The sequence below is a fragment of the Lolium rigidum genome, chromosome 3, assembly GCF_022539505.1.
Source record: "Lolium rigidum isolate FL_2022 chromosome 3, APGP_CSIRO_Lrig_0.1, whole genome shotgun sequence".
Lineage (NCBI taxonomy): Eukaryota > Viridiplantae > Streptophyta > Magnoliopsida > Poales > Poaceae > Lolium > Lolium rigidum.
Window position 1 is genome coordinate 143,499,220 of NC_061510.1, and position 72,089 is coordinate 143,571,308.

The 72,089-nt window shown below is 42.8% G+C and overlaps 1 protein-coding gene, 1 long non-coding RNA gene and 1 other non-coding gene across 3 annotated transcripts; 1 reads left to right on the forward strand and 2 right to left on the reverse strand.

The window, feature by feature from the left end:
* Nucleotides 1-42,098: 42,098 nt before the first annotated feature.
* On the reverse strand, nucleotides 42,099-42,170 carry TRNAP-UGG. Its single transcript has one exon. It is a non-coding gene; the product is annotated as a tRNA-Pro (tRNA).
* An 826-nt stretch (nucleotides 42,171-42,996) lies between these two features.
* LOC124695603 lies at nucleotides 42,997-43,707 on the forward strand. The gene has a single exon (XM_047228430.1). It carries the CDS (start codon nucleotides 42,997-42,999, stop codon nucleotides 43,513-43,515), a length of 519 nt encoding a protein of 172 aa, XP_047084386.1. The 3' UTR covers nucleotides 43,516-43,707.
* A 2,865-nt stretch (nucleotides 43,708-46,572) lies between these two features.
* Nucleotides 46,573-48,393, reverse strand: LOC124698340. Its single transcript, XR_007000937.1, has 3 exons — nucleotides 48,243-48,393; nucleotides 47,796-47,855; nucleotides 46,573-47,183 (listed from the first exon to the last, which is right to left on the reverse strand). It is a non-coding gene; the product is annotated as an uncharacterized LOC124698340 (long non-coding RNA).
* Between the last annotated feature and the right edge of the window lie 23,696 nt (nucleotides 48,394-72,089).

Sequence of the window (72,089 nt, forward strand, 5' to 3'; positions counted from 1 at the left end):
GTTCCCAACGGACGTGTCAACTACACGCATCAAGCAAATTTCTGGCACCGTTGCCGGGGAGATCAAGACACGCTGCAAGGGGAGTCTTCCACATCCAATCTCTTTACTTTGTTTTTGTCTTGCTTTGTTTTACTTTATTTACTGCTTTGTTTTCTCTCTATATCAAAAACACACAAAAATTAGTTGCTAGTTTTACTTTATTTACTGTCTTGTTCTCTATATCAAAAACACAAAAAAATTAGTTACTTGCATTTACTTTATTTAGTTTGCTTTATTTACTACTGCTAAAATGGGTACTGTTGAGAATACTAAGTTGTGTGACTTCACTAGCACAAATAATAATGATTTCTTATGCACACCTATTGCTCCACCTGCTACTACAACGAATTCTTTGAAATTAAACCTCGTTTTACTAAATCTTGTTATGAGAGAGCGATTTTCCGGTGTTAGTTCCGAGATGCTCGCTGCCCATCTTAATAATTTTGTTGAACTATGTGAAATGCAAAAGTATAAGGATGTAGATGGTGACATTATAAAATTAAAATTGTTTCCTTTCTCCTTAAGAGGAAGAGCTAAAGATTGGTTGCTATCTCTGCCTAGAAATAGTATTGATTCATGGACTAAATGTAAAGATGCTTTTATTGGTAGATATTATTCTCCCGCTAAAATTATATCTTTGAGAAGTAGCATAATGAATTTTAAGCAATTAGATAATGAACATGTTGCTCAAGCATGGGAGAGAATGAAATCTTTGGTAAAGAATTGCCCAACCCATGGACTGACTACTTGGATGATCATCCAAACCTTTTATGCAGGATTGAATTTTTCTTCGCGGAACCTATTGGATTCAGCTGCTGGAGGTACCTTTATGTCCATCACTTTGGGGGCGGCAACAAAACTTCTTGATGATATAATGATAAATTACTCTGAATGGCACACGGAAAGAGCTCCACAAGGTAAGAAGGTAAATTCTGTTGAAGAAACCTCCTCCTTGAGTGATAAGATTGATGCTATTATGTCTATGCTTGTGAATGGTAGATCTAATGTTGATCCTAATAATGTTCCTTTAGCTTCATTGGTTGCCCAAGAAGAACATGTTGATGTGAATTTCATTAAAAGTAATAATTTCAACAACAATGCTTATAGGAGTAATTCTGGTAACAACTATAGGCCATATCCTTCTGCTAATGGTAATAGTTATGGTAATTCTTATGGGAATTCTTACAACAATAATAAGAGTGTACCCCCTGGTCTTAAAGCCATGCTTAAAGAATTTATTAGTACACAAACTGCTTTTAACAAATCTGTTGAGGAAAAGCTTGATAAAATTGATATTCTTGCTTCTAAGGTTGATAGACTTGCCTCTGATGTTGATCTTTTAAAATTGGAAGTTATGCCTAATAAGGATATTGATAATAAAATTGTTACTACAGCAAATTCCATCCAAGTTCGAATTAATGAGAATATTAGATTGATGGCTGAGTTGCATGCTAGGTGGGAAAGAGAAGAAAATGAAAAACTAGCTAAAGAGAATAATATAGCTAAAGTTTGGCCTATTACCACCACTAGTAATGTTAATGCTTCACATGTTGCTACACCCCCTACTATCAATGGTAAAATAATTGGTGTTGGCAATGTTTCTACTCCTAGTACAAAGCGTGCAAAATTGCCTGAAACTGCTAAAACTGCTGAAACTGATAAAACTGCTAAAAAATTTCAAAATATTGGGGACAATGATCCCATTGTTGTATGTCATAATGATTTAGATTTTGATGATTGTCACATCTCTGAAGTTATAAAGTTCATACAAAAACTTGCTAAAAGTCCCAATGCTAGTGCTATAAATTTGGCCTTTACAAAACATATTACAAATGCTCTCATAAAAGCTAGAGAAGAGAAACTAAAACTTGAAACCTCTATTCCTAGGAAGTTAGAAGATGGTTGGGAGCCCATCATTAAGATGAGGGTCAATGATTTTGATTGTAATGCTTTATGTGATCTTGGTGCAAGTATTTCTGTTATGCCTAAGAAAATTTATGATAAGCTTGACTTGCCACCATTGAAAAATTAGTATTTGGATGTTAATCTCGCTGATAATGCTATAAAGAAACCTTTGGAGAGGATTGATAATGTTCGTATTATGGTTAACAATAACCTTGTCCCCGTTGATTTTGTTGTCTTGGATATTGAATGCAATGCATCTTGTCCCATTATATTGGGAAGACCTTTTCTTCGAACTGTTGGTGCTACTATTGATATGAAGGAAGGTAATATTAAATATCAATTTCCTCTCAAGAAAGGTATGGAACACTTCCCTAGAAAGAGTATGAAGTTACCTTATGATTCTATTATTAGAAAAAATTTGATGTTGATGCTTCGTCTCTTGACAATACTTGATTCACACTTTCTGCGCCTAGCTGAAAGGCGTTAAAGAAAAGCGCTTATGGGAGACAACCCATTATTTTACTTCTGCACTTTATTTTTATATTTGAGTCTTGGAAGTTGTTACTACTGTAGCAAACTATCCTTATCTTTATTTTATTGCATTTTTGTGCCAAGTAAAGTCTTTGATAGTAAAGCCAATACTAGATTTGGATTACTGCGCAGGAACAGATTTCTTGCTGTCACGAACTTGAGCAGTAGTCTCTGTAGAAAATTTAAAAAAATCTGCCAATTTACGTGCGTGATCCTCAGATATGTACGCAACTTTCATTCAATTTGGGCATTTTCATCTGAGCAAGTCTGGTGCCTCTTAAAAATTCGTCTTTACTGGACTCGTTCGTTTTGATAGATTCTGTCTTTTATTTCGCATTGCCTCGTTTTGCTATGTTTGATGGATTTCTTTGTTCCATTAACTTTCAGTAGCTTTGTGCAATGTCCGGAAGTGTTAAGAATGATTATGTCACCTCTGAATATATGAATTATGCACTGACCCTCTAATGAGTTTGTTTTGAGTTTGGTGTGGAGGAAGTTTTCAAGGGTCAAGAGAGGAGGATGCTACAATATGATCAAGAAGAGTGAAAATTCAAAGCTTGGGGATGCCCCCGTGGTTCATCCCTGCATATTTTAAGAAGACCCAAGCGTCTAAGCTTGGGGATGCCCAAGGCATCCCTTCTTCATCGACAACTTATCAGGTCACCTCTAGTGAAACTATATTTTTATTCCGTCACATCTTATGTGCTTTACTTGGAGCGTATGTTTGTTTTTGTTTTTGTTTTTGTTTGAATAAAATCGGATCCTAGCATTCTTTGTTTGGGAGAGAGACACGCTCCGCTGTTTCGTATGAACACATATGTTCTTAGCTTTATCTTTAATGTTCATTGCGAAATTTGAACTACTTCATTCATTGTTATGTGGTTGGAAACGGAAAATGCCGCATGTGGTAAATGGTATAATGTCTTGAATAATGTGATAGTTGGCAATTGTTGAGCTCATATAGATCATGTTTAAGCTCTTGCATCATGTACCTTGTACCCATTAATGAATAACTACATAGAGCTTGTTAAAATTTGGTTTGCATGATTGATCTCTAGAGTCTAGATATTTTCTCGGTTGAGGTGTTTGAACAACAAGGAGACAATGTAAAGTCTTATAATAGTTACAATATGTTCATATGTGAGCTTTGCTGCACCTTTTATACTTGAGTTTGCTTCAAACAACCTTGCTAGCCTAGCCTTGTATTGAGAGGAATTCTTCTCGTGCATCCAAATCCTTGAGCCAAAAACTATGCCATTTGTGTCCACCATACCTACCTACCACATGGTATTTCTCCGCCATTCCAAAGTACATTACTTGAGTGCTACCTTTAAAAATTCTATTCCTTTGTCTTTGCAATACATAGCTCATGGGACAAATAGCTTAAAAACTATTGTGGTGAAGAATATGTACTTATGTGTCTTATTTCTTAATAAGTTGCTTGTTGAGCGGTAACCATGTTTCTGGGGACGCCATCAACTTTTACTTTTGTTGAATATCATGTGAGTTGCTATGCATGTTCGTCTTGTCTCGAAGTAAGGGCGATTTTCATGATCAAATGGTTTGAGTATGCATACCGTTAGATAAGAACATTGGGCCGCTAACTAAAGCCATGATTCATGGTGGAAGTTTCAAGGTGGACAACTAATCCTCAATCTCTTATGAGAATTTTAATCGTTGTTGAATGCTTATGCATTAAAGAGGATTCCATTATCTGTTGTCTATGTTGTCCCGGTATGGATGTCTAAGTTGATAATAATCAAAAGCGAGAAATCCAATGCGAGCTTTCTCCTTAGACCTTTGTACAGGCAACATAGAGGTACCCCTTTGTGACACTTGGTTGAAACATATGCTATGCAATGATAATCCATGTTAATCCAAGCTAATTAGGACAAGGTGCGAGCACTATTGGTATACTATGCATGAGGCTTGCAACTTATAGGATATCTTATACATAACACATATGATTTATTACTACCGTTGACAAAATTGTTTCTTGTTTTCAAAATGAAAAGCTCTAGCACAAATATAGTAATCAATGCTTCCCTCTGCGAAGGGCCATTCTTCTATTTTATTGTTGAGTCAGTTTACCTATTCTTTCTATCCCGGAAGCAAACACTTGTATCAACTGTGTGCATTGATTCTTACATGTTTACCTATTGCACTTGTTATATTACTTTGTGTTGACAATTATCCATGAGATATATATGTTGAAGTTGAAAGAAACCGCTGAAACTTATATCTTCCTTTGTGTTGCTTCAATGCCTTTACTTTGAATTTATCGCTTTATGAGTAACTCTTATGCAAGTCTTATTGATGCTTGTCTTGAAAGTATTATTCGTGAAAAGTCTTTGCTATATGATTCATTTGTTTACTCATTATCTTCATCATTGCTTTGAATCACTGCATTCATCTCATATGCTTACAATAGTATGATCAAGATTATGATAGCATGTCACTTCAGAAATTATCTTTGTTATCGTTTACCTACTCGAGGGCGAGTAGGAACTAAGCTTGGGGATGCTTGATACGTCCCAAACGTATCTATAATTTCTTATGTTCCATGCTACTTTTATGATGATACTCACATGTTTTATACACATTATATGTCATTATTATGCATTTTCCGGCACTAACCTATTGACGAGATGCCGAAGAGCCAGCTTGTCTGTTTTCTGCTGTTTTTGGTTTTAGAAATCCTAGTAAGGAAATATTCTCGGAATTGGACGAAATCAACGCCCGTGGTCCTATTTTTCCACGAAGCTTCCGAAGTCCGAAGAGGAAACGAAGTGGGGCCACGAGGTGGCGACACGCCAGGGCGGCGCGGCCTGGACCCTGGCCGCGCGACCCTGTTGTGTGGGCCCCTCGTGACGCCCCTTGACCTGCCCTTCCGCCTACTTAAAGCCTTCGTCGCGAAACCCATAGTACCGAGAGCCACGATACGGAAAACCTTCCAGAGACGCCGCCGCCGCCAATCCCATCTCGGGGGATTCAGGAGATCGCCTCCGGCACCCTACCGGAGAGGGGAATCATCTCCCGGAGGTCTCTTCATCGCCATGATCGCCGCCGGATCGATGTGTGAGTAGTCCACCCCCGGACTATGGGTCCATAGCAGTAGCTAGATGGTTGTCTTCTCCTCATTGTGCTATCATGTTAGATCTTGTGAGCTGCCTATCATGATCAAGATCATCTATTTGTAATGCTACATGTTGTGTTTGTTGGGATCCGATGAATATTGAATACTATGTCAAGTTGATTATCAATCTATCATATATGTTATTTATGTTCTTGCATGCTCTCCGTTGCTAGTAGAGGCTCGGCCAAGTTGATACTTGTGACTCCAAGAGGGAGTATTTATGCTCGATAGTGGGTTCATGCCTCCATTAAATCCGGGACAAGTGACGTAAAGTTCTAAGGTTGTGGATGTGCTGTTGCCACTAGGGATAAAACATTGATGCTTTGTCTAAGGATATTTGTGTTGATTACATTACGCACCATACTTAATGCAATTGTCTCGTTGTTTGCAACTTAATACCGGAAGGGGTTCGGATGATGACCCGAAGGTGGACTTTTTAGGCATAGATGCATGCCGGATAGCGGTCTATGTACTTTGTCGTAATGCCCCGATTAAATTTCATAGTACTCATCATGATATATGTATGTGCATTGTTATGCCTTCTTTATTTGTCAATTGCCCAACCGTAATTTGTTCACCCAACATCTCGTTTATCTTATGGGAGAGACACCACTAGTGAACCTGTGGACCCCGGTCCTATTCTTTACATCTGAAATACAATCTACCGCAATTGTTCTTTACTCGTTCTTCGCAAACAATCATCATCATCCACACTATACATCTAATCCTTTGTTTACAAAGAAGCCGGTGGGATTGACAACCTCACTCGTTACGTTGGGGCACAAGATCGTGATTGTGTTCTGCAGGTTCCACGTTGGCGCCGGAATCCCTGGTGTTGCGCCACACTACACTCCGCCACCAACAACCTTCAACGTGCTTCTTGGCTCCTACTGGTTCGGTAAACCTTGGTTTTTTACTGAGGGAAACTTGCTGCTGTGCGCATCACACCTTCCTCTTGGGGTTCCCAACGGACGTGTCAACTACACGCATGAGGGTTCTTGAATACAAGTGTAGGAGGGGGTGGTAGAGAAAACCTCTTTTTACAGTGAATGGTACCTACATCAGTGATGTCATCTGTGATGTCACCCATGTGCTAACTCAGTCCACTCACAAAATTATGAAACTAAATTAAAACTTAACTGAAACACGATATTTTTGTGAAACATATCGAAGTGACATCAATGGTGACGTCAGCTGTTTCACTTTTTTGTCAGAATGTTTCACAATTTTTTCCATATATCAACTTAATTTCATAAAAGTTTCACTTGTGTTTCAATTATTGGTTTTATATTAGATAAATATCACAAGCCTCACCAATCTCAAAGCACCAGGTGAATGGTAGATATAGCTCATGTAGGTGAAGTTGCCTTTAAAAACGCTGGGTTCGGGGTGGTAGTAGGCTCGTAGCCTGTAGCTAGCAGTCGTGTGGCCTGAGTGAAGGAGTGGTATTAGTTGTTGTGCGTGTCAATTTTTAGTTTATCTACTTTTGTTAAGAGTTCCTATATGAAACTTGTCCTATGTGTTGATATTTGTATATTAGACTGTGGTATTAGATTAGATTCACAAAGCTTGCCCTCTCTTAAACTTGAATCAAATGTTGGACTGGGGTTGTAGTATCAGTTTAGAGCCTAGACTAGGCTAGAATGTTTCTTAATTCACTGTTCCTAGTAGCGGTAGCTTACCAGATGTGAATAAGATATTGTTACCCATCTATCTATCTATTATATAATTAAAACAACAAACAAACAATGGCCTAGATTGATCGACAACCAAGGAACGGTTCAGATAGGGAAACAAATATAGCTATATTAAAGCGCGGAGAGAGAAAAGGTATTGCACGAAGCCGTTCTGGATAGAATCAGGAGACACACCATTAAAAGATATCGTTGTCTAGATTTTCGTCAACAACCAAGGAGCGATTTAGATATGGATAAACTAATAGCAATATTCATGGAGAGTAATGGTATCGCACAAGCCTTCTTGGATACAAGCCGGAGATACGGACGATCAAGATCCGGAGAAATTCACTGGTAGAAAAACAGGCTTCCGGGAAGCCCCATAAGTCGCGAAGCTACAGGAACCGCGACTAAAGGGTCTTTAGTCGCGGTTCGTGTGGCGAACCGCGACCAAAGGCTCCGGGCCCGTGGCGCACGGTGGCCAGCCTGGTGCACGTGGGTGAGTCGCGGCTGGCCAGTGCCAACCGCGACTAGCAGGTGCCCGAAGGCCTTTAGTCGCGGTTGGCCAGGCCAACCGGGACTAAAGCCCCTCCCCTATATATACCCATCCAGCAGCCAACACTTAGCCATTTGGAGCCATTCTCTTCACAAACTTCACAAGTGAGTGTTAGGTTTGCTTTTGGTTCCTCTTATGCACATAAGGTGTTTGATGAAATGCCTCAAGAGCATGAAACAAACATGATATGAAGTGTTGGAGCCACACTTGAGCTTTCTCATTTATTTTTTCCTCCTCGATCGCGGTTAGCAACTTGAACCTTTGATGTGTCATTGATAAAATATGCGTGTGTGTAGTTCATTGTTTAATTTATATTGTTTGTAGATAGTTAGTTTAACAAATGCATGATGGTTAATTATATATTTTATATTATAATAATGCAGATGAATCGGCAATGGATGTACGGTAACCGACTCTCCGGCGAGTTCAGTACGGGTTTGAAAGATTTCCTCGTAGTGGCTAATGCGAACAAGCAGGGGGGTTTTGTTATCTATCCATGTGTTAACTGTAAGAATCAGAAGGGTTACTCTTTCTCAAGAGATGTTCACATGCACCTGCTTCGGCACGGTTTCATGACAAGCTATAATTGTTGGACCAAGCATGGAGAAAGAGGGGTTATAATGGAAGAAGATGAAGAAGGGGATGATTTCATCGATGAAAGCTATCTTGCTCATTTCGGTGATACTTTCATGGAGGATGCCGAAGGTGAAGGGGAAGGTGAAGGGGAAGGTGAAGGGGAAGGTGAAGAAGAGGCACGTGATGATCCCGTTGATGATCTTGGTCGGACCATTGCCGATGCACGGAGACGCCGCGAAACTGAAAAGGAGAGGGAGAATTTGGATCGCATGTTAGAGGATCACAGGAAGGCGCCGTACTCCGGATGCGATGATGGTCCGAAAAAGCTGGGCTGCACACTCGGATTTGCTGAAATGGAAGGCACAAGCAGGTGTAGCTGACTCGGCATTTGAAAACTTGCTGAAAATGTTGAAGAATATGTTTCCAAAGAATAACGAGTTGCCCGCCAGCACGTACGAAGCAAAGAAGGTTGTCTCGCCCTCTAGGTTTAGAGGTTCTCAAGATACATGCATGCATCAACGATCGCATCCTCTACCGCGGTGAATACGAGAATTTGAATGAATGCCCGGTATGCACCGCATTGTGTTATAAGATCGAGGCGATGACCCCGGTGATGATGTTGAGGGCCGTAAACCCAGGAAGAGGGTTCCCGCCAAGGTGATGTGGTATGCTCCTATAATACCACGGTTGAAACGTCCGTTCAGTGAACAAAGAGCATGCCAAGTTGTTGCGATGGCACAAAGAGGACCGTAAGTCGGACGGGGAGTTGAGACACCCCGCGATGGAACGCAATGGAGAAAGATCGACAGAGAGTTCAAAGATTTTGCTAGCCGACGCAAGGAACATAAGATTTGGTCTAAGTACGGATGGCATGAATCCTTTTGGCGAGCGGAGCTCCAGCCATAGCACTCGGCCCGTGACTCTATGCATCTACAACCTTCCTCCTTGGTTGTGCATGAAGCGGAAGTTCATTATGATGCCAGTGCTCATCCAAGGTCCGAAGCAACCCGGCAACGACATCGATGTGTACCTAAGGCCATTAGTTGATGAACTTTTACAGCTGTGGGGTAGACCTGGTGTCCGTGTGTGGGATGAGCACAAAGAAGAGGAATTTGACCTACGAGCGTTGCTTTTCGTAACCATCAACGATTGGCCTCGCTCTTAGTAACCTTTCGGACTCGTCAAATAAGGGATACAATGCATGCACGCACCGCTTACATGAGACCGAAAGTGTACATTTGCCAAATTGTAAGAAGAACGTGTACCTTGGGCATCGTCGATTTCTTCCGAAAGGTCATCCAAGAAGAAAGAAAGGCAAGCATTACAACGGCAAGGCAGATCACCGGCCGAAGCCTCGCGGAACACACCGGTGCCGAGGTATTTGATATGGTCAAGGATTTGAAAGTCATCTTTGGAAAGGGTCCCGGCGGACAATCAGTTCCGAAGGGAGCCGACGGGCACGCAGCCATGTGGAAGAAGAAATCTATATTCCGGGAGCTAGAATATTGGAAAGTCCTAGAAGTCCGCTCCGCAATCGACGTGATGCACGTTACGAAGAATATTTGCGTGAACCTCCTAAGCTTCTTGGGCGTGTATGGGAAGTCAAATGATACAAAGGAAGCACGGCAGGACCAAGCAAAGTTTGAAAGACCCCGATGACCCGCATCCGGAACGGTTTCAAGGTCGTGCCGCCTACGCTCCGACCAAAGAAGAGAAGGTCATCTTTTTTGAATGCCCGAGCAGTATGAAGGTCCCGTCCGGATTCTCGTCCAATATAAAGGGAATAATAAACATGGCGGAGAAAAAGTTCCAAAACCTGAAGTCTCACGACCGCCACGTGATTATGACGCAATTGCTTCCGATTGCTTTGAGGGGGTTCCTGCCGGAAAATGTTCGAGTAGCCATTGTGAAGCTATGTGCATTCCTCAATGCAATCTCTCGAAGGTAATCAATCCAGAAGTTCTACCACGGTTACGGAACGATGTGATCCAATGTCTTGTCGGCTTCGAGTTGGTGTTCCCGCCATCCTTCTTCAATATTATGACGCACCTCCTGGTTCACCTAGTCGATGAGATTTCCATTCTCGGTCCCGTATTTCTACACAATATGTTCCCCTTCGAGAGGTTCATGGGAATATTAAAGAAATATGTTCGTAACCGTGCTAGGCCGTAAGGAAGCATCGCCAAGGGCTATGGAAATGAGGAGGTAATTGAGTTTTGTGTTGACTTTGTTCCCGACCTTAAGCCGATTGGTCTTCCTCGATCGCGGCACGAGGGGAGACTAAGTGGAAAAGGCACGATCGGAAGGAAATCAACGATATGTATGGACGGCCATTCTCCGACCGAAGCACACCACACAGCTTCGACCAATTCCAGCTTGGTGGCTCCGTACTTTGAGAAACACAAGAATATTTTACGCTCGGACAACCCCGGGAAGCCTCGAATCCCGGATTAGGAAGGCCCACATGGAGACTTTCGGCAGTTGGTTGAGAAAACATTTAATGAGTGACGAACATGTTGTAGATCAGCTCGTACATGTTGGCCAAGACACCATCTTCGACTATAACGACTTTCCAAGGGTACGAGACAAATGGGAATACATTTTACACGATCGCCCAAGATAAAAAGAGCACCAACCAAAACAAGTGGTGTCCGCTTTGATGCAACGAACCGAGAATGGGCAAAAGGTCACATATTATGGTTACATAGAGGAGATATGGGAACTTGACTATGGACCCTCCTTTAGGGTCCCTTTGTTCCGGTGCAAATGGTTCAAGCTAACAGGAGGTGGGGTAAAGGTGGACCAGCAATACGGAATGACAATGGTGGATTTCAACAATCTTGGTTACCTTGACGAACCATTTGTCCTAGCGAAAGATGTCGCTCAGGTTTTCTATGTGAAGGACATGAGTAGCAAACCGAGGAAACGGAAAGATAAGAAAACGATCAGTACATCATGCGATGATCCAAAGCGCCACATTGTTCTTTCAGGGAAAAGAAACATCGTGGGAGTGGAGGACAAGACAGACATGTCAGAAGATTATGAGGGATGCTCAAGAGGGGAGGATCAAGTTCAACAGAGAGAACGACGCCCTGACAAAAGCCCTCGGGAATCCTGAACACGGAGGACGTGTACGAGGCATGGGGCACATTCCGTGGAAAATAGGGTTCCCCGTAACGATGACCCGTACGGTTACGAAGCCGTAAGAGAAAGATGGATCGGGAAGCGGATGTTGTGGCGCGGTTGGCATCGGAAATGGATGTCATGAAGAAAACCGTGAGTGTACTAGTAGCCGAAAGAGATGCAGCTCGGGCGCAGCATGAAGATCATCCATTGGATCTCGGAAGCCAGCCGCGGAGAAGCAGCGTGGCTTCCACGGAGGCCCCATCGGATGGTGCACCGACGATCGAAATTACCGCACCGGAGCCTCCGGTGGTCGAAATTACTGCACCGGAGCCTCCTCGCTACCCCGTGGACGATATAAAGGAGATGAAAGCATGTCATCTCGTATTATCCTATCGGGAACATGTCCATGAAGGTAGCCATCGGCAGTGCTTTACCACCTGGAGCACTCCACCACAACAACCCCATTCAAGATGGCTATGCTCGTGTCACGGTGGAGGACATAGTCCAAGGGTTTGAGGACCCGGACATTGACATTGCTACACCCGAAGGGGCGACAAGACTTGGAGATGTCAAGCGCCAGCTCATTCTATGGCGGAAGAAGTTTATCAAGTTTCCGGGCGAGGCGCCAACAAGTCCACCCCCTACGGTGGTGGTGGTGGCGGCGGTGGCGGTGGTGGTGGTGGTGCTTCACCTACACCTCCTTCACGAGGGCCGACGCCGCCCCCAATTCACCTCCGGCGGGCAAGCAGCCGCCGCCCCTAGTCCGCCCCGGCGGGTAGCGCACACCGCCCCCAATCCACCTCCGGCGAAGAAGCGGAAGCAGCAGTCCCGGATTATTAACCCGGACCCTTACGTACCTAAGAAAACAAAGGTACCGTAGGTATCACCGAAGCCTCTCCCCACGAGGCCTTGGGAATGTAGTGCCGAGGAAGTCGAGGTGGGCGCGGCTGCTGATTTAGAGAAATGGAAGGCGAGCTGCAAGAAGAAAATAGAGGGCGAGCCCAAGCCAGTATTTTCTGATGAGCAAAACAAGTGGGCTAAGTCATTTTTGAACACACCGTCCCAAGCCGCAAAGAATCTGCCTGACAACTATGCACGTGAACTTCGTAGGCAAGCACTCGCGTTCAAGAGGAACCAAGAGTTGGCGGAGAAGCAGGAGAAGAAAGCCTTGGAGGAGGCCGAGAAAAAATTAGAAAGGGGGAAAGAAGTTGCCCAGCTCGGGGAACAAAGTAAACAATCGATCGCCCCGCTCATAGTGCAAGCCGCCGGTCCGGATGCCCCCGATATCATAGCAGCTGCGGCAGCACATGGATTGACCGTAACGAGTGCCGGAGAACAAGCGGCCACCTTAGGTATCACTCTTCGTGCACTCGTTAGGCCTTGATGAGGCGCCAATGAAGGACGTAGTATTTACATATGTGAAGAATGGCCCTCTCGTCGAGCCTCGCGCAGGAAGAGGATCTACCTCGACAAATGAAAGGTCTGCTAAATTGGTACAAGAGTTACATAAAACTTAAAAACGCCAAAGACTATATTTATGCGGAAGTTAGACATGAGCATCACTTCAAACATTACTATATAACAACTAGTCGTCAACCCACACGACCGCGTGGGTTACCTAGTTTGAAATATATTTTTTGGACATGAAATTATATGGATTAATGGAGCCCTGAATAAACTTATGAGTTACTGTATAGTGAGTTCTACTTCAAGAACTAATACATATCTAACACATTTTCTCTTATTCGCGGATAGAGGGAGCTTTGTAGATTTATGCAATTAGTGCTACCAAAGTTCGCTTGATAATTAGATGAGCGGTCCGATAAGTGGTTGATAACTTAGATGCGAACTCAGATAAGTAGAAGAATTATTTTGAAAATATTGGTTACATATATATATGTAAAATAAATTTTACTAACTATGTAGTCCTAGACTTTCTGATAGAATTCTGAAAAAATATATTTAAAAATAATATATTTTCTTGTAACCAAGCATTAAGATAGCATTATATGTTTCATTTGATATTTTGTTTGGCTTGTGACAAAAGCTCTGCCGCAACCAAATTGTTAAAAAATATTATATAATTCCAATGAAGTTTCTCTGCAAAGTACTTTGAAATATGGATGCAATCTGCAGAATAATAAAAGTATGCAATAGTGTGATGCATCGGAACATAAAATGGATTGTGGAAACATAGTATTGAGATGATTAGAGGGAACGACTACCAAACATGTGTTATAGTTTACTAAATATTGGGCATGATTATTAAATAGTAGATAGAGTAGCAACATGCATATGATTATTCGTTGTAATTTTTCGTCAGGCAAATTCAATATTATTCAAGTAGGATCTTTTAGACATTATATAGTATTCACCGAACACTCACAAACATATTGGGCATGTGTGCTTTTTCATCAAAATAAATTGACTATACTGTGTACTATTGCACGATTGGCAGTTGTAATTTTGAAAAAAAAATGATAAAAATCTAAATTCAATTACCAGAAAACATAGTTCAACACAAACTTACACATATTTGGGAGACAGTCCACCTCATGTACTGTCTCTTCCATGGATCCACCAATTGCAACCTCATAGCCCATTATTTCTCCGAACAAAAATATTAGGTGAATGTACTAACAGAATCAAAGACATAGTTGTCGGTGGCTGTTGCCTCCTCTGATATTGTGATGCACTACTTTAAAAAAAACTCCCTCCATCCATAAAATGATACCACAATTTTGTCTAAATTTAGATGTATCTAAACAACAGTATTTAGTTTATGTATATGTACCTAAAACAACACTATTTAGTTTATGTATACAACTAAGTTTAGATAAATCTAAGACATCTTTTTTGTAGGCGGAGGAAGTAATACTGCAATGTATAGCGGCAAGATATACACATATAATTGGCAAGATTAATATTATTATATTTTGAGCAACATCTACAAATAAACTGAATACGTATTTTCAAAAGGTATGGATAATATCTAAATAAGGATACTTGCCATGACATCGAATATAATCTGAAGCATGCAGGCCACGTGAGGCAGCTGCCAGACAAAAATCTAAACCTACATAGCCGCATACAAATGGATTAAGTAAGGAGGACATATTTCTCCTAGAACTTGCACCTGCCGACATGAGCTGACATCAAGACTGCAGAACACAGCGCGTTGCTTGTTTCTAGCGGTACGATGGGATTAATGTTAAGATGTACAAATGAACTCATAACCCTGATTAAAGTTTCATAAGTCCTTGACAAAATCGCTCCAAGCCATCCGAATCTCCTCACATATAGATTATTCCTAACGAATTATTCTGTAAGATGTCTTCTTCCTGACGCTGCCCTTTGCTAGATTCGTCTTCAACGCATATGTTATTGGCTAATTTTCGACAAAACAAACTGACCTACTTACGATCTGTGGAGGTAGAAGGTGTACTCGAACCGAACATAGGATCTTACCTTATATCAGCAAGACTTGCGCCGAGAAATATTTTTGGGAAATTACCTGTGTATGCAGTTCCAATTTTCAAGGTACCCATGAGGAATATTGGTGAGGAGCCAGCCTGGTACGTCCTACCGACAGCAAAGCTATACCTGCAATGGGGATGGAAGACCTATTGATAAATTAATATATTGTTTAAACTGAATCAAATATTTAAAGATTTCCTACCGCTTAAATATCATCAGTTGTTTTCAAAAATAGAATTTCTTTTCTCATAAGTCATAACTACTCTATCCCATCAGATAGATTGGTTTTGGCCACGTACACATGATTTTGGGGGAGCGTGTAGGGGTTGGACTCTGCCAACTTCATTTTTTTTAGCCTTGCAATCAACCCGTACATGATACATATTGTGTGAAGCCTCTCGGCAATTAAAAAAATGTGAAGTCTTGTGTCAGGTATGATTTCTTTTCCACAATTATGCTCGGCAATACAATTAAATAAACAAACGTGTCTACGATAAATTTTTGTGTGACATTATAAATCGTGACTTCCTCACCTAATCGCAGCCGTAAATTTTAGATCTAACTGTTGTAATTATTTTGATGATGTGGATTAACGTGGTGTCTCGTATGGTGCCTCCAATTAGTAAATATAAGATTCATCGGAGTGAATTGTTCCAGCTGTTCAATCTGCGCGACCTCGACAAATCTATCATCAGTTGCTACGTTCTGTAAGTGATTTATTAATTTCTACCCCATCTCGTTCATTGCCTGCACTATATATTGTCCTAACTATCTTGTTGTGTACGCTATTATGCATAATGAAGAAGCGGGAAATGCAAATAAGGAACATCCATGATGTTGGGTTCATTGACCCACACATCGTTAATTCATATGTGTTAGAACACCACCCCGCCGACGTGGAGGAAGACCTGTGGTGGTTTCTTAGAAAACAGGAACTCAAAAGTGATATTCTATTTCCTTACCATTTTGGGTGAGTGTTTCTGTCTTGAGCACATTCTCTTTTGTTTACTCCATGCATGGTATATGGCTAATCGATGAGTTATATATGCATGACTGTGCATGTATCGTGTCCGCAGGTTCCACTGGATTCTGATGGTAATTCAATTTCACACATCCACAGTTCTCGTTCACGACTCTCTGAATATGGATGCGGCGCTTTGGGCCGATGATACGTCTCCGACGTATCGATAATTTCTTATGTTCTATGCCATATTATTGATGATACCTACATGTTTTATGCACACTTTATGTCATATTCGTGCATTTTCTGGAACTAACCTATTAACAAGATGCCGAAGTGCGTTTTCTGCTGTTTTTGGTTTCAGAAATCCTAGTAACGAAATATTCTCGGAATTGGACGAAACGAAGACCCAGGGGCCTATTTTGCCACGAACCTTCCAGAAGACCGAAGAGCATACGAAGTGGGGCCACGAGGTGGCCAAACCACATGGCGGCGCGGCCAAGGGGGCCCGCGCCGCCTCGTGGTGTGGGCCCCTCGTCGGCCCCCGACTCTGCCCTTCCGCCTACTTAAAGCCTCCGTCGCGAAACCCCCGATGCGAAGAACCACGATACGGAAAACCTTCCGCAGCCGCCGCCATCGCGAAGCCAAGATCCGGGGGACAGGAGTCTCCGTTCCGGCACCCTGCTGGAGCGGGGAAGTGCCCCCGGAAGGCTTCTCCATCGAGACCGCTGCCATCTCCACCTCCATCTTCATCACCGCTGCTGCTCCCATGAGGAGGGAGTAGTTCTCCATCGAGGCTTGGGGCTGTACCGGTAGCTATGTGGTTCATCTCTCTCCTATGTGCTTCAATACAATAATCTCATGAGCTGCCTTACATGATTGAGATTCATATGATGATGCTTGTAATCTAGATGTCACTATGCTAGTCAAGAGAGTTTTACTTATGTGATCTCCGGAGACTCCTTGTCCCACGTGTGTAAAGGTGACGAGTGTGTGCACCGTGTGGGTCTCTTAGGCTATATTTCACGGAATACTTACTCACCTTGTTATGAATGGCGTAGTGAAGTGCTTATTTATATCTCTTTATGATTGCAATGTGTTTTGTATCACAATTTATCTATGTGCTACTCTAGTGATGTGTTATTAAAGTAGTTTATTCCTCCCGCACGGTGTAATGGTGACAGGTGTGTGCATCCGTGTTAGTACTTGGCGTATGCTATGATCACGATCTCTTGTAGATTGTGAAGTTAACTATTGCTATGATAGTATTGATGTGATCTATTCCTCCTACGTGGCGTGAAGGTGACAGTGTGCATGCTATGTTAGTACTTGGTTTAGTCGTATTGATCTTTCTTGCACTCTAAGGTTATTTAAATATGAACATTGAATTGTGGAGCTTGTTAACTCCGGCATTGAGGGTTCGTGTAATCCTACGCAATGTGTTCATCATCCAACAAGAGTGTAGAGTATGCATTTATCTATTCTGTTATGTGATCAATGTTGAGAGTGTCCACTAGTGAAAGTCTAATCCCTAGGCCTTGTTCCTAAATATCGCTATCGCTGCTTGTTTACTCGTTTCTATCGCGTTACTACTCGCTGCGTTACTACTGCTTGTTTACTCGTCCTGGGCAAAGCACTTTTCTCGGTGCCGTTGCTACTACTTATTCATACCACCCGTATTTCACTATCTCTTCGCCGAACTAGTGCACCTATTAGGTGTGTTGGGGACACAAGAGACTTCTTGCTTTGTGGTTGCGGGGTTGCATGAGAGGGATATCTTTGACCTCTTCCTCCCTGAGATCGATAAACCTTGGGTGATCCACTTAAGGGAAACTTGCTGCTGTTCTACAAACCTCTGCTCTTGGAGGCCCAACACTGTCTACAAGATTAGAAGCTCCCGTAGACATCAAGCACTTTTCTGGCGCCGTTGCCGGGGAGATCAAGACACGCTGCAAGGGGAGTCTCCACTTCTCAATCTCTTTACTTTGTTTTTGTCTTGCTTTATTTTATTTACTACTTTGTTTGCTGCATTATATCAAAACACAAAAAATTAGTTGCTAGTTTTACTTTATTTACTATCTTGTTTGCTATATCAAAAACACAAAAAAATTAGTTACTTGTTTTACTTTACTTAATATCATGCATGTTTTTATCTCACTAGTTAAGCATAATGGAAAACAACAAAAATATGAGAGATCTTTATGAACTTTATCTTGAATTAGGACATGATGTGTTTGAAGAGAGAATTAAAAAACCCATGGAACTTTATATGCATGCTAATGGGAATGTTATTACTATGGATGCTTTGAACACCATTGTTGCTAATGCTATGGAAAATTCTAAGCTTGGGGAAGCTGGCTCGATGAGCATGATCTTTTTAGTCCCCCAAGCATTGAGGAGGAAATTTTCTTTTATGATTACAATATGCCTCTTACACTTGATGAGAATAATAATGATAGCTACTTTGTTGAATTTGCTCCCACTATTACTAATAAAATTGACTATGCCTATGTGGAGAGTAATAATTTTATGCATGAGACACATGATAAGAATGCTTTATGTGATATTTATATTGTTGAGTTTGCTCATGTTTCTACTGAAAGTTATTATGAGAGAGGAAAATATGGTTGTAGAAATTTTCATGTTACTAAAATGCCTCTCTATGTGCTGAAATTTTTGAAGCTACACTTGTTTTATCTTCCTATGCTTGTTACTTTGCTCTTCATGAACTTGTTTATTTACAAGATTCCTATGCATAGGAAGCATGTTAGACTTAAATATGTTTTGAATTTGCCTCTTGATGCTCTCTTTTGCTTCACATACTATCTTTTGCGAGTGCATCATTAAAACTGTTGAGCCCATTTTAACGGCTATAAAGAAAGAACTTCTTGGGAGATAACCCATGTGTTATTTTGCTACAGTACTTTGTTTTATATTTGAGTCTTGGAAGTTGTTTACTACTGTAGCAACCTCTCCTTATCTTAGTTTTGAGTTTTGTTGTGCCAAGTAAAGTCTTTGATAGTAAAGTAAGTACTAGATTTGGAATACTGCGCAGTTCCAGATTTCTTTGCTGTCACGACTCTGGGTCTACCTCCCTGTAGGTAGCTCAGAAAATTAAGCCAATTTACGTGCATGATCCTCAGATATGTACGCAACTTTCATTCAATTTGGGCATTTTCATTTGAGCAAGTCTGGTGGCCTAATAAAATCCATCTTTACGGACTGTTCTGTTTTGACAGATTCTGTCTTTTATTTCGCATTGCCTCTTTTGCTATGTTGGATGAATTTCTTTGATCCATTAATGTCCAGTAGCTTTATTCAATGTCCAGAAGTGTTAAGAATGATTGTGTCACCTCTGAACATGTTAATTTTTATTATGCACTAACCCTCTAATGAGTTGTTTCGAGTTTGGTGTGGAGGAAGTTTTCAAGGATCAAGAGAGGAGTATGATGCAATATGATCAAGGAGAGTGAAAGCTCTAAGCTTGGGGATGCCCCGGTGGTTCACCATGATACGTCTCCGACGTATCGATAATTTCTTATGTTCTATGCCATATTATTGATGATACCTACATGTTTTATGCACACTTTATGTCATATTCGTGCATTTTCTGGAACTAACCTATTAACAAGATGCCGAAGTGCCGCTGTCTGTTTTCTGCTGTTTTTGGTTTCAGAAATCCTAGTAACGAAATATTCTCGGAATCGGACGAAATCAAGACCCAGGTTCCTATTTTCACCGGAAGCATCCGGAACACCCGAGAGCCGCCGGAGGGGGCCCTGTGGGCCCCGCGATGATAGGGTGGCGCGGCCCGGGCCCCGGCCGCGCCGCCCTATGGTGTGGCCACCCCTTCGACCCTCCCTGCGCCGCCTCTTCGCCTATATAAAGCCTCCGTCGCGAAAACCCCGATGCGAAAAACCACGATACGGAAAACCTTCCGGAGCCGCCGCCATCGCGAAGCCAAGATCCGGGGGACAGGAGTCTCGTTCCGGCACCCCGCCGGAGCGGGGAAGTGCCCCGGAAGGCTTCTCCATCGACACCGCTGCCATCTCCACCGCCATCTTCATCACCGCTGCTGCTCCCATGAGGAGGGAGTAGTTCTCCATCGAGGCTCGGGGCTGTACCGGTAGCTATGTGGTTCATCTCTCTCCTATGTACTTCAATACAATAATCTCATGAGCTGCCTTACATGATTGAGATTCATATGATGATGCTTGTAATCTAGATGTCATTATGCTAGTCAAGTGAGTTTTACCTATGTGATCTCCGGAGACTCCTTGTCCCACGTGTGTAAAGGTGACAGCGTGTGCACCGTGTGGGTCTCTTAGGCTATATTTCACAGAATACTTATTCACTGTTGAATGGCATAGTGAGGTGCTTATTTATATATCTTTATGATTGCAATGTGTTTGTATCACAACTTATCTATGTGCTACTCTAGCAATGTTATTAAAGTAGTTTTATTCCTCCTGCACGTGTGCAAAGGTGACAGTTGTGTGCACCGTGTTAGTACTTGGTTTATGCTATGATCATGATCTCTTGTAGATTGCGAAGTTAACTATTGCTATGATAATATTGATGTGATATATTCCTCCTACATATGCATGAAGGTGAGAGTGTGCATGCTATGTTAGTACTTGGTTTAGTCTTTTGATCTATCTTACACTAAAGGTTACTAAAATATGAGCATTATTGTGGAGCTTGTTAACTCCGGCATTGAGGGTTCGTGTAATCCTACGCAATGTGTTCATCATCCAACAAAAGTGTAGAGTATGCATTTATCTATTCTGTTATGTGATCAATGTTGAGAGTGTCCACTAGTGAAAGTGTAATCCCTAGGCCTTGTTCCTAAATATCGCTATCGCTGCTTGTTTACTCGTTTTACTGTGTTACTACCGCCGCATTACTACTGCTTGTTTATCGTCCCGGGCAAAGCACTTTTCCGGTGCCGTTGCTACTACTTATTCATACCACCTGTATTTCACTATCTCTTCGCCGAACTAGTGCACCTATTAGGTGTGTTGGGGACACAAGAGACTTCTTGCTTTGTGGTTGCAGGGTTGCATGAGAGGGATATCTTTGACCTCTTCCTCCCCGAGTTCGATAAACCTTGGGTATCCACTTAAGGGAAACTTGCTGCTGTTCTACAAACCTCTGCTCTTGGAGGCCCAACACCGTCTACAAGAATAGAAGCTCCCGTAGACATCAAGCACTTTTCCGGCGCCGTTGCCGGGGAGGAAAGGTAAAAAGGCACTCATACTCCGGTTCCGGGTAACGTACTTTTCTCGGCGCCATTGTGTTTGTGCTCGAAGCTATTTCCTTTAGATCCCGCAATTGCATCTTTTTGTTTCTTGTTTACACTAGTTTGGCATAATGGACAACAATGAGCTTCTTATTCTATTTCCTGATTTAAAACATGGATTGTTTGATGCGAAAATTTAAAAACCTATGAAATCTTATTTGCATGCTGGTAGTAATATTAGTATGAACGCTTTGAACACCATTGTTGCTAATGATATGGAAAATTCTAAGCTTGGGGAAGCTGGTTTTCATGATCTTTTTAGTCCCCCAAGCATTGAGGAGAAAATTTTCTTGGATGATACTTTGCCTCCTATTTATGATGATTATAATAATGGTATTTTGGTACAACCTACTATGGAGAGTAAATTTTGTTGTGATTATACTATGCCTCCTACACTTGATGAGAATAATAATGATAGCTACTTTGTTGAATTTGCTCCCACTACAACTAATAAAATTGATTATGCCTATGTGGAGAGTAATAATTTTATGCATGAGACTCATGATAAGAATGCTTTATGTGATAGTTATATTGTTGAGTTTGCTCATGTTGCTACTGAAAGTTATTATGAGAGAGGAAAATATGGTTGTAGAAATTTTCATGTTACTAAAATGCCTCTCTATGTGCTGAAATTTTTGAAGCTACACTTGTTTTATCTTCCTATGCTTGTTACTTTGCTCTTCATGAACTTGTTTATTTACAAGATTCCTATGCATAGGAAGCATGTTAGGCTTAAATGTGTTTTGAATTTGCCTCTTGATGCTGTCTTTTGCTTCAAATACTATTTCTTGCGAGTGCATCATTAAAACTGCTTGAGCCCATCTTAACGGCTAAAAAGAAAGAACTTCTTGGGAGATAACCCATGTGTTATTTTGCTACAGTACTTTGTTTTATATTTGAGTCTTGGAAGTTGTTTACTACTGTAGCAACCTCTCCTTATCTTAGTTTTGTGTTTTGTTGTGCCAAGTAAAGTCTTTGATAGTAAAGTAAGTACTAGATTTGGATTACTGCGCAGTTCCAGATTTCTTTGCTGTCACGAATCTGGGTCTACCTTCCTGTAGGTAGCTCAGAAAATTAAGCCAATTTACGTGCATGATCCTCAGATATGTACGCAACTTTCATTCAATTTGAGCATTTTCATTTGAGCAAGTCTGGTGGCCTAATAAAATCCATCTTTACGGACTGTTCTGTTTTGACAGATTCTGCCTTTTATTTCGCATTGCCTCTTTTGCTATGTTGGATGAATTTCTTTGATCCATTAATGTCCAAGTAGCTTTATGCAATGTCCAGAAGTGTTAAGAATGATTGTGTCACCTCTGAACATGTTAATTTTTATTGTGCACTAACCCTCTAATGAGTTGTTTCGAGTTTGGTGTGGAGGAAGTTTTCAAGGGTCAAGAGAGGAGGATGATATACTATGATCAAGAAGAGTGAAAGCTCTAAGCTTGGGGATGCCCCGGTGGTTCACCCCTGCATATTCTAAGAAGACTCAAGCGTCTAAGCTTGGGGATGCCCAAGGCATCCCCTTCTTCATCGACAACATTATCAGGTTCCTCCCCTGAAACTATATTTTTATTCGGCCACATCTTATGTACTTTGCTTGGAGCGTCGGTTTGTTTTTGTTTTTTGTTTTGTTTGAATAAAATGGATCCTAGCATTCACTTTGTGTGAGAGAGACACGCTCCGCTGTAGCATATGGACAAATATGTCCTTAGGCTCTACTCATAGTATTCATGGCGAAGTTTCATCTTCGTTAAATTGTTATATGGTTGGAATTGGAAAATGCTACATGTAGTAATTCTAAAATGTCTTGGATAATTTGATACTTGGCAATTGTTGTGCTCATGTTTAAGCTCTTGCATCATATACTTTGCACCCATTAATGAAGAAATACTTAGAGCTTGCTAATTTGGTTTGCATATTTAGTTTCTCTAGAGTCAAGATAACATCTAGTATTGAGTTTTGAACAACAAGGAAGACGGTATGGAGTCTTATAATGTTTACCATATGTCTTTTATGTGAGTTTTGCTGTACCGTTCATCCTTGTGTTTGTTTCAAATAACCTTGCTAGCCTAAACCTTGTATCGAGAGGGAATACTTCTCATGCATCCAAAATCCTTGAGCCAACCACTATGCCATTTGTGTCCACCATACCTACCTACGACATGGTATTTATCCGCCATTCCAAAGTAAATTGCTTGAGTGCTACCTTTAAAATTCCATCATTCACCTTTGCAATATATAGCTCATGGGACAAATAGCTTAAAAACTATTGTAGTATTGAATATGTACTTATGCACTTTATCTCTTATTAAGTTGCTTGTTGAGCGATAACCATGTTTCGGGGACGCCATCAACTATTCTTTGTTGGATATCATGTGAGTTGCTATGCATGTCCGTCTTGTCTGAAGCAAGAGAGATCTACCACCTTCATGGTTGGAGCATGCATATTGTTAGAGAAGAACTTTGGGCCGCTAACTAAAGCCATGATTCATGGTGGAAGTTTCAGTTTGGACATATATCCTCAATCTCATATGAGAATAATAATTGTTGCCACATGCTTATGCATTAAAGAGGAGTCCATTATCTGTTGTCCATGTTGTCCCGGTATGGATGTCTAAGTTGAGAATAATCAAAAGCGAGAAATCCAAAATGCGAGCTTTCTCCTTAGACCTTTGTACATGCGGCATGGAGGTACCCCATTGTGACACTTGGTCAAAACATGTGCATTGCAAAGATCCGGTAGTCCAAGTTAATTAGGACAAGGTGCGGGCACTATTAGTATACTATGCATGAGACTTGCAACTTGTAAGATATAATGTACATAACTCATATGCTTTATTACTACCGTTGACAAAATTGTTTCATGTTTTCAAAATAAAAGCTCTAGCACAAATATAGCAATCGATGCTTTCCTCTTTGAAGGACCATTCTCTTTACTTTTATGTTGAGTCAGTTCACCTATTTCTTTCCACCTCAAGAAGCAAACAATTGTGTGAACCGTGCATTGATTCCTACATACTTGCATATTGTACTTGTTATATTACTCTATGTTGACAATTATCCATGAGATATACATGTTACAAGTTGAAGGCAACCGCTGAAACTTAATCTTCCTTTGTGTTGCTTCAATACCTTTACTTTGATTTATTGCTTTATGAGTTAACTCTTATGCAAGACTTATTGATACTTGTCTTGAAGTACTATTCATGAAAAGTCTTTGCTTTATGATTCATTTGTTTACTCATGTCATTACCATTGTTTTGATCGCTGCATTCATTACATATGTTTATAGTATGATCAAGGTTATGATGGCATATCACTTCAGAAATTATCTTTGTTATCGTTTTACCTGCTCGGGACGAGCAGAACTAAGCTTGGGGATGCTTGATACGTCTCCGACGTATCGATAATTTCTTATGTTCTATGCCATATTATTGATGATACCTACATGTTTTATGCACACTTTATGTCATATTCGTGCATTTTACTGGAACTAACCTATTAACAAGATGCCGAAGTGCCGATTCTTGTTTTACTGCTGTTTTTGGTTTCGAAATCCTAGTAACGAAATATTCTCGGAATCGGACGAAATCAAGACCCGGGTTCCTATTTTCACCGGAAGCATCCGGAACACCCGAGAGCCGCCGGAGGGGGCCACGTGGGCCCCGAGATGATAGGGTGGCGCGGCCCGGGCCCCGGCCGCGCCGCCTATGGTGTGGCCACCCCTTCGACCCTCTGCCGCCGCCTCTTCGCCTATATAAAGCCTCTGTCGCGAAAACCACGATGCGAAAAAACCACGATACGGAAAACCTTCCGGAGCCGCCGCCATCGCGAAGCCAAGATGCGGGGGATAGGAGTCTCGTTCCGGCACCCTGCCGGAGCGGGGAAGTTCCCCCGGAAGGCTTCTCCATCGACACCGCTGCCATCTCCACCGCCATCTTCATCACCGCTGCTGCTCCCATGAGGAGGGAGTAGTTCTCCATCGAGGCTCGGGGCTGTACCGGTAGCTATCTGGTTCATCTCTCTCCTATGTACTTCAATACAATAATCTCATGAGCTGCCTTACATGATTGAGATTCATATGATGATGCTTGTAATCTAGATGTCATTATGCTAGTCAAGTGAGTTTTACCTATGTGATCTCCGGAGACTCCTTTTCCCACGTGTGTAAAGGTGACGAGTGTGTGCACCGTGTGGGTCTCTTAGGCTATATTTCACGAGAATACTTATTCATCTGTTGAATGGCATAGTGAGGTGCTTATTTATATCTCTTTATGATTGCAATGTGTTTGTATCACAACTTATCTATGTGCTACTCTAGCAATGTTATTAAAGTAGTTTTATTCCTCCTGCACGTGTGCAAAGGTGACAGTGTGTGCACCATGTTAGTACTTGGTTTATGCTATGATCATGATCTCTTGTAGATTGCGAAGTTAACTATTGCTATGATAATATTGATGTGATCTATTCCTCCTACATATGCATGAAGGTGACGAGTGTGCATGCTATGTTAGTACTTGGTTTAGTCTTTTGATCTATCTTACACTAAAGGTTACTAAAATATGAGCATTATTGTGGAGCTTGTTAACTCCGGCATTGAGGGTTCGTGTAATCCTACGCAATGTGTTCATCATCCAACAAAAGTGTAGAGTATGCATTTATCTATTCTGTTATGTGATCAATGTTGAGAGTGTCCACTAGTGAAAGTGTAATCCCTAGGCCTTGTTCCTAAATACTGCTATCGTTGCTTGTTTCTTGTTTCTTGTGTTACTACTTGCTTGCATTACTACTGCTTGTTTCTTGTCCTGGGCAAAGCACTTTTACGGTGCTTGTTGCTACTACTTATTCATACCACCTGTATTTCACTATCTCTTCGCCGAACTAGTGCACCTATTAGGTGTGTTGGGGACACAAGAGACTTCTTGCTTTGTGGTTGCGGGGTTGCATGAGAGGGATATCTTTGACCTCTTCCTCCCTGAGTTCGATAAACCTTGGGTATCCACTTAAGGGAAACTTGCTGCTGTTCTACAAACCTCTGCTCTTGGAGGCCCAACACTGTCTACAAGAATAGAAGCTCCCGTAGACATCACACCCCTGCATATTTTAAGAAGACTCAAGCGTCTAAGCTTGGGGATGCCCAAGGCATCCCCTTCTTCATCGACAACATTATCAGGTTCCTCCCCTGAAACTATATTTTTATTCCGTCACATCTTATGTACTTTGCTTGGAGCGTCGGTTTGTTTTTGTTTTTTGTTTTGTTTGAATAAAATGGATCCGAGCATTCACTTTATGGGAGAGAGACACGCTCCGCTGTAGCATATGGACAAATATGTCCTTAGGCTCTACTCATAGTATTCATGGCGAAGTTTCTTCTTCGTTAAATTGTTATATGGTTGGAATTGGAAAATACTACATGTAGTAACTCTAAAATGTCTTGGATAATTTGATACTTGGCAATTGTTGTGCTCATGTTTAAGCTCTTGCATCATATACTTTGCACCCATTAATGAAGAAATACTTAGAGCTTGCTAATTTGGTTTGCATATTTGGTTTCTCTAGAGTCTAGATAACATCTAGTATTGAGTTTTGAACAACAAGGAAGACGGTATGGAGTCTTATAATGTTTACAATATGTCTTTTATGTGAGTTTTGTCTGTACCGTTCATCCTTGTGTTTGTTTCAAATAACCTTGCTAGCCTAAACCTTGTATCGAGAGGGAATACTTCTCATGCATCCAAAATCCTTGAGCCAACCACTATGCCATTTGTGTCCACCATACCTACCTACTACATGGTATTTATCCGCCATTCCAAAGTAAATTTCTTGAGTGCTACCTTTAAAATTCCATCATTCACCTTTGCAATATATAGCTCATGGGACAAATAGCTTAAAAACTATTGTGGTATTGAATATGTGCTTATGCACTTTATCTCTTATTAAGTTGCTTGTTGTGCGATAACCATGCTTCTGGGGACGCCATCAACTATTCTTTGTTGAATATCATGTGAGTTGCTATGCATGTCCGTCTTGTCACGAAGTAAGAGAGATCTACCACCTTAATGGTTGGAGCATGCATATTGTTAGAGAAGAACATTGGGCCGCTAACTAAAGCCATGATTCATGGTGAAAGTTTCAGTTTTGGACATATATCCTCAATCTCATATGAGAATAATAATTGTTGCCACATGCTTATGCATTAAAGAGGAGTCCATTATCTGTTGTCCATGTTGTCCCGGTATGGATGTCTAAGTTGAGAATAATCAAAAGCGAGAAATCCAAAATGCGAGCTTTCTCCTTAGACCTTTGTACGGGCGGCATGGAGGTACCCCATTGTGACACTTGGTTAAAACATGTGCATTGCAAAGATCCGGTAGTCCAAGCTAATTAGGACAAGGTGCGGGCACTATTAGTATACTATGCATGAGACTTGCAACTTGTAAGATATAACTTTCATAACTCATATGCTTTATTACTACCGTTGACAAAATTGTTTCATGTTTTCAAAATAAAAGCTCTAGCACAAATATAGCAATCGATGCTTTCCTCTTTGAAGGACCATTCTTTTACTTTTATGTTGAGTCAGTTCACCTATCTCTCTCCACCTCAAGAAGCAAACACTTGTGTGAAGCTGTGCATTGATTCCTACATATTTGCATATTGCACTTGTTATATTACTCTATGTTGACAATTATTCATGAGATATACATGTTACAAGTTGAAAGCAACCGCTGAAACTTAATCTTCCTTTGTGTTGCTTCAATACCTTTACTTTGATTTATTGCTTTATGAGTTAACTCTTATGCAAGACTTATTAATACTTGTCTTGAAGTACTATTCATGAAAAGTCTTTGCTTTATGATTCACTTGTTTACTCATGACATTACCATTGTTTTGATCGCTGCATCCACTACATATGTTTACAAATAGTATGATCAAGGTTATGATGGCATATCACTTCGAAATTATCTTTGTTATCGTTTTACCTGCTCGGGACGAGCGAAACTAAGCTTAGGGATGCTTGATACGTCTCCGACGTATCGATAATTTCTTATGTTCTATGCCATATTATTGATGATACCTACATGTTTTATGCACACTTTATGTCATATTCGTGCATTTTACTGGAACTAACCTATTAACAAGATGCCGAAGTGCCGGTTCTGTTTTCTGCTGTTTTTGGTTTCAGAAATCCTAGTAACGAAATATTCTCGGAATTGGACGAAACGAAGACCCGGGGGCCTATTTTGCCACGAACCTTCCGGAAGACCGAAGAGCATACGAAGTGGGGCCACGAGGTGGCCAAACCACATGGCGGCGCGGCCAGGGGGCCGCGCCGCCCGTGGTGTGGGCCCCTCGTCGGCCCCCGACTGCTGCCCTTCCGCCTATTTAAAGCCTCCGTCGCGAAACCCCTGATGCGAAGAACCACGATACGGAAAACCTTCCGGAGCCGCCGCCATCGCGAAGCCAAGATCTGGGGGACGGGAGTCTCTGTTCCGGCACCCTGCCGGAGCGGGGAAGTGCCCCCGGAAGGCTTCTCCATCGACACCGCTGCCATCTCCACCGCCATCTTCATCACCGCTGCTGCTCCCATGAGGAGGGAGTAGTTCTCCATCGAGGCTTGGGGCTGTACCGGTAGCTATGTGGTTCATCTCTCTCCTATGTGCTTCAATACAATAATCTCATGAGCTGCCTTACATGATTGAGATTCATATGATGATGCTTGTAATCTAGATGTCACTATGCTAGTCAAGAGAGTTTTACTTATGTGATCTCCGGAGACTCCTTGTCCCACGTGTGTAAAGGTGACGAGTGTGTGCACCGTGTGGGTCTCTTAGGCTATATTTCACGAGAATACTTACTCACTTGTTATGAATGGCGTAGTGAAGTGCTTATTTATATCTCTTTATGATTGCAATGTGTTTTGTATCACAATTTATCTATGTGCTACTCTAGTGATGTGTTATTAAAGTAGTTTATTCCTCCCGCACGGTGTAATGGTGACGAGTGTGTGCATCCGTGTTAGTACTTGGCGTATGCTATGATCACGATCTCTTGTAGATTGTGAAGTTAACTATTGCTATGATAGTATTGATGTGATCTATTCCTCCTACGTGGCGTGAAGGTGACGTGTGCATGCTATGTTAGTACTTGGTTTAGTCGTATTGATCTTTCTTGCACTCTAAGGTTATTTAAATATGAACATTGAATTGTGGAGCTTGTTAACTCCGGCATTGAGGGTTCGTGTAATCCTACGCAATGTGTTCATCATCCAACAAGAGTGTAGAGTATGCATTTATCTATTCTGTTATGTGATCAATGTTGAGAGTGTCCACTAGTGAAAGTCTAATCCCTAGGCCTTGTTCCTAAATACTTGCTATCGCTGCTTGTTTACTGTTTTATCTTGCGTTACTACTTGTTGCGTTACTACTGCTTGTTTACTTGTCCTGGGCAAAGCACTTTTCTGGTCCCGTTGCTACTACTTATTCATACCACCTGTATTTCACTATCTCTTCGCCGAACTAGTGCACCTATTAGGTGTGTTGGGGACACAAGAGACTTCTTGCTTTGTGGTTGCAGGGTTGCATGAGAGGGATATCTTTGACCTGTTCCTCCCTGAGATCGATAAACCTTGGGTGATCCACTTAAGGGAAACTTGCTGCTGTTCTACAAACCTCTGCTCTTGGAGGCCCAACACTATCTACAAGATTAGAAGCTCCCGTAGACATCAGCCGACATGAGAAAAATGATGCAAAAGTAATTGTTTTCATTCATTTGCGCTCTATATCGATCGGCCTATTTCGTTCATCATTTCCTAATATCAAGTAACTAATTAATAACTCTCTTGTTCATTTAATTTTCTTTGCCTCGTAGGGTTTGGAGACGGTTCGTAGATGAAAAGGTCGGTGAATTCAAAAAAGAGCTACATTTTAAAAGGGCGGTGCGGACGGCGGGGATATTCAGCTACCGGGGACCAATCTATGTGGATACTATGTTTGTGAGAGGATCCGGAGATACACCAATGAGCGGGACCAGTCGTCTGAGATCAACATCAAGAGGAATAACCTCCGGAAGACGCTTAGTCCAGAAGCTCGCTTTTGACCACTTCAGGAGGAACTAGCTGGATGGTTCGCGAGGGAAGTCATCGATCCTACAGGACAACACTATGTAGAGGACGTAGAACTATACATGCATTAAATTATGTATGGAAACTTGTTCAAACTTGTATATGGTCATCCGATGATATTGAATATATATTGTATATTCCTCTTGAATTCTTTTTGGTTCTAATTTCAAATTTGTTTGAAATTGTACATTCATATGCATGCATGTATGTAGTACCGTAGAATATGTGAAACTCCTTCAAAATTACAATAAAGCACAAAAGAAATAAAACAATACAAATTAAACAGAAAGCAGGTTTAGGGGGGGCAGGTTTAGGGGGGGGCCTAAAACCCTAAATCTGCGGCGGCCTTTAGTCGCGGTCGGCCAGAAGAACCGCGACTAAAGGGCCTCCGCCCGACGGTCGCCTGGCGCCCACGTGGACGGACCTTTAGTCGCGGTTTCGTAAGCAACCGCGACTAAAGGGGGGGGCCTTTAGTCGCGCTACTTTGGTCGCGGTTGCGCAACCGCGACTAATGGCAGTTGCGAACCGCGACCAAAGACCCTTTTTCCACCAGTGATTGGAGATGTTGAAGGAGACGACGGAGAGAAAAGGTATCGCACGAGCCTAATTCAGAGATCTCATCTAATGCGCCACCAGCAGTTTTACATGCCATGTTGCCGAGTCGCCGCGATGGCTCTGCCGGCTATACGTATGGTCGCCCACTCCGTCGGCCTCATCTTTTATCACCCTGGAATCTCTTCTTCCTATCTCGCCAATCGAACTGCTGCCATGCTCGAGGTCGAGGACGTCTTCTTTTTTTGACAATTGCTCCGGCTCGAAGACGTCTTCTTTTGGTTTCTAAGCAAGCCTCTTCTCTTATGTTGACGAGCATAATCTAAACAGACTGAATGTCTTCTACCGGCCATGGCGACGAACGTGCCGATCTCTGGACTGCATGGAGCGGTCATGCAGATACTCCAGGAAGGCAGTGGCATGCGGGCGCATGCCATCCGACCATGCTAGAGGGAGTTGTTATCCATGTACAGTAACTGCGGGCAGATCAACCCCTGCAGTTGGTAATTCATGGCGGAAGCTATGTCTATGCTCAAGATATATACTACCAGCAACTTGCAGGCTGTGTGTTGTAATTGGTACGTATATATATATTCATGTCTTGCTATTAGAACATGCTGGCGGAAGCCACAATCTGTCCGATCATATCGGTTTATGTTGGTATGTCTCTGGAGCATCATATGTTGAATATCTTATTTGACAGAGAAGAAGTGATTTTTTCTGAAGGCTACAGTAAATATATTCGGAGTTAATTACAATGGTTATGAACTAATATGTGGTTATTGTTCAGCTGAGGTAGAAGTATGCTATCTGGGTGTTTAGAGAGGTATGCAGTGTGCTACATTTACTTTCGATATTATATGGTGCTAAACTGCTAATTAATTGCAATGTAATGGAGCAAAAAAGTATTACTCTGGGAAGAGGCAAGAAAGTAAAAAATATATTTTTCAGGAATATCAAGACTGAGGGCCAACACAACGGATTTATATACGCACAGAAAACTGCTAGGACAAGCAGTATATTCATCCGGTCAAGATATAGGTTGGCTTGCCATTTTTCTTTTGTATGTACGTCCTAAAGAGATTCCATAGTCAGATTTATCTTTGTGCATCCCTAACTAGAGAAGGTAAGAGCTTCTAATCACAAGTTCTACAATAACTTTATATAGATGAGTTACCAATTGGTATTTTTTTCTGGAGGCAATTACTCTACTTTTACGTTTCTGAGCAACCAGCTCTGAAAAATCAACACCTTATGCTCCGCATAGAACAATATAGTTGCTCGAATATCATGTGTTTAGCAGCAGCAACCAGGTATGTTTGATCAAATCATGGTATACATGATGTACAAGTTAGCAGCTAGCCTACATATATTTTGTGAAATTGCCTCGAGTATATATATCTGTGCTTGTGAGCAAATACGAAGAGTTTTAATTCTATGTAGATGAGGTGTGCGATCAAGGGAACATAATTCTGGCATAGGCCAACGTGTTGAAAATCAACTTGATTCATAATCAATGATCGGATTGGGCTTAAGGACAACTATGAACCTGTAGCACATATGACAAGTTTATAATAAATGTCCACCAGTATCGATGCATGGCTACTATGGGCAAAACAATATGTTAGGGGTTTCGAAAGATAGTAGTTATAATTACATTGCCTTGAAAAGAACATGCAACAAAGAAAAATAGTAACATGGGCATGGGTTGAAGCATGTAGAGGCAACATTTTCCTTATGAAAATACGCCTGCAATATGACTAATGATGAGTTGTGGAGACAGAGATGACGCTCGGGCTAAAGTTCCTACAAATAATTATTTGTCAAAGATACACATTAAAGGTTAGGAACCAAAAAACAAATCCTAAAAATAGGTATACACTTTATTTGTCACTCAGAAAAACATTTAGTTATAGTTTATAACACACTAAATGAAAATCATTTTTATTGCAGAATCATGTTTCTCACGACAAAGTTTTGCTACAATCGCTTTTGCACACATATTTGCAAATTTAAGTTAACAATAATGTTTTAACCCATTCATGCAAATTATAGTATATTGTTAGAAAATAAGTGTATAATAGTTGACTAGAAGTGTGTAATCCACATAGAAAGTTAACTAATACTATAGAGTAAATCTAGGCGCGCAAATGCGCGGGACACGCAGCTAGTTGTTACTAAAGAGAGAGGTTTGATGAATTAGCATTTTCCTTTTCTTGCTCTTGTCCTGGTTAGGTGCGACAGTATATCCTCGGTCGATTCTCCTTGTAGGCAAGCAGTGATGGAGCATCGATCGGTGACGGACTAGACCTCGCCAACGTTCTCCATCATGGAGGAAGACCACACCCTCTCTAGCTCCGTCGGATACGTTATCTAAACATGCAGTACAACCAGGAGTGAGTAAAATTCTTCTGACCATGTTCCACTCCATGTGCATTAGCTAAACATGCAGTACAACCAAATTTATCAGACTCATCTAGAATAGCAGTTGGATAAGTGTGTATCCAATCTCAAATCCCTAGCCAGCTTAAACTCAGACTAGAACAAGGTACTTATACGTGCAAAGTGGCCACTAGTGAGGATATCAGCAGTTTGGTTGGTGGTATAAGATGCCAGCTGATATATTACGGACAATATGAAATTATCTTTATTTATTTCTCAATAAATCTATATAGGAGTTTGCTCTATGTTTGCTCTCTGAGCAAGAAAGAATCTCTTGGCTCTCTGTTTGCTCTCTTTTGACATTATGGAATCTCTATTTGCTCTACGTTATTTGTTTAATTCATTGCAAGTTAATTTTTAAAATTTGTTTTTGATTCGTGCATATTCGAGATCTAGGAATTTTCGTCCCCTCCAAGCTTGTTAGAATTGGTTGTGCATGTGACACATTGATTTTCACACTGTATGTTTTGATTTCTTCTCTCAACTATTAGATGAATCATTGGGAAGGTGCATGCTGTTGGTTCATAGATGTCCATATATTTGTATTATTAAATTGAGTTCTGATGATTTTCGGGAAATTGCATCTTAGGTTATGATTTAAATTCATTGTCATCTATTTTATTGAACACTCTAAGAGTATGCACTAGTTTCAGAAAGCTAACAATATGACTCATCCTCCTTTTATGTTTGAATTTGAATTAGATGCACACTGTATCACATTAGGGGCTGACTTACATGTTACTTACTCTAGTTGTTCTATTTATGCTTACATGTTGTTGTTGTAACTGAACTGAAGGAGATATGGCACCTTTTAGGAGGCTAAGCGGTCGACAAGCGGGCTCGAAGAGGTCGAAGGTGAACCGTGGATCCTTCGCGCAGGAACGGGAGCATCGACCTGGGGAAGCAATGACAAGGATGTCCACGCCGGAGGCTCGGCTGGTGGAGGAGCGTCCATGCTGTGCTAGGGTGGCGACAACATGGTGAGCAAGGAGAGGAGAAACGATGGATTCGCATGATGGAGAGGAGCAACGTCTCGGCCTCCCACTCCTTGGCGCAAGAGGAGGCTGAGCTCCATTCTATTCGACCTCGAGCTCCATAACGCGCGGCTCGCGGTCTCGGCCAGGCACGACTCCTGCCTCGGCCTGGCACCTTCACAGGCGCGATTCCTGTCTCCACCTCCTCCTTGTGCCCGGCCCTGACTTCGGCGGATGATGGGGAGGTCGGACACGGAAAATTTATATTTCCAATTTCTGATTTCTGGACTATCTTGTAAGATTTTAAAATGTGTCAGGACCTTTTTTGCAAAAAATAAGTTTGTACTGGGGTTGCCTCATCTAAATCCAGACAGATGGTGTATGAGCTTTATTGCTTTGCAATACCATTTTTAATATGCGCATCAAACCCTACCTACCGAATGAAGTTTTTAAGAGATGGGATTGTAGGGATTAGAACGGAAGAATTTTGAGGGGATACTAATTCCCCTTAAAACCTGTTCTGCCGAACAAGGCTTAAGGTGGTGGCGACGCGGCCCTTACTCGTTTAACACCCTCTGGTTCCAATATTGCACGTTAGTGAGAGGGTTACGCTCCAACAAATTTTTATTGGATTTCATGTGTAGGAATGGTTAGTTTTTTTTTTACTTTGACTCGCCAAGCCGATTACAATCCTCCTCTTTTACCAAGGCTTGGGATAGGCTATTCTTAGAAGATATAGATGGAATTGAAAATGGTAGTTTTAAGTTTTAAAAAATATATATATATACATATCGTAAACATGTTTTGTATACTTGTGCAAAGTTTCGGTAAACAAAGTTATCTTTGGGTTGCAGAAAAAACAAAATTATGGCTATATCGATGAAAAAGGATTTTTACCCCAAACTTGTCTTTTTTATGTAACCCATAATATAAATTATTTAATAAAAAAACTTCTGGCATATATGCTATAATGTAGTTACATACGGTATTGGCAACCTGAGGTAGTTGTGTAAACTCAGTGGGAGGAGGACCATTACTGTCCCACATGAGGATATCACTTGGGTCTCCCTTCGTATCAGGCTGTGCAAACTCCGGGGTTCCTTTTAACATATTCAAGGAAGTATTATGTAGGATAAATGGTAACTGTTTCCTGAATAGTTTGAGTCCATTCTGCAAATTAGGGAGTATAATTAATTCATGGAAGAATTGATCTTCGTACTTATAATATAATATTTGAATCCTTGTGCAAATACCTGAGTTACAGGATGAGCTAGTTCTTGGCCTGTCCACTCTTCCATGAGTTTGAGGACAAACAAACCGCATGATGAGCTGCAATAGTGTAAAAAAATGTTGGTCTACATGGATCTACAATCGACGAAATTATCGAATAGTCCAAAAGGCAATACGGCTGTAACATACCTATCTGTCTGTAATGGTTGCTGAATACACTCCACCCACTTCCATGTAGTTACCTCCAGGTCTTGCCACTTTTCACCTAGATTAAAATTACTCATCTGAGCAGCAAGTTGAAGCTGATTTTGAAGACCTTGTAGCTGTTAAATAGAAAAGGAAATGACATGGTGATATAAAAGGTAGACGTTATTTCACAAACAATTATAATGATAAATATGAGAGTATAAAGTGATTACCGTCCGTTGTAAGTCGGGGCGGTCTATTGTTGAACCAAAGGAGTCAAGAATTTGTATACGGCGGTTGCGCACATCGATGTTACAGAAAACCCAATGATTTGTATTTTCGTTAAACGGTATAAAAATCTGATCACAAAAAAAGTAAGTGGTAGCAATAGTATTTTTAAAACTAAATTGAACTCGGTAAATTATGCTGAACTTACCATGTCATGTTCTAGGTATATACGCACACGTTTTATAATACCATCACGATCTTTGTCGCTTATGTTATTGTTGGCATCTCTCCGCATTAATTGAGAAATATGTGTGCTTTCATACCAAACTTTTCCACCAGCCTTATTGATTAGGTGTTCTTTCGCCCTCAAGCAGTAAGTGTAAGCATTAATGCACTGTAAGATCAAAGAAAAAATTGTCAAATTATAACATTAATTTACAATAATTACATGATGTTCTGAGTAAATGTGGAAATAATGTGGACATAAGCACTCTTCAAATTATAAATTTACTCACGTCTCCATCCAACCATCCATTGTTTGGAAATAAGCACTCTTCAAAATCACTGCGCCTTAAGCATGAGTCATGTATCCGGACCAACTTGGTCGTTGTAGGGAAAGACATGATGTATTTTTTAATATCGTCAAGCTTCTTATCATCTTCCGTAATCTCTTCCATCTCTCTATCGGTTGAGCTCATCTATGAAAGGTAGTAGAGTTTAAAAAAAAACTTAGTCAGCAACATTCTATTCAATTCACTTACCTGAGAGCTGCCTACCATGTCAATCTGTTTATTAACATTTTCTTTACTCTCTCCCACCTCTCCGTCGATTGAGCTCATCTATGAACAGTAGCCATAGAGTTAAAAAGGTAGTTATGGAGTTCATCTATGTGCAATAACATCATTTTCTATTCATTGCCTTACCTGAGCGATGGATGCCGTTTCACTCTGTTTCATATCAGTTAGCTGAATCTCTCCCATCTCAACATCGGTTGAGCTCATCTATGCAAGGTAGTCATAGAGTTAAAAATTTAAAAGTTAATCAGCAATATGATGAATTTATTTTTATATAGTGGCAGATGTAATTTTCGCATAAAAGTAAGGGATTGTATCAGAGGTCGGATTCCATACATGCATATAACAATAAATTGAACATGGAAGAGAGTAGAAACATCATACGACCTACTGGTTTATGCCTACTATCAGAGTAGAAACAGCTGCAGTTGTATCCATAATTTTAATATATCATAATATTTTGTTGCCAAAGACATATTGTTCTTGTATTTACCATTGCCTTCTAATATGCTACTCATAGTAATGGTAAAGCAGCAGCAGCAAGCTCTCTCATCTCTCTCTCAAACAAGAGCAGCAACAAACAATAGTGACTCATATTCTCTAATTTAGCAATTAAATTACAATAATTGCTGCATCTCAATTATAGAATTTTAAAAAATTGAGACACGTAGTAATGGAAATTTAGATGTCTAAGTAGATTGTATAATTTTTAAGTTTACCCTAGTCAAGATGCAGACATATAGTCCCAGTTTGGCTTTGAACCAAATGACTGTTCTTGAAATTTCGAATCAAACAGGGGATGATACAGCTAATCAGACATCTAAATTTCACTTAAGTTAAAAAACAGATTTAGACCATGAAAGCCAGTAGATGGCTAATGAACATATTTAGACCATGAAAGCCATTACATGGTGCTAGGATTAACTTTACTTGGTGTACATTTGGTTTACAACAGCACAAATGAATGGAGAGAGGGCGATGGTGCGTCAGCTTGTATTATAGAGATTTGATTACATACCTTGAACGAGATGAACTTCTCTGCAGGTCCGACTTTTGATGTCCCTTGAAAACTTGTTTGAAGAATGGGCAGGTTAAAATCTGGATAGATGAGATCTCTCCCGGGCTGTGCTTGAGGGTACTTTTTATATGCCTGCTTCCTTATCGCAATTTTGGTAGATGTTTTAATTACCATTACAATAGCAGGATGCTAGGTATCTCTAGATACCATTTTTATGTGTGCACAATTATCGTAAATTAAGTAATTACATAATCACCAAATCCATAGCGTGATTTATGGGTCGAGTTGATTTCAGCATCCGGAGATCCTATTTGGGTCGAGTTGACTTACTCATTGATTTGATCCACGTAAATTTTGGGTTTATTAAATGAGAGCATCTTGAGATACTATTTGGGTCGAGTTGAATTAATCAGTGATTTGATCCACGTAATTTTTGGGTTAATTAAATGAGAGCAACCGGAGATATTATTTGGGTTATTAAATGAGAGCATCCGGAGATACTATTTGGGTCGAGTTGACTTACGCATTGATTTGATCCATATAAATTTTGGGTTAATTAAATGAGATGCTTTATTACAAATATTTTATTTTGTTTAAATTTGTCTATTATTGTATGCCGGTTTTTGCTTAGTATAAAATGTTGAAGGTTATTTTTGCCTATTGTCTTAGTCCACGTATTGGCTATTTTTGCCTTGGAAGCTCTACCAGTTTTACTCACATGTGTTTCCTACAAGGTTAAGTTTTATTGATGCATGTTTTCCTTTTATAATGTGTCGCAGGAATAAAAAATATTATAAGCCAAATCCCGTACTTGACAAGAATTACAAAGTATTCCGTTCTAACAATAATCCATGACCATATATGAGTCTTTGTTGTTTAGGAGAATAGGAACCCATCTCATGTACTCATTGCCTTCCGAGACGTAGGGTTTTATAGAAACCCATTTTCATATAGGAATAACTAATTATTATAAATCATTGATGAAAAATCTATCCGCTTGCCGTACTTGCACACCAAGGCCATAGCACCCATGTAGCGACGCCTCTTGTCACGTGGACCACCGGTAAATGTTGGCGGCAACATTGTACGCTTGCCAATAGCATCGGTACTACCCTGAACATCCGTTGAGCTCACCTATGAACATGTGGTAGTCATTGAGTTAAAAAAAAAATAGTAAAGATAGTCATCTAGATGATGATTGCCTTGACATGCATTAATATCATTTTTGAACGGTATCATAGAGTTAAAAAAAAGAGCATAAGAAAGATGATGAATTGCCTTACCTGAGCGCTATCTCCTGATTCACTCTCTTTCTTATCATTTTCCACAATCTCTCCCATCTGAATATCAATTGAACACATATGTGAAAGGTAGTCATGGAGTTAAAAAATAATAAGATAGTTAGGAACATGATGAATTAGTTTTTGCATAGTTTAATTTGTACTGTTGTATTTCTTCTCTAATTCGTAAGTTTACCCCTAGTCGGAAACTTTGACGATGTGGAGATGTGCCATGTTATCAAGGCGGCCGCGGCCGGGCGTGCATCCGGTGGACATCAGGCAGTTCCAGAGGATGGCCTTCGACAGCCAGGATTACAGCTCTGAGTATACCCACTCCAAAATTAATGTTTCCTAATGGTATTACTCTATCTATATGTTGGTCTGATTCTATGGTTAGTTGCTCTGATATGAATTCCTCAACAAAGTTCAGTAGCATAGTTCTTGTATTCTTATAAGCGCATTTTCTCTGAAAAAGCATGATGCAAGAATACAGTTTTAGTCATAGTTTAAGCTATTATCTGTATATGGAATCGTTAGGACATTTTATTAAAACTTTTTATCTGTATATGGATGTTAAGTAACCTGTCTAGATGTTCGTACTTGCACGTACATACCAGATTCTTGAGAGCCTTTCAATTCTTACCTTGCTCTTCCGCTGCTCACCATGTACTCTCGTCTCTTTTTCAGCCTGAGCTAGGTTACTTCTGCTATAGTTAATTTTAAATAAGCATTGGCTGTCGTGTGGACAACTCCTGAGATCAAGGCAAGAGCGACCGAAGATTGCTAGAAGACTTGTGGATTTAAGTCTAGCACCCAAGGTAATAAAATCAATTGAGTTTTTGACTTCTTGTATGACCAGAAACGTATCTGTATCTCTAGTACTTACGCACTGTACTCGCCCCAAGGTAAAAAAGTAAATTAAGTCTAGCTGCCCGTGCTGGGTTGTTTCCATGTCCTCACGCACTGTATCTCTGAAGTCTTGAGATTATCTTGATTTTACAAGGTCAGTTGAAATTGTTGCAGGCCAAGCAGGTTACCTGGAATCCTAGACCAATGATCGATCTTGGAAGGTATAACTGAGGCTTGTTCGTTTCTTGGTAGAATATTTGGTCTGTGCAATTTCTATGTGTTACTTTGAAATCACTGAAATGAGTGTGTGATACTGTGGTGAGTTTGCTGACAAACTTTAGCGAAAGTTTAGGTACAAATTTATCATAGCCCTGAATAGATTTCCATGAACCTGGAGAATTAGCTCGTTCAAAATTTAAAATCTAGAAAGTATTCCATTTTGCAGCAGCCAGTCCACCTCCTATGCCAATAATGTGCTTGATTAATTCTGCACCTGACGCTGCCCGGCACCTAGAACTTGGGCTAGTGCTTGCATCGCAACCCTTGGACAATTGGGCATACGATGTGAGATTACGGCGATCGGCAGCCGCTGGTCGAATCCTTTCACTGAATCCCTGTCTGCTTGGGCCTCTGAATTTCCAAACCTAGTGGCTCAATGGCTAGCGCAACACAACCATGATATATGGAGAATGGCTGAATCGACGATGGTCCTGGGCGTGTGCAGGTGATTAACTGGGTTTTAACTGTTAGGCTACCAATGGATTGGTATATTATTTTTTTTGAAAGAATACGGGGCGGGCCATGGCCTGGTTTAGCCCCCTACTAAGATCCGCCGAGTGCATCTGTGTGCAATACTGCAAATTTAGGGTTGCGGGTAATACTTGGTTAGCCCTAGGTAATTCTTGTTCCCTCCATCCTTAACAAGCATTGCTGGACATTGTTCTACTGATGTTTCATTTTAATAGTTGAAGAACACGACAAAGAACGAGAGGAGTTTCATTCTCTGAATAAGGGAAATCAAAATGGTAGGATATTGTTCTACTGATGTTTTTACCATTGCAAAATCTATGTATCTCTGATACTCGTGGTAATGCTAAGGCAGTTTAATTTTTATTGTAATCCAGAAAAAAGCATGCCCGATTCGAGAGGGGGAGAGGGTGTTACATACCTGAACTCCCTAAACTTCTCTGATGATCCGCCTTGTGACTCAATGAAATTCGGGAGGGACAGGTTGAACTTCGAGATACACGAGATCTCTAGCCCGAGCCAAGTGTACCCTTTATATGACTGCTTTCTTCTGGCAATTACGTAGCGTTTGTGGGAAGGTGATATTACATACCGGAGGAAGGTAATTTGTGAGATTACCATTAGCTTGGTCACTGTAATTACGTAGCATTAGCCCAGGCTGATTAAATGCGTGATTCCAGGGTGTTACATACCTGAGCGTGAGTTATATTCCTAAAGTAGCCCAGCGTGATTAAATGCGTGATTAAATGCGTGATTCCAATTGCTGGATTGCAGCGTGATTAAATGCGTGATTCTAATTGCTGGATTGCAGCGTGATTAAATGCGTGATTCCAATTGCTGGATTGGTGGGACTGGCAACCAAAATGATGGTGGGACGGACGACGAAAAGGACGACGAAATATGGGGAGAAGGGGGAACACATTCGTTCTTTTTAAGTAGTAGAGATATATAAATCGTAAACATGTTTTGTATACTTGTGCAAAGTTTCGGTAAACAAAGTTATCTTTGGGTTGCAGAAAAAACAAAATTATGGCTATATCGATGAAAAAGGATTTTTACCCTAAACTTGTCTTTTTTATGTAACCCATAATATAAATTATTTAATAAAAAAACTTCTGGCATATATGCTATAATGTAGTTACATACGGTATTTTTTGGTGTTTTTTGAAACGTAGAAATACCATTTTCTTTAAAAAAAAAACAGGAGCATTAGTGGGCATGGGAAAGTAACAATTTCAGCCATTTATATGTAAAGAAAAAGAAACAATTTCATCGATTTAGCTTGGTTGGGTCGGGGTCGATGGGTTGGTACTGTGTCATATTGCACGGAGGAAAGCTTTAGTTCCAACTTTCAAGCATTTAGAAATAAAAATAAAATGCAAAAATGGGGCATTCCGAGAATCGAACTCGGGACCTCTCGCACCCAAAGCGAGAATCATACCACTAGACCAAATGCCCTGTTATGATATTAATAGTCACTTAACAGTAATTATAATAAATGAGACTATAATCCAATTTATCGCTTTCCATGGTACGGATGAATTGTTTCACGAAGACTCCAGTAATAATCTTCACGCACGCAGACGAACTTGCACGCCGCCTTTCAAAGCAAAAAAGGAATTAAAAAATCACACCAACAAAACAGGCATGCATCAAAATCAGCAGTGTAGACACATAGCTAAGTGATGAACCATCGGCCGTGCCACAGTGTACTGCTAGCAAGTAGTAGAAGGAAGGGCAATGCCTTCGCTCAAGCACATGCCAAACCAGGGTTCGCCTTCTAGAAGAAGGGGGGCACCAGATCTGGCGCCAGTCTGCGTCACCCGATCGGCAGACTAGTTGCGTATCCATCCATCCAATAATTTATAGACCCATGGCCACTATTAGTAATTAGACTAGGATGTCTCATGTGCAAATGTATACCTAGCTGAAGCTACGTGCTTTTACACGAGCTAGTACTGTACTTCTGGGGAGCTTCTTTACCAAGCACGTGGTGCGCATTTTATGTGGTGAAAAAGGTGCTAGTAGACGATATATATTTACTTCAAATGTACATGATCGTCTAAGCATCGTCATAGTACATCATGCATCAGCAGATAAAATTCCAAGGCATCTGTCATCATATCTGCCCCCGCGCGCCTTCGTGCGGAGACTTTGCAATGTACAGATTCGTGCACGTCTCTGCGCAAACGACTGTGAGAATTGACCCGCCCAGTTTCTGCTTCCCACTACTTATATGCACATTCGCACAACAAAACGAGTAATCTCAAGCTCTTCCTCTTCAATGGCCTCTCCGTATCCGACCGCCACCGTGCGGCCACCGCACCTAGCTCCCCAACAACCGCCACCACCTCCGCCACCACCAGCGGCGGCGGCTGCAGCGCTGCCATGGTCGCCGCCGTACGCAAGGTGTCGCACGGCCGACGCCCATGGAAGGAAGGAGAGCGTGGCGGAGTCGGGCTGCCCCACGGAGGTGGCGGACACGGCCATCCACGCCGATCTCGTTGAAGATGACAGCGATGACGACGACGGCTGCGGGAGCTGCGTGGAAGGAAGCCAAGGCAGCGGGGGGCAGTACGACGACGAACCTGCTGGGAGCGACAACTTCGTCTGGTGGCGCCAGCAGAGCAGCAGCAGCAGCGCATGTTTCTCATGGGCAACTAACGCCGCCGGTAGAAAGACGACGCGGAACCACGCCGAAGAGAGGGACGACGACGGCGGCGACCCGAAGGCGGCGGCGGCGAGGCGGCAGGAGGAGGATCGCAAGTTCTGGGAGGAGTGTCTCGGCTCGGGCTACCCCTGACGGCTGATGCTACAGCAACGACGACAGGAATGCGTGACGAATTCAATGGCGTGCCACCCGCGCAATTGCGTGTGCGCCGTGCGCGTGTTCTTTAATTATGATTACCATAACCATCTTGAGCAACAAAGTTTGTACTTTGGACGACGTTGCAAGTTGTAATTTGGTGCGTGTGCAAGTGGCCAGTGACCTAGTTGCTCAAGTTTGATTTGTAGTGCGTGTGTCCAGAAACAGTACCGTTGTCTACTTGTCTATACTCTTAACAATTTTTTTCTCTTTTGTGACACACTTACATCCTACTTCTTTTTAGAAACACATTACGTCTAGACTCTTATAAATGCTTACACACACTCAACCGCCCTAGAAACGTATGCATCTTCTACCTCTATGAGCACCTCCGGGAGACATCCGATGGACTTTAGAGTGACTAAGTCTCCACAATCGTCTAACCATCAACAGAAATATCACCTCACTGAATATTCCACCTTTAATAAACTTTTAAAAAATAAGCCTGGGGTTTGATCTCTGATTGACTGAGGTATCACCGCCCTCCTGACCATCCAATCACATGTTAGTTTTTTTTTTGGCTTAGTGGATAACCATGTTAGTTATCCACTCACAAATCAGTGACCTGTACCTAATAATTCATAATCGCAGGCATTCTAGAAGTTATACATGTACAAGCCAATGGGGCAAATATTAGCTACAGATCCTTGTAGAGTATCAACCGGTCCAAAAGCAAAGAAAGAAAGCAGCATTCGTATAGTATACTATAATCAATGCACGTGTAACAGACTAATAGGCCCAAAGTAAAGCATGCCGAGAGTTGCTTGTGCTCTTAAAAAGGGAGATAGAATTGCTTCCCCTGGCAGCATAGGACCCAGTGCTGGGCATTTGCAACTGACAAACAGTGTTAAAAACTTTATCCATGTCTCGTGGTTCTTTCTGCAGAGATGCACAAATCAGCAGATCTGTTTGATGTCACACCTGGTGGGCGGGTACACATCGCCTTCGGTTGGAAATAATGTCCAGTTCACAGCTAATAACTCGACTGATATGAACTGGCAACTCGAAAAGATTGTGTTGGTCTAGAAAGTTTAAACCAAGTCAGAGAAGCAACAGTGTGCCACCAACAACAGATCGTCACGGAGGGTTTTCATCAGCCACACCAGGAGTTAGATTAAGCTGATATGGTAAAGGATCGCTTGCCCCGCCCTAAAAACTGTTTTCCGGTCATGTGACGAGACAACAAGAAGAAATCGCTGAGTTCAGACTTCATTTCTCAAGATATATGTGCAGAGCCAACACGGCTTATTCCCCTTTATTCTATCTGATAGCATGTGTCATTGTCATTCCAGTTTTGCAATGCTTTTTCTGTGATGGCTTACCACTGAAATGGACCTTCAGATAAGTTCGCAACATTTCCTTCTGCACCTTCCTTCTTCTTGCCTAGAAATAGCCTCCCAGTGTCCCACTACCTGAAACAAAGTTCTCCATAGTTGCTTCAATGGCTTTGTCAACCAATAGGATCTACTCGTTATCGCAACTGCACATCAGAAAATACGATATAGCACACATCCAGGGCAAAAGAAACGCTTTTGGGTTAATTTCAACTGATTGTCAATCTGTTTGCTTGTCCTGCTTTACTTTACTGTCTAAGGCATAACTGCATGACAGCCCATGAATAGGTTTGGTTATTTGACCTGCCTACGATGTAGTCAAACTTTGTACCTGAAGTGGAAAGATAGCCAACACTAATGGAGAATCAAAATACTAGGAAGCCACCAATTTCCTGCAGCATACAAATGCAGAATCAACTTCCAGGTATACAGGTACTGGGGATCCAGCATGAGAAAGCCACCAATTTTCAGCATCAGCGAAACAGTGACTACACCTGGGTTTCTGTCCCGGATGAATCTACTCAAGACTACATCCTAAAGCAAATTATACAGGTATTTTAACCGTAAACACAAATCTAGCAGAGCATCTCTGTTTCCTATGTTCTAGAACAGACCCATCTACTCTCAATTTTATATTTACAACATAATACGACACCATGATAATACGAAACTGAAAGAGTTCGATCTTTGCCCCTTAAAACCTTAACAATGGCGCAATTATTTATTTGACATGCGCATGGTTGTACAAAGCAACTCAGGGAAAGTAAGTGCACTTAGGGCCTGCCGTCATTATGGCTTTGACCACAAATACACCCCCTCTAGCCTCTGCTACACTGTACATGCATATGTACACCCTTTAAGAAATTGCCAAAGACGGCTATCAATAACTTTTTGCTAGCCAGGTTCATTTGCAAACTGGTGGTCCAAGCTTCTGTTGTTTGCATATCTTCAAATTTCTATCATTTGTTCCAGGAAATCTGCAGCTAGCTGCACCCGCACCCCATTTTGCATGCAGCTTTTCTATGTTTTCAAAAGGTATGAATTTATGGGTATATATATTATGCTACATCTAGTGCGCCTACAATATCTCATTAAAAGTACGAACAATTTGTGCCTGCAAAAAAAACATTGTGTAAATGGCAAAGGATGCTGTTCACATATCTATTTCTTTTTTGCAGAAGTTACAAATCATCATACTTTTCGATGATTTTTTGTTGGTGAACAAGATACAATACAAATTATGTCTATGATTTTTTTTCATTTTTGTTTTGGAAAACTCAGAAGAGATGCGACATGTGCAGGCACAACACAGCTGGTTGCAAAAAACACGACATAAGAAGTCAGTTTAGTGCATAACATACCAAATGTTTTCTTAGCTACACAAGAAAGTTACCAATGCAACATAATATTCATGTTCAGATCAATGGCTCTAGCACTCTGCTATATCTTGTAGCCACCTATTAGGAAAAGTGCAGTCATTCAAACAATTTGCCTTGTGAAATGTATAAACACTAGAGAGTTATAGACATATCAACAATAATCAGTACAAAAAATTACTCATAGGTAGATGGTGCAGGTGATATTAATGATACTTGTTGGGAGGCTACACTCTCACTTGGTGGCATTGCATGAAGAACTACAGCGGGAAGTGGAGATGATGGAATCATCGAATGAAATGCTGGTCGGTCTACATATGGACCTGAAGCTTCGTAACTATTTGGAGATGCTGCAGGTGCCATAGGCCATAGTGGAGGATCCATGCGAGGACCTGAACGGTGCTTTCCATTGCCATTGTCTTTCTTGTGTGCACAACTGGAATCACAACTCACAAAAATTGGTGTGCTGTGCATAGGAGCAGGAGCAGGGGCAGGGGTCAAATGCTGCTAACCCGGATAACTAAGAATCATGGTGGTGATGGTGGTGCTAATGGTGGTAACCATGGTGATGGTGGTTGTCATTATCACCCGGATAAGTTGAATGGGGTTGATTGTAAGGTTCTGGAGCTGGGCTTGGGGGATGAGCACTGCCAGCATTGTTTAGTGAATGCTGCAGATAAGAGGACAGGCTAATCTGTTTCACTCTCCCAAACAGAGTGTGGTTCAAACCCAAGTTTCTTGAAGAAGAATTTCTTAATGTTTGAGCCAACTGTTTCAATCTTCGTGATGATGGTGGTTTGTTATCTGCCCCAGTAGCAAGGAGAATAGATGTTTGAACAACTGTAGGACGGGCAGCTGTTGAACCATCGAGATTTATCAACGTAACATGTAGGATCTGCATTCAGAAAGAAAAGGTTACACAAAGGATGTTTATTTTCATCCATTCTAAAACATATTTGTAAGCTTGGCACATAAAGGGTTGCATACGATTGCACTTTCTAGTCTTAACATGAGCAATAGGAGGCAGAGCAGAGTTAAAATTTTGTATTTACTAGCATGGAAATCAACAGAGAAGAAGCATGTTTTTTATCCAGCATTGAAACTACTTGAATAATTTATTAAACAGTAGCACAGATGTTATCGGTGAGACAAAATTGATGATAAGGTAACTTGTTACATCCTACATTGTCAGTGTCTCGGTGAGCTAGACATCTGGAGCAGCAAATAATAGCTAGGGGATCCACATTAATGATCTACATTAGTTTATGGAACATTTGAGTTCCAGTGCTCATTAGTCAGGACAATGGCTTAAATATTGATTTCTTGTTATGCGCCATAAATGTCACAACTATAGAAAGTATATAGTCCAACATGACCTCTCCAAATAATACCGACTTGCATTGATCAAGTCACCAAACTTAGTTTTGATGAAAATTTATATCAGCAATACTGAAGATGCTACATAAATCATGCTTTACAGATAGTTTAGAGGCAAAGGAGCACACACCTCAAGTTTGTTAAGAAATAAGCCGGATTTCATCTGGGCCTTCAATTCGCCCACTTTGTCCTGTACAACGCCAATAGGAAAGTTCAACGAGAAATTAAATAAGCCATCAGGCTTCCCAAGGACAAAAACATTTTGTGGAGGTATAATTGTTATTCCACCAGGAAACATCAAAATTTCAAAATAAGAAGTCCCAAATAGCGATGGTGTCACATGGAGAGTGGACTACTGTATAACCAAGGAGACTAAAGATGACAGCGGGATGCTTAACACTGTTGTTGATATGGTGGATGTACTTGGATAGGGCCAAATTCCAAAAGTCACAGTAGTCCAGTTTGACTCAGCAGTTGCATCAAAGGAAATTACAGAGACTTGGTGTAAAAAAGGAAATAAAATGCAAATTAACTCATGAACAATTGCTATTAATAAATAAGTGAAATCATAACAGACCGTGGAATTGCCGATGCCTATCTCTTCAAAGTATCATACTTAAGTTTTCCCTTGTTTCCATTAAGCTCAGAAAGCGTCCTTCGCAAAGCTTGAAACCACATCAGCTGCAGAAAACAGAAACATAAGAAATTGGAAAGTTTCCCATTTCATGAAAGCAGAATGTGATGCCGGAATATTGTTGAAGGAAGAATAACATATATTCCTTCAGGAACGATGTGCCAACTAGGTAAAGAGAAGACCCTCAGATTTTTCTATTATCATGTACAATTCAGAAACCGCATTCATTTTCGGAAAGAAGATTGTCACTATGATAGTCATAACCGAGAGTTAGTGTCAACTGAATATATGGTCATTAGCCATAAGTTATGATGAACAACATGCTTTTTGTAGCCTAATTCCACGAAGTGAGCATCAAAAGAGAAAAGTGCGAGAGCTAAAACAATATGGAGTATGCGCTTTTCAAGTTAATGTTCATCAAGGAAAGGATAAGCCCCAGTATTCCGGTGCATGGTACTTTTGCAGCTCCATTGGTTCTTTAGGGCATCTCCAACCGGCTGACCCAAACGGACGCGCTGGGCCGTCCGTTTTGGGCCGTTTGGGTGGCCGAACCGGACACCCGGACAGCGGCCCGCGTCCGCGTGTCCGTTTGGGTCGCACGCTGCGCCCAACGCGCGGACGCACCACATATGTAATTAAAAAAACAAAAATAAAAATAAAAAAGGAAAACAGCCAAAAATAACATTAAACTAGTGGTTAATTAAACTTAGCCCTATTTTGGGCAATTTTTACACAAAAGAAAGCCCTAGGCTTTAAACTAAAAAAAAAAAAACCCTAGACAGGGTTTGCGAGCACGGTGGCCGCCGGCAGTATTATCCCCAGTAGTACTCGTCATCGTCGGCGTCGATGACGACGACGCCCCCCGGCGGCGACGCGTTGTTCCGGCTCGAAACGCCGGAGGGCACCGGGGACTCCGGCCAGGGCTCCCACTGCGCCCTTTCCCAGGCGGAGTGCGGGTTCGGCGGGCTCGCCGGCCTGCGCAGCCGTGCCCTCCGCGCGGACTCCTGCCGGAGCTGCTCCTCCGCTGCGGCCTGCAGCTCCGCCCGTAGCCGGAGCGTGGCCGGGCGCTCCTCCTCCGCCGGCGCGCGGCCCGGCGCTCCTCCTCCTCCGGAGCGCCGCCCGACGCGTTGCCTCCTCCCGACGGCGCGCCAGCTCGAGGAAGGCCCACGCCTCCGCCCGGGTGTCCTCCCGGGCCTTCTCGGCCGCCTCCTCCAGCGCGGAGGTGCGCAACGTCTCGGCGAGGTGCGGCCATTTGGCCAGCTCGTCGAGGTCGCGCTGCTCGCGGGACGCCGCGAGCGCCGCCTGCAGCTCCGGGTCGTCCTCCTCCTCCTGGGGCTCGTTGATGTAGAGGCCGCCGGGGCGGCGGCCAGCCTGCCTAGCAGGTGTGCGCGGCTGCGCGTGAGGCCGCGCCGTCGCGGATGTGAAGCACGTGCGCCGGCGCGCATCGTGCTCCACCTCGAACCACAAGTCCCAGTTGGGACTTGCGTCGCCGTACGCGGGGTCCTGCTGGAGGTCCACCGGCAGCTGAGCGCGGCGCCTCCGGATCTCGGCGTAGCGGGCGCGGCCGGAGCCCGGGATGGGCGGCACCGGAACCCGATCTGGGCTCAGGTGCCAGCCGTGAGGTGCACGTCCCCCCACGGCATTGGGACGCCGGCGTCCCAGAACATCTGCGCCACCGCTACGGTGACGTAGATCCGGTCGCGTCTGGGCGTCGCCGGCGGCCCCATGGCGAACGGCGCCGGCGCGACTGGCCGGCTGCTGCCGGCCTCGTGGTCGTTGGCGGATGGCGAGAACTCGCGCTTCGGGGCCATGGCGGCGCGGAAGCTCCGAGCTCGCGCGTGCGGCCGGAGTGGAAAGTGGGGACTGGATAGGGACAGTCCCCTTCCCCAGTCCACATTTAATAGGACTGGGGCACTGACAGGTGTGCCAGCCACGCGGACAGGCGGACACGCGAGGAAGCCGCGTGCCATCCGCGGCCACGCAAACCCGGCACAGATTTGGGCCGGGTTTGCGTCATTCCGGACGCCGCGGCCGTCCGCTTTTGCGGTGCGTCCCCGCGTTGGGCCGGGTTTTTGTCCGGCTGGACCCATCCGGACGCGCGGGCGCGGGATGGGTCGCCCGGTTGGAGATGCCCTTAGTGCCCTAAGTTTGCCCACCCAACCCACAGCTATATTAATTGTACCTTAAGGGCACACTTGGATTTTAAAAAAGGAATCATACGGTCTTTTCACTTTTGAGGAAACAAATTAGTATAATTCACCCTATCATTTGGCACAAAAGACCAGTTTTCAATTAAAAAATTACGGGTTGTGGCCATATTCGGTATATTCACTAATGTTAAAGTCAATAATAACTAACATAGTGAAAGAATTTCTGACAATATGCACAGCAATTGCCAATATATACCAATTATCAATTGCTTTGGACGGGTGAGGATTGTGATTTACTGATTTCAGATTTGTACAGACAGGGACATTTTTTTGGGAGATCATTCACTGCTTATATCATGATCTAATTTCCACATGTGAGAGTTTGGCAGTGTAGGTTACCAAATCTTCCAACAGATAACTGAAGCTATTAATTTGTATACATGTTTCTGGCAAAATGTAAAATCTGTACTAATATAAATAACTCTCTACCCGTCTACCTTTATCAGCTCAAAAATAATTGACAGACTAGCCCACTTCAAATATCAATCACCAGTTCACCACCAAGTTCAAGTCAGAGATAAGCGCCTAAGCCACGTACTCCCGGTAAGCAACACAATTGAAGGGGAAACAAGTCAAGTGCTAATTCAATAGTCTCAACATCTAGTCCCAAATCATCATGTACACCAAGCAACCAATTATTTCCAATCTTATCAACAGAGCTAGTCGCATCAGAGTTCCTGAGTTTGAATGTTTAAGCAGCATCAGCGATCATGTAAATGGCCTTAATAGTATTCCCCCTACTACACCTAAAACCACCACAATAATCCAGTAGTTCATTAAAACCAGTGTCCTAACATACACCTCTTTTTTTCTAAATGGGAGCCATGGCCCAGCCTCTACATCGAATCGATGCATACACCTCCTAAGGATCACCAAACAAAACTCAATTGGCTTGGTGAGTTGAAACACGTGAATTACTGCAAAACCTAGGCACGCTGCCAAATTAGACAGAACTGCGATGCTCCATGATAACTCCAACCCGCCCAAGGCTCAAACTCGCGGAACCCACCACTACAACCAGAAGCCGTGGAAAATCCCCAGTTAAGCATGCGGCGTTGCAGCAATCAACCTGCATTCAGCGCCAAACAGGTGAACGGGCCCTTATTCTGTTACGCGACGCGAGTACGATTCAGTTAGAATAGCAGTAGCCAGACGCGAGTACGATTCAGCAAGCGACCTGCATTCCCCCGCTTCCGCCGCCGCGCGAACAGGGGCAGCCAGAACAGCGCCGAGCAGCACCGCCATCGGCGCCGCACTCGCCCCGCTTCCCCAGGCGCCTCCCCCGAGCCGTCCCCCTCCTACTCCTCCTTCCCCAGCTGAGTCCGGCTGGTCCCCGGTACCCTTCCTGATCGCTCGGCGGATCCGGTCACCGCGCCGCTCCCTACTCCAATGCCATTGCACCCACCAGCTACGGTTTCCTCGGTCGCGAGCTCTCAGCGACGGGCGCCTCTCCCTCCGTTGTGGCTTCAGCTTTGACAGCGTCAGCGAGCAGATGGAGGGATGGGATGAAGGCCAACCTGAAGAAAGACGGGTGCAGAATGTGACGGGGTTGACCATGATAACCGGAAGAGTCGGGCCGGATTGTTGAAAGTTTGTTGACCAGTGTGGTTCGTGAATGTGCTGACGTGGAGCTTAATTTTTTTTTAGTTGAGTGGACTTAATTGTTGAAAGTTGCCACATGAGTATTCTCTATACACTACCTGAGGTAGGTGTATAAGAGTTCTTTAGGATTGTAATTGTTCGATGTTAGATATTTTTCTAAATGAGTAATACTACTAAGGTAGTAGTTTATTCTAGAATTAGCCCAATTTTCTCATTCAAACGACGTCATCTACATTTAAAAAGAACATAGGACAACTGAAAAATATTCAACTGCAACCATGACACAACTAGAAGAATTCTAGTTTATAATAGAAAAATAATCAATTGCGGTGTACAACTAACAAAAATAGACGCGACCACAGTGTTAGTGGATAATACTTCCTCCAACCTCCATTCATGTTGATCTGATAACTCCATATTCCACAAACTATGATCCAAACTCTCCCCATCCTAAAAGTCGTCACCACCATGACCTTACAAAGAGGAACCAAACAATGACTAATTCATCCATGTAGAACCTCCTAAGCCACCAGGCATTGGAGCTAAACACGCCAAGAAGGAGGCGGACCAAGAGGACAAAGGCACTCACCTAGGCTGGTTTGGTTCCCCCAGTGGCTCCGCCAAAAAAAAAATTGCCATCAAGTTTTCTCATTGTTTAGTTTGTAGCTAATTTTTTTGCTGTCAATGGATGCACACCCTTCTCACATGCAAATTCTTGCCACATAGTTGCCCAAATATAGATGAAGGGTGCCTTGACAAAAAAAAATAGCATGCCAAATATTTGGTATGGCTAGTGTGGGTTGGGCACCAACCAAACGCAGCCTTAGCATCCTACAAGGATCTCGTCATTCAATCTTGATAGAGAAGAAAAAACAACGAATGTGTCGTACCATGATGTCTACGGGAGCTTCTATTCTTGTAGACAGTGTTGGGCCTCCAAGAGCAGAGGTTTGTAGAACAGCAGCAAGTTTCCCTTAAGTGGATCACCCAAGGTTTATCGATCTCAGGGAGGAAGAGGTCAAAGATATCCCTCTCATGCAACCACCGCAACCACAAAGCAAGAAGTCTCTTGTGTCCCCAACACACCTAATAGGTGCACTAGTTCGGCGAAGAGATAGTGAAATACAGGTGGTATGAATAAGTAGTAGCAACGGCACCGTAACAGTTGCTTTGCCCGGAACAGTAAACAAGCAGTAGTAACGCAAGAAAAACAAGTAAACAAGCAGCGATAGCGATATTTAGGAACAAGGCCTAGGGATTAGACTTTCACTAGTGGACACTCTCAACATTGATCACATAACGGAATAGATAAATGCATACTCTACACTCTTGTTGGATGATGAACACATTGCGTAGGATTACACGAACCCTCAATGCCGGAGTTAACAAGCTCCACAATAATGCTCATATTTTAGTAACCTTTAGTGTAAGATAGATCAAAAGACTAAACCAAGTACTAGCATAGCATGCACACTCGTCACCTTCATGCATATGTAGGAGGAATAGATCACATCAATATTATCATAGCAATAGTTAACTTCGCAATCTACAAGAGATCATGATCATAGCATAAACCAAGTACTACCACGGTGCACACACTCGTCACCTTTGCACACGTGCAGGAGGAATAAAACTACTTTAATAACACATCACTAGAGTAGCACATAGATAAATTGTGATACAAAACATATTGCAATCATAAAGAGATATAAATAAGCACCTCACTATGCCATTCAACGGTGAATAAGTATTCTGTGAAATATAGCCTAAGAGACCCACACGGTGCACACACTGTCACCTTTACACACGTGGGACAAGGAGTCTCCGGAGATCACATAAGTAAAACTCACTTGACTAGCATAATGACATCTAGATTACAAGCATCATCATATGAATCTCAATCATGTAAGGCAGCTCATGAGATTATTGTATTGAAGTACATAGGAGAGAGATGAACCACATAGCTACCGGTACAGCCCCGAGCCTCGATGGAGAACTACTCCCTCCTCATGGGAGCAAGCGAGCGGTGATGAAGATGGCGGTGGAGATGGCGGCGGTGTCGATGGAGAAGCCTTCCGGGGCACTTCCCCGCTCCGGCAGGGTGCCGGAACAGAGACTCCTGTCCCCCAGATCTTGGCTTCGCGATGGCGGCGGCTCTGGAAGGTTTTCCGTATCGTGGTTTTTCGTATCAGGGTTTTCGCGACGGAGGCCTTATATAGGCGAAGAGGCGGCGCAGGAGGGTCGAAGGGGTGGCCACACCATAGGCTGGCGCGGCCAGGGCCCGAGCCGCGCCACCCTATCATCCGGGGCCCACGAGGCCCCCCTCCGGCGGCTCTCGGGTGTTCCGGATGCTTCCGGTGAAAATAGGAACCCGGGTCTTGATTTCGTCCGATTCCGAGAATATTTCGTTACTAGGATTTACTGAAACCAAAAACAGCGAGAAAACGACGAAGCGGCACTTCGGCATCTTGTTAATAGGTTAGTTCCAGAAAATGCACGAATATGAAATAAAGTGTGCATAAAACATGTAGGTATCATCAATAATATGGCATAGAACATAAGAAATTATCGATACGTCGGAGACGTATCAAGCATCCCCAAGCTTAGTTACTGCTCGTCCCGAGCGAGTAAAACGATAACAAAGATAATTTCCGAAGTGATATGCCATCATAACCTTGATCATACTATTTGTAAACATATGTAGTGAATGCAGCGATCAAAACAATGGTAATGACATGAGTAAACAGGTGAATCATATAGCAAAGACTTTTCATGAATAGTACTTCAAGACAAGCATCAATAAGTCTTGCATAAGAGTTAACTCATAAAGCAATAAATCAAAGTAAAGGTATTGAAGCAACACAAAGGAAGATTAAGTTTCAGCGGTTGCTTTCAACTTGTAACATGTATATCTCATGGATAATTGTCAACATAGAGTAATATAACAAGTGCAATATGCAAGTATGTAGGAATCAATGCACAGTTCACACAAGTGTTTGCTTCTTGAGGTGGAGAGAGATAGGTGAACTCGACTCAACATAAAAGTAAAAAGAATGGTCCTTCAAGGAGGAAAGCATCGATTGCTATATTTGTGCTAGAGCTTTTATTTTGAAAACATGAAACAATTTTGTCAACGGTAGTAATAAAGCATATGAGTTATGTACATTATATCTTACAAGTTGCAAGTCTCATGCATAGTATACTAATAGTGCCCGCACCTTGTCCTAATTAACTTGGACTACCGGATCTTTGCAATGCACATGTTTTGACCAAGTGTCACAATGGGGTACCTCCATGCCGCTCTGTACAAAGGTCTAAGGAGAAAGCTCGCATTTTGGATTTCTCGCTTTTGATTATTCTCAACTTAGACATCCATACCGGGACAACATGGACAACAGATAATGGACTCCTCTTTAATGCATAAGCATGTGGCAAAAATTATTATTCTCATATGAGATTGAGGATATATGTCCAAACTGAAACTTCCACCATGAATCATGGCTTTAGTTAGCGGCCCAAAGTTCTTCTCTAACAATATGCATGCTCCAACCATGAAGGTGGTAGATCTCTCTTGCTTCGGACAAGACGGACATGCATAGCAACTCACATGATATTCAACAAAGAATAGTTGATGGCGTCCCAGAAGCATGGTTATCGCTCAACAAGCAACTTAATAAAAGATAAAGTGCATAAGTACATATTCAATACCACAATAGTTTTTAAGCTATTTGTCCCATGAGCTATATATTGCAAAGGTGAATGATGGAATTTTAAAGGTAGCACTCAAGCAATTTACTTTGGAATGGCGGATAAATACCATGTAGTAGGTAGGTATGGTGGACACAAATGGCATAGTGGTTGGCTCAAGTATTTTGGATGCATGAGAAGTATTCCCTCTCGATACAAGGTTTAGGCTAGCAAGGTTATTTGAAACAAACACAAGGATGAACGGTACAGACAAAACTCACATAAAAGACATATGGTAAACATTATAAGACTACATACCGTCTTCCTTGTTGTTCAAAACTCAATACTAGATGTTATCTAGACTCTAGAGAAACCAAATATGCAAACCAAATTAGCAAGCTCTAAGTATTTCTTCATTAATTGGTACAAAGTATATGATGCAAGAGCTTAAACATGAGCACAACAATTGCCAAGTATCAAATTATCCAAGACATTTTAGAGTTACTACATGTAGTATTTTCCAATTCCAACCATATAACAATTTAACGAAGATGAAACTTCGCCATGAATACTATGAGTAGAGCCTAAGGACATATTTGTCCATATGCTACAGCGGAGCGTGTCTCTCTCCCATAAAGTGAATGCTAGAATCCATTTTATTCAAACAAAACAAAAACAAAAATAAACCGACGCTCCAAGCAAAGTACATAAGATGTGACGGAATAAAAATATAGTTTCGGGGAGGAACCCGATAATGTTGTCGATGAAGAAGGGGATGCCTTGGGCATCCCCAAGCTTAGACGCTTGAGTCTTCTTAGAATATGCAGGGGTGAACCACCGGGGCATCCCCAAGCTTAGAGCTTTCACTCTCCTTGATCATAGTATATCATCCTCCTCTCTTGACCCTTGAAAACTTCCTCCACACCAAACTCGAAACAACTCATTAGAGGGTTAGTGGACAAATAAAAATTAACATGTTCAGAGGTGACACAATCATTCTTAACACTTCTGGACATTGCATAAAGCTACTGGAAGGTAATGGAACAAAGAAATCCACCCAACACAGCGAAAGAAGCAATGCGAAATAAAAGGCAGAATCTGTCAAAACGAACAGTCCGTAAAGACGAATTTTAAAAGGGCACCAGACTTGCTCAAATGAAAATGCTCAAATTGAATGAAAGTTGCGTACATATCTGAGGATCACTCACGTAAATTGGCTTAATTTTCTGAGTTACCTACAGAGAATTAGACCCAGATTCGTGACAGCAAAGAAATCTGTTTCTGCGCAGTAATCCAAATCTAGTACTTACTTTACTATCAAAGACTTTACTTGGCACAACAAAACTCAAAACTAGGATAAGGAGAGGTTGCTACAGTAGTAAACAACTTCCAAGACTCAAATATAAAACAAAGTACTGTAGCAAAATAAACACATGGGTTATCTCCCAAGAAGTTCTTTCTTTATAGCCGTTAAGATGGGCTCAGCGAGTTTTAATGATGCACTCGCAAAAGATAGTATGTGAAGCAAAAGAGAGCATCAAGAGGCAAATTCAAAACATATTTAAGTCTAACATGCTTCCTATGCATAGGAATCTTGTAAATAAACAAGTTCATGAGGAGCAAAGTAACAAGCATAGGAAGATAAAACAAGTGTAGTTTCAAAAATTTCAGCACATAGAGAGGTATTTTAGTAACATGAAAATTTCTACAACCATATTTTCCTCTCTCATAATAACTTTCAGTAGCATCATGAGCAAACTCAACAATATAACTATCACATAAAGCATTCTTATCATGGGTCTCATGCATAAAATTATTACTCTCCACATAGGCATAATCAATTTTATTAGTTGTAGTGGGAGCAAATTCAACAAAGTAGCTATCATTATTATTCTCATCAAGTGTAAGAGGCATATTATAATCACAACAAAATTTACTCTCCATAGTAGGTGGCGCCAAAAGACCACTATTATAATCATCACAAATAGGAGGCAAAGTATCATCAAAGAAAATTTTCTCCTCAATGCTTGGGGGACTAAAAATATCATGAAAACCAGCTTCCCCAAGCTTAGAACTTTCTATATCATTATCAACAATGGTGTTCAAAGCGTTCATACTAATATTACTACCGAGCATGCAAATAAGATTTCATAGGTTTTTTAATTTTCGCATCAAACAATCCATGTTTTAAATCAGGAAATAGAATAAGAAGCTCATTGTTGTCCATTATGCCAAACTAGTTTAAACAAGAAACAAAAAGATGCAATTGCAGGATCTAAAGGAAATAGCTTCGAGCACACACACAACGGTAACAGAAAAGTACTTTACCTGAGACCGGAGTATGAGAGCCTTTTTACCTTTCCTCCCCGGCAACGGCGCCAGAAAAGTGCTTGATGTCTACGGGAGCTTCTATTCTTGTAGACAGTGTTGGGCCTCCAAGAGCAGAGGTTTGTAGAACAGCAGCAAGTTTCCCTTAAGTGGATCACCCAAGGTTTATTGATCTCGGGGAGGAAGAGGTCAAAGATATCCCTCTCATGCAACCACTGCAACCACAAAGCAAGAAGTCTCTTGTGTCCCCAACACACCTAATAGGTGCACTAGTTCGGCGAAGAGATAGTGAAATACGGTGGTATGAATAAGTAGTAGCAACGGCACCGGAACGGTGCTTTGCCCGAACAGTAAACAAGCGAGTAGTAACGCAGTAAAACGAGTAAACAAGCAGCGATAGCGATATTTAGGAACAAGGCCTAGGGATTAGACTTTCACTAGTGGACACTCTCAACATTGATCACATAACAGAATAGATAAATGCATACTCTACACTCTTGTTGGATGATGAACACATTGCGTAGGATTACACGAACCCTCAATGCCGGAGTTAACAAGCTCCACAATAATGCTCATATTTTAGTAACCTTTAGTGTAAGATAGATCAAAAGACTAAACCAAGTACTAGCATAGCATGCACACTGTCACCTTCATGCATATGTAGGAGGAATAGATCACATCAATATTATCATAGCAATAGTTAACTTCGCAATCTACAAGAGATCATGATCATAGCATAAACCAAGTACTACCACGGTGCACACACTGTCACCTTTGCACACGTGCAGGAGGAATAAAACTACTTTAATAACACATCACTAGAGTAGCACATAGATAAATTGTGATACAAAACATATTGCAATCATAAAGAGATATAAATAAGCACCTCACTATGCCATTCAACGGTGAATAAGTATTCTGTGAAATATAGCCTAAGAGACCCACACGGTGCACACACTTGTCACCTTTACACACGTGGGACAAGGAGTCTCCGGAGATCACATAAGTAAAACTCACTTGACTAGCATAATGACATCTAGATTACAAGCATCATCATATGAATCTCAATCATGTAAGGCAGCTCATGAGATTATTGTATTGAAGTACATAGGAGAGAGATGAACCACATAGCTACCGGTACAGCCCCGAGCCTCGATGGAGAACTACTCCCTCCTCATGGGAGCAGCGAGCGGTGATGAAGATGGCGGTGGAGATGGCAGCGGTGTCGATGGAGAAGCCTTCCGGGGGCACTTCCCCGCTCCGGCGGGGTGCCGGAACGAGACCTCCTGTCCCCCGGATCTTGGCTTCGCGATGGCGGCGGATCCGGAAGGTTTTCCGTATCGTGGTTTTTCGTATCGGGGTTTTCGCGACGGAGGCTTTATATAGGCGAAGAGGCGGCGCGGGAGGGTCGAAGGGGTGGCCACACCATAGGCTGGCGCGGCCGGGGCCCGGGCCGCGCCACCCTATCATCCGGGGCCCACGGGGCCCCCTCCGGCGGCTCTCGGGTGTTCCGGATGCTTCCGGTGAAAATAGGAACCCGGGTCTTGATTTCGTCCGATTCCGAGAATATTTCGTTACTAGGATTTCTGAAACCAAAAACAGCGAGAAAACGACAAGCTGGCACTTCGGCATCTTGTTAATAGGTTAGTTCCAGAAAATGCACGAATATGAAATAAAGTGTGCATAAAACATGTAGGTATCATCAATAATATGGCATAGAACATAAGAAATTATCGATACGTCGGAGACGTATCACACCACCATAAAGAGTTTTGCCGGGTATACATAACCCGACATGTTGCTGCCTCCAACACCATCATGACTCCCCAAGGAACCCTAGCCATACACATTTCTACACGCCAAAATTGGCACTCCCCTCCTATCGATATATGGATGAGACAAGAGTTAGCTCATGACCTATCTAGCAACCGGGAGAGAGAAATTAGTCGCTCCATTACGCCTACCTACGAGAGAAGGGGGTATAGAGAGTAGGCTTGTAATTAAAACTCAAAACTCGTGAGTTAAATGAGTAGCTCGTGACTCGACTCGAAGCAACCTGAACTTGATGTATAAGGAGTTGAGCCCAGTTTCAACATTTTTCATTAAATGAGTTCAAGCTCAAGGAGTTGAGTTCAACTAGCTTGTTTAACTCGGTAAAAAATGATTGGGGGGTCTTTGAGTACATGTTGATGGTAGGGATGAGAGTTCTTCAAGTAGGTTGTTGTTAGTTTTTAGTGAGCTACTCGCGAGTTTTGTGAATCAAGCCGAGTTTCATTTCTAGACTTGGTTGTTGAACAAGTCGAGACAAGCTAACTCGTTAGTTAATGAGCTATTGCGAGTCAAGCCAAGCTAGCTTGGCTCGGCTCGAATTTCGGGACTAGTCCAGAGGTGTACCCTTGAAGATCATATCCTCTAAACAACTATATTCAATCTTACACGGGAAACCCATTTGTCAGTACATGCCTTTATTCGTCTCAATTTTTCTTCTCGGTCTGTCCTTCTTTCTGACAAGGGATTAACTTATCAATGCCTATGGATTGTAGGCTAGGGTTTAGTTAGAAGTAGAGGGCAAGTAGATCTCGAAGGTTTCAGCCGAAAAGTACTCGACGAATATGAAAACTAGGGTTTGCAGACAATGATTCGATGATCTTCTCGTCCCTCGACCCCCCTTTATATAGGTGGAGCCGAGGGATTCGTGCTATACAAGGATTACAGAGTCCGGGACGATTTCTAACTCATCCCGTCAGATTACAAATAACACTTCCTATTATAACTCTATCTTTTCCTTAAATACATCTTGGGCTCTCGAGTCTTCTTATTCTTCGGGTAGTGGGCCTTCAATAAACCCCGGGTACTATATTCGGCAGGCCCATTTGGGATGCCTATGTCGGTAGCCCCCGAGATTTTGCTTGAATCATAGAGTCGGGGAAAATCTCTCATCGTTTATTTTTACTCGAAAGCTCAAACTTTCATACTTCTTCTCATAAAATTCTATATTGTACGGGGATATTGGTAGTTGGGGCTAGTTCATCCGACGGATCGGGTACTAGTTAACTGCTCTAGTGGCAATCCGCAAAAACCTACTTCAAAATCACGTCCCTGGACATGATTTCGGGATACTGGTGTAAACTTCGACGAGTGCCGCTTAAGGTCTTACCATTCCGTCGAGTCCCGGTCAAATTTATCGAGTACCTAACGCGTCCGTTAGGATTTTTCTTCGTATCCGTTGATACGGATAAAAGTAGCAGAGCGCGAGTCTTTGGCGATGCCACGCCCAGCGAGAATAGATCCGGGGTCTTACCTTCGCAAATTTGCGGCATTCGGAAATTGATCGCAACTTTGGCGTTCGAGAATATATTGTCGAGTGCTTTTCCGGCTGTTGGAATGGCACATTTTATTGAGTCAAATATGACTTATATTGCTCTCCCGATGGGAGTATATGTAGAGTTAATTATAACTCGAAATATACTCTCTTGTTGTTCTATTTTTCCTTTGTTAATTTCATCGGGCACGCGAACGGCGTTCCGATGGGAGTAGCCCCGAGGCTACGGCCAAGAACTTGTGCTTGGTTGTAGGCTCAACATTTTAGTCCACCTTGTCACTATTTTGCCATTATCTCTCAATATGATCTCATTTCTCTTTTTTCTTCTTCTCTCTCTTTTTTATTTTTATCTCTCGGGTGCGCGAACAGCGCTCCCGATGGGAGTAGCCCCCGAGGCTACAGCCAAGAACTTGCGCTTGACTGTAGGCTCAACATTTCTATATTGTCATACTCGAGATTTTACTATCTTGTCAAAGTAGCCCCCGAGCATTTGGGCAAAAACTTGTTTCTGACCAAAGGCTCCCGATGCATTCAAATAACTTATCCTGTCGCCATTCTCCTTTTTCTTGTCGACATATTTTCCCTTGTCAAATTTTCTTCAACTTTATCAATGGTCGAAATTTTTCTGCTTTGTGGGTCCATTGTTCCCACCATGTTGACACGTCGTGCAAGTGGGGGACACACGTCCTCCGCTTTTTCTGGCGCACGTACGGTAACATCTATCACAGTAGAAATACTTTTTTGCCCTTGTATCTAGAAGATCTAATCTCACCACACGATTTTTTCATCCAACGGCACACTACTTCACCCAATTCTTATATAAACCTTTCTTCAACCTCCGTTCATCCCCTCGCTTGCGCCGCACACCTGTTCCTCTTCGCAAAACCTTCCACTGCGCCCAACTCTCTCTGAGTTTCCGCACTTGCATACACTGCTCTGCTCATTGCCGTTGATGCCACCACGCGCGCGCCTAACTCGCCACAGCACTCCTGAATCCAAGATGGCCGCCGAGGATCTTGAGTGGGAGAGATCGAAAATCTCCAACCAAGATACCAACATGCTGAAGAGGCTCGGCCTTATGAAGAAGGAGGACGCCATTCGCTTTCCTAGCGAAGAAAGCTACCCCAATCCTCCAATGGAGTACCGGGTTAGTTTTGTTGACCATCTAATCCGCGGCCTTTCGCCTCCAATCCACGATTTCCTCCGCGGCCTTCTTTTCGTTTATGGGATTCAGCTGCACCAGCTGACCCCCAATTCCATCCTTCATATTTCTATTTTTATCACCCTTTGCGAATGCTTCCTTGGAGTCGCTCCCAATTGGGCTCTTTGGAAACGCATTTTCTGCCTTCGCCGCAATGGCTCCCACAACGTCACTTATAACATCGGTGGCGTTGTTATCTGTGTTCGTGCCGATGTCGACTATTTCGATGTCAAGTTCCCTGATTCCGTTCAAGGATGGCGCAAAAAATGGCTCTACATTCACGAAGAAAGCGCCAATTCCGTTGAGCACAACATAATTCCTTTCGACGGAAATGCCAAAATTCAACGTCGTCGTTCTTGGGATGCCGAAGCTTCTGAGGAAGAGAAAAAGGCGACAGAGGCACTCATGTCTCGTATTCGTCAGCTTCAAAACACTCGAGGCAAGGAGCTGTCTGGTGTTCAAATCACTGCCTACTTCCTTAAGATTAGAGTGCAGCCTCTTCAGGCTCGCAAAAATCCCCTTTGGACGTACTCTGGTGGAAGTGACGCCAACAGAATCTCCGGTGATATTTCCACCAAGGATTTCGAGAAGTTGCTTCGAAGACTTTCTCGTCTGGGCAAAGACCCAATTCCTTCCTCAAGTCGCGTGGAACCTTACAGCTCCACTAATCCACTCCCCAAGGTACTTTGTCTTCCCGAGTTTTTTATCCTGTTCCGCACTTTCTCTTCATCTCATTGTATTGTCATCTCTTCATTTTTCCTTTTGTCATTATTATTTTTACGGAACCATCCTTCTATGACTTCCCTTCCTCCTCTTCCTGAGGGTGGAGAAGTCGAAGAAATGGCCCTCGTTGCCGAAGATACTCAAGGCTCTTCTGTTCCTGAAAGTGAAGTCGCGGGTTCTCACAAATCTGCGGCTTCTCATGAAAAAGAAGCTGAGTCTGAAGCCAGTGAATCGACTGAATCCCTGCCTCCTGCTGTTTCCCCAAAGAACAAAAGGAAAAGGACTGAAGCCGAGGGCTCTGGCGTTTCTAAGGCTGAAGAAGTTGTTCCTGCTCATCCGAAGACAGCTTATGATCCTTATGTTGAATCCCTCATCAGCTCGTAAGTCGACTTTATCTCTCTCCCCTTTTTTTTTTACTCGAAATTTTTATCTTGTCTTGCTTTTTATACTGTCGACTTTTTTGTTCACTAGTGATGAGGAAGAAGAAGTACCAGTTACTGACGTGGCTCCTCGGACAAGCACGTCACGTACTGCACTTGTTTCGGACACGCTAGTTGAAGGAGATGAAACGTCGCCTCCTCAACAAAACGTCGTCACCACTACTCCACCATCAAGCCCCCTTGTCCCTTCACCAAAAAGGGCAAGGGTTGAAATGATCGTTGAGCCTCCTCCTCAATTGGGCAGCTCTTCGTCGCAGCTCTTGGATGATGTAAGCTTGTCGACGTCTATATTTTCTTTATTTTTATCTTTTCGCATCTTCACCCTCTTTTTCATGCCGATGTTTCAACTCTACTCTTTTGATGTTGAACAGCCAATGATCAAAGAGCTTCTTCGCATCGGGTCCCAATTTATTGGGTACCGTGAATATGCCGCCAGAACTGAAGGTAACGACTTTTGAACTTGCTATTTTCCCTTGACTTTTTATTCCTGTTGCTTGTCGCTATTTTTTGATCTTTCTTCTTTCTTTTTTCCATATCTCGTTAGGGAAACTTGCAGAGGCCAGCGAACGTGCCAACGCACTTGCTCAAAAACTTGAGCAAAGTGAGGCGGCTCGCGAGAAAGCCGAACTTGCTGCTAGCGAAGCCAAAACCGAGGCTGATGAAGCCTAGGCGAGGGCTGCTGGTGTCGAGGAACTGCAAAAAAGGCTTAAAGATGCTGAATCTGCTTTAGACGAACAAAAAGCTGCACAAGCTGCTCGTGAAGAAGGAATTCTCAAGCGTCTGAAAACCCAAAGCCGCCGCACTTTCAGTAATTTTGCTGATCTTTTCTATTTTTATCGGAATCGTCATTTCTTGTCTTTTCACTTATGTTTTGTTTTCTTGACAGCCCAAACGAACCAGGGTTTTGATCTGACAAATCCTGCCAATGACCCTGTCCTTGACGCACTTTCCTATCTGGAACTTCATGGGTCCGAGATTCGTGAAGGTGTGTCAAATGCGAGCGCAGATCTTGTCGGCGTTGTTCCCATACTTCTTCCCGAAGAAAGAGGAGCCTGCGACTTTCCTCGACCTTGCCAAGATGTTCAATACATCGGAGGACCTTGGACCGAAGGTGCGCCAAGAAAATATGAAGGTTGCTTCGTTGAGAACACCTGTCGCATTGGTTGCCGACGGTGGACGGGCTATTGATCTGGATGAAAGTTGGCGACACCGAGCAGATTGAGCAATCAAGATGGCGATCGCTGATGAAGGCAGCCAAGCCCAACACGAAGAAGATCTTGGCCTATCTTGGGATTAAACCAGCGTCGACTCCTAGTTCGTCAAGGCCGGAGGTCTAGTCACATGCCTCTGTTTTTCTTTTTGCTTCTTTTGCTCTTGTCGCCAAAGTAGTCATTTGGCGACACGTATTTCTTTAGCTCCACTGTAATGCCTTTGTAATTATTCCCAAGAGATTAATGAAGAACTCTATCTTTGCCTGTCATTTGATGTTGTCCTGTTTAAATTTCGGTTGATATTTGATAACTATACTCCGACTTCCACTCCTTCCAATGTTTCGCCTTCTTCCGCGCGAAGAGAAGCTGCATCGATACTGCACTGTCGATGATACCTTGTCGCAAGAATTGGATGAACTTCGACGACAACTTCGGTATGCGAAGAAGCAAACACTTGTTATGATGGAGCAATCTCGTAAGTCATCCGAAGCCGAAAAGTTGCCCTTCGGCAAGCTCGCGAGGCTGTGGCCGCTAAAGAGATTGCTGCTTCCGAAGCTGAAAAGGCGGTCACTCGAGAAAATTTCATGCTCGAATTAATGAATGAAGCCAGTGCAGATATGTCGGGTATGTTTGTCTCATTCTGTGATATCTTTCATCTTCATGCTATTGTCTCTTAAAGGTTTTTTGATAGGTGCCTTTATTGATGCTGCTGCCGAGGAAGAGAGGGTAAACGCTAGGACAAACCTCCTTGTTAATCTTTCCTTGGACCATGGTTCTTTGTTTTGGGCTACTCCAGAGAGGACCCGCCAAATTACCAGATTTCAAGATCGCACCTCTCAAACCCGTGATTTCCTTCACTTCTGTACCAAAACCTTATCCATGGTTTACAACTCTATGTTTCCTCGGAATGTCCAACCAAAAACTCTTCCTGAATTGATGGAAAGGTTCAAGGATGCTCGCGATATCCACGACTTTGTCAAAGCACAACTGGTAGCCGGTGCCGGATTTGCTCTTATTATGCTCCGGATCCGCCACTCGAAACTTGACCTTACCCGGAGTTGTCGAGAAGGTTCACCAAAAGGTAAAACGTCGGAGAGTTGGTGTTGACAGGATTAACACGAGGGTTACGCCTATAGCCAAAGAGATGATTGAAGACCTGCTTCGGATGGATGCCGACTTTTTTGCCGATGGCCACTATGCCGATTTTCTTGGTGCTGCTCCTGAGGAGAACAGAGTTACTCTTGATGACATACTTGAATCAAGACTAGTTATTTTCTTCTTGTAGATATTTCTTCTTTGTAATCCATGACTATATTGTAAAGCAACCATTATATTTCTATGTTTGTCTAGCCCCCGAGTGTTTCGGTGACTCTTTTACTATTTTTGCATATTTGCGAGGTTGTGAACCAAGGCATTTATATATTTAAGGCAAATATGAGCCCCCGAGCTTTTATTGAGTACTATTTTGTATTTTTATCGACTCGCGAGGTAGTTGAATACCAAGGCAAGGTTTTTCTTTTGTCGATGAGCTATTTTGGACTTCGTCGGAGCAATGACTTTGGTCATGTTGATAAAGAAGAAAGGTAATATAACCACTATCTTTATTATATTGCAGCACCGCGAGCCCGCCTCATTAAAAACCTTCTCCGGCCCCACTCGGTGCCCCGAAAAAGGAAAAGAGTGCGTCTGAAAACTCGCGGGCGTTTCAGTACATTGAAGTTTTACAAGGACTATATTTCGACTCTAAGCGTAGAACCGCCTGAGCTGCGCCACGTTCCAGGGGTTTTGCTCCTCCACCCTTGTCTTCTTGTCCTTTATTCTGTATGCTCCTCCTCCAATTACTTCCGTGACGATATAGGGACCAAGCCATGGTGACTCGAGTTTTTCATGACTCTTTTGCGTGAGCCGAAGAACTAGGTCCCCCACTTGAAAAGATCTTGGCCTCAAACGTCGACTGTGATAATTTTTCAAGTCCTGTTGATATTTGGTGACCCTTGATAATACTTCGTCTCGAGCTTCGTCGAGTGCATCTACATCGTCTTCCAATGCTTGTCTTTGACGCTTCCTCGTCATATTCTGTGACTCTAGGGGAGTCGTGCTCTATTTCTATTGGAAGTATCGCTTCCGCACCATGGACTAGAAAGAACGGGGTTTCTTGTGTCGCCGTATTTGGTGTTGTTCGGATGCTCCACAGCACACTTGGTAATTCTTCAGGCCAGGTATGTCGAGCTTTTTCTAAGGGTCCCAACAGACGTTTCTTGATGCCATTGCAGATTATGCCATTGGCTTTCTCGACTTGCCCATTGGTTTGAGGATGTGCAACTGACGCAAAGTTCAGCTTGATACCCACCTCTTTGCAATAGTCTTTGAATTCATTGGATGTGAAGTTGCTGCCGTTGTACGTGACGATGCTTTGTGGGGCACTCCAAATCGAAGACGAGGCCTTTTATGAATTTCTACTGCGAGATGCTCCGTCTGGTGAATTTATCGGCTTCGCTTCTATCCACTTTGTGAACTTGTCGACAGCTACTAGCATATACTCTTTTCCTCCTGGCCATGACTTGTGTAACTTGCCCACCATATCGAGTCCCCATTGTGCAAAGGGCCACGACAAAGGTATTGGGGCTAGCTCTGCTGCTGGAGAGTGAGGTTTTGCGGCAAACCTTTGACACGCGTCGCAAGTTCGTACTATGTCCTTAGCGTCCTCAATTGCTGTCAGCCAGTAGAATCCTGCCCGAAAAACCTTGGCTGCGATAGCTCGACTACTTGCGTGGTGGCCACATATTCCTTCGTGCACATCCTTCAGAATTATTCTTCCTTCTTCGGGTGTAACGCACCTTTGCAAGACGCCTGAAATACTTCGCTTATATAGTTCTCCCTTAACCACCGTGAAAGCTTTGGAGCGTCGAATTACTCGCCTTGCTTCGACCGGATCGTCGGGTATTTCTTTCCTCGAGGATATATGATATATACGGCTGCATCCATGGTATCCGTATTACCATGACCGGGTCTTGCTCTTCTTCTTCCTCCTCTTGCTTCTCCTTGGTAGCCCCGAGGGTTTCTTCTCCTTCTTTTTTGATTTTGTTGACTCAGTAGATCTCTCTGTTATCTCCTCCCAAAATACACCTGGTGGGACTGCAAGGCACTGCGACCCGATGTTTGCAAGAACGTCGGCTTCGTCGTTGCTCAATCTACTAATATGATTTACCTTGCATCCATCAAACAACTTCTCGAGCTCATTGTACACCTCCTTGTATGCCATCATGCTATCATTAACGGCGTCACATTGGTTCATAACTTGCTGAGCTACCAATTGTGAATCGCCGAAGATTTTTAATCGAGTTGCTCCGCGAGTCTTTCGCCATCTTCATCCCATGTATGAGAGCCTCATATTCTCGCTTCGTTGTTGGATGCGTTAGGGAACGTCATCCGAAGGATGTACTTCAACTTGTCGCCTTCGGGTGATATGAGTACTACTCTGCGCCAGCCCCTTCTAGTCTTTTGGACCCATCAAAGTTCATAGTCCGGGTTCTCGATAAATGCGGAGGTCCTGTATTTTGCAACTCCATCCATTCTGCGATGAAGTCCGGCAGTATTTGCGACTTTATTGCTTTTCTCTTTTCGTACGTGATGTCCCGAGGGGAAAGTTCTATTCCCCAAAGGGAGACACGACCCGTAGCTTCTGGGTTGTTCGGTATATTTGACAAGGGAGCTTCATTGACCACTATGATCGGATGTGCCGAAAAATAGTGGCGCAGATTTTCGTCTTTGTCGTGAATACTCCATATGCTAGCTTTTGGTACTGAGGGTACCTTTGTTTTGAGGGTGACAAGACTTCGCTCACGAAGTATACTGGCCGCTGTACTCCATGGATTTTCCCTTCTTCTTCTCTTTCGACAACTAACACCGTGCTAACCACTTGGGGTGTGGCTGCAATATACAACAGAGAGGTTCCTTTTCCTTTGGAGCCACCAGGATTGGTGGTGTCGAGATTTTTCGCTTCAAATCCTCGAAAGCTCTATCGGCCTCATCGTTCCATTGGAATTTATCTCCTTGTTTTATCAGCGCATAAAATGGTAACGCTTTTTCTCCTAACCTGGCGACGAACCTGCTCAAAGCTGCGACTCGCCCAGTTAGCTGCTGTATTTCTTTCAACTTCGTTGGCTTCCTCATTGTTACTATGGCTTGTATTTTGTCGGGATTTGCTTCAATCCCTCTTGCTGAAACTAAAAACCCCAGAAGTTCTCCTGCTGGGACGCCAAAGGAACACTTCGTCGGGTTCAGCTTGAGGCAGAATTTGTCGAGGTTCTCAAAAGTTTCTTTGAGATCCTCGATCAGCGTTGCCCCCTTTTTTGATGTTATGACGACATCATCGATGTATACTTGCACGTTTTTCCCGATCCGTGTTGCTAAACACTTCGCATCATCCTCGATATGTTGCTCCCGCGTTTTTTAGACCGAAGGGCATTGTCTTGTAGCAGAACACGCCGTAAGGTGTAATAAACGCTGTTTTGGCTTCATCATCTTCTTTTAATCTGATCTGGTTATAACCGGAGTATGCATCCAAAAAGGAAAGACGTTCACAACCTGCCGTGGAGTCGATAATTTGATCGATCCTTGGGAGGGGAAAGTGATCCTTAGGGCAATGTTTGTTGAGACACGTGAAGTCGACGCACATGCGAAGGACTCGTCGTGTTTTCTTCGGCACCATCACTCGGGTTAGCTACCCATGTGGCTTCGTAGATATCTCTCCGATAAAGCCAGCTTCCTCTAGTCGATTTATTTCGATAGCATAGATTTGCGGTTTGGTTCGAAAAACGCCGCAAAGGTTGTCCGATTGGTTTCGTTGTTGGATCCAAATTTAGGTGGTGCTCGGCAAGTTCCCGGGTACTCCTGGCATGTCGGCTGGACACCATGCGAAGATTTTCCGGTTCTCACGGAGGAACTCGACGAGTGCGCTTTCCTATGCGATATCCATGTTGTTTGCAATGGATGTCGTCTTTTTGGATCTGTCGGGTGAATCCGCACCTCCTTAGAATTTTCTCTCGTGTTGAAAGTTGATTCTTTGTTTGGCCTTCCGACGTCCGGCGGTACGTCGTAATCGGTCATGCTTTTTGATGCCAAGTATTCAGCTTGCATCCCGAAGGTTTCGATAACCGATGGAAATCCTTGTCGCACTTATCAGCTAAGGCGAAACTCCCTCTGACCGTGATTGGTCCCTTGGGTCCAGGCAATCTCCATAACAGGTATGTATAGTGTGGTACTGCCATAAATCTAGCATATGCTGGTCGTCCCAACAAAGCGTGGTACTGTGATGGAAAATCCACGACTTCAAACTCCAGTCTCTCGATTCTATAATTTTCTCGGGTTCCAAACTGAACGTCGAGGTTGATCTTTCCCAATGGGTAACTTGGTTTGTCTGGTGTGATGCCGTGGAACCTTGTGTCTGTTGGCCTCAGGTTTGCTAAGGATATGTTCATCTTCCTCAATGTATCTGCATACATAAGGTTTAAGCTGCTGCCACCATCTATGAACACTCGAGAAACATCAAAACCCGCAATAACTGCTGGTAAAATAAGTGCTGACTGCCCTGGTCGAGGAACTTGCTGCGGATGATCCGCTATTGTGAAGCCTATATCTTGTCCCGACCAATTAAGGTACTCAACTCGTTGGTGGAGGCATTTTCTCTGCCATAAACACTGTCGTGAGATTACTTTTTGAGCTCTATTGGACGGCCTTCCCTTCGAATCATCGACACTGCTCCGTTGGAGTTAGGATCAACATAGGGTGGTGGTGCGAGTGCTGCCGCTATTCCGAGCTGGTGTCGATTGTCCTCTGTAATCGCGGGAGGTGGCGGTAGATGAACTTCATTCCTAGGCTCCCGAGGGTTTCTCTCGTGCTTGCTCGTGCGTGAGCGTTTTACGCACATCCGAACATTGCTTGAAAATTTCGACAATCCTTCTGCAGGTGTCCTGACTGTCTTTTCCCATTGCTATCGAGGAAAAAATGCATCTGGCACGGTCCATTTAACATTTCTTCGGGAGACACAAAAGGTCTTGGAAACCTTGGCCCACTATTTTGCCTGTTGCGGGAGTCGTCCCTATTATCGCTTCGCTGCTCATTGCTTCTCTGATAATCGTCTCTGTTGCTTCCTCCTGTATTTGCTCGAAATCCTGCCGAAATTTTCCCTGGGGCGTCATAACTTGGATACTGCCGAGGAAATCGTCGCCTCGACTGATAATTTCGACCACGATCTTCTTCTGGCGACCTGTGTCGTTTATTGTGGACAGCGTCTTCTCCGTCTGCCCATCTATTTGCTATTTCCATCAACGCGGATACTTGTTTTTGGATTGGTCCTTCCCAAGTCCTCGACAAAGTCTCCGCGCCCGATTCCCGCGACAAACGCATCTATTGCTCTCTCGTCGGATATATTTTCTCGCCGAGTTTTTTATGATGTTCCACCTTTGGATGTATTTTCTCATTGACTCATCCGGCTTTTGTCGACACGCCCTCAGCTCTTCTAACGACGCGAGGCTTCTTGCATGTGGACACTGAAGTTCTTGACGAATATGTCCTCGAAATTTTCCCGACTTGTCGATGGATCCTGGCGGAAGTTTTTTGATCCGGGATCGTGCGGCTCCACTTAAATGTACACGAATACTTTGCATGGCTGTTGCTCTAGTTCCTCCGGTTAGCTTCACCGTCTCGAGGTAATCAATTAGCCAGTCCTCCGGATCTTGCAGGCCGTCGAACTTTTTGAAGTGATCGGGTAACTTGAATCCTGAGGGGACTCGAGTTTTTCGGACTCTTCTCGTGAAGCATGGTAGACCGCACATATCCTCGTCATTAAGCTCCGGGGACTGCCGATGATCCCTTCTGCTTTGCCTTGCTCTATCGACCCTTGCTTGTACTCCTCGTGTCTCTTGCTCCACTTGGTCCTTCGAGAGCTGCCGCCGTTGCTGCCGCGGGTCGTGGACTATTTTGCCTTGGCGTTCCTTCGGGAGGCGTTGCTACGAATGCTGTCCCCATAGCTCCAACTCTGCCGGTGCCATGTTGTATAATGTCT

What these genes read in the sequence shown, in the direction of transcription:
- LOC124695603 (XM_047228430.1), top strand. Translation starts at nt 42,997, where the DNA reads ATGGCCTCTCCGTATCCGACCGCCACCGTGCGGCCACCGCACCTAGCT.